The 65,100-nt window shown below is 39.1% G+C and overlaps 1 protein-coding gene across 1 annotated transcript; it reads right to left on the bottom strand.

The window, feature by feature from the left end:
* Positions 1 to 10,936: 10,936 nt before the first annotated feature.
* On the bottom strand, positions 10,937 to 52,814 carry LOC139728141 (uncharacterized). Its single transcript, XM_071639108.1, has 15 exons — positions 52,276 to 52,814; positions 36,287 to 36,469; positions 29,501 to 33,070; positions 25,731 to 25,901; positions 21,813 to 21,925; positions 21,517 to 21,524; positions 21,200 to 21,431; positions 21,053 to 21,145; positions 20,051 to 20,203; positions 16,072 to 16,284; positions 15,044 to 15,142; positions 14,392 to 14,493; positions 13,121 to 13,222; positions 12,600 to 12,625; positions 10,937 to 12,234 (listed from the first exon to the last, which is right to left on the bottom strand). Exons 2-15 carry the CDS (start codon positions 36,366 to 36,368, stop codon positions 11,574 to 11,576), a joined length of 5,625 nt encoding a protein of 1,874 aa, XP_071495209.1. The 5' UTR covers positions 36,369 to 36,469; positions 52,276 to 52,814; the 3' UTR covers positions 10,937 to 11,573.
* Positions 52,815 to 65,100: the final 12,286 nt, after the last annotated feature.

The raw sequence follows: 65,100 nt of genomic DNA, 5'->3' as shown, positions 1-65,100 counted from the left end.
TAAAAAGGATCATGCACAAAATGTTAGCTGTGTTACAATTTGAGCTGAAGCTGAGATAAAGGTAGTGGTAATTTCCAATTAAACACAACACAATTTGGCTTGATTTCACAAAGGGTAGTTTCATGGGCTATGCAAATCTGCAACTGCCTCAGTGCGTGTGCACCTGAACTTAGTTCATTGACTGTTGATCAGTGGGTTTGATTCACATTCCTTTTGTGGATGTAGGCCTTTGTGTTTTACGTACACTGTATGTAGGCCTTAAGATAACATTTCATACCAGTTGTCGTTACTCAGTCACTCCAAATCCAAACCCAAGTAATCAAATGTGATGCATCATCTCAAAAGCCATGTAATGTCGGAAAATAATTTTTTTTGGTGTTGACAGGTTTTGATTTTCCGGATGTTAAGCTTTAAATTCATATGTAATTTGTCCTGATTCATTACAAGGGAAATATTCATTTTTTAAAAGAATTCAAAATCGGAAAATTGTAAAGGTTATAATTGGCTTTACGCACAGTTTTCTTCCTTGAACAATCTTCAACTTTATACAGGTAACGTGATGATGCACCACAAATATGTGAATACCGCATTTGATGGATGAATCACAAGCTCACACGGTACACAAGTCCTTGTAGTTAGTAGCTTGTAAAGTGCTTGTTTCTAGATGGTGATGTGTAGATGTATGTGGGCATGGCTAACCTACCAAATACCATTCACATGCTTTGTGCCAAAGTAGATAGTGAAGTTGGGATTGGCATTTGCAATCATTTTTGAAGTAAGGACAGTGATATATTCTTCACTCTGCGATGCCATCATCTTGCATGTAGTTGTTAATGATCATTGTGCAGTCAATTAGACAGGGCAAAAGAAAAGGTGACAAACTATAAACTGTGCCAGTACATTTCTTTCGTGTTCAAACATAGATGTAATAATAAGCAGTAGAGTTTCATTGTAATAGGATAGAAAAAACCTTAGGCTCACAAGGGAAATCAGAGAATTGTGACAGATTTTTTTAATTTTAACCATCAGTTCAGGAGACTGTGGCATGGTGCTGTACCTCATGAGGTTTTAAAAGCTGTAGCCATCTGATGTGAAATGTGCAAATTGGACCATCTCCCCCAAGAGAGACTTCTACCTGCAGAGGTCATCTCAACTCTTGTAATTCTCTCTCTCGCTAGCCATGGTCACACAGCCAAAACTTTTTGAAGATTAAGTTCTGGAAGTTCTGCTAGCGTGACCACTAACTTCCCAAAAATATCTTGCGAAACTTCCCGCTAAAACTAGGGAAATTTCCTGTAGATTTTTTTTTAATAATGTTTAGTACATTTACAATTATGGTTTGTTGATGTTTAAAGAGCAAAAACATGTTTCTTTTGAAACTCTTGTTTAGATGTCTGTTTGGGCTAAAAATTGATCATGTTCATGACGTTTTGAATCATGTTCAAAGTACACGTATCTGTATTGAAAATGCAATGTCTTCATAATTGTCATCGCAGGTAGTATAGTATTTCAAGTATTTTCAGGGAAAGAAGAATTGCCAGTGCATGACTTTAAAAGAGGGAGAGAGAGAGAGGAGAAAACGAAGAGAAAAAAGTGTAATGACTGTTTGAACAGATGATTGTAGAATCTGTATTCACATGATGGTTTTTGAAGTTAAAAACTTTAAGCTGTATTTTTGTTGTCATTGTTGTCTTCAGTCTGTCTTTGTTGAACAAGGAATGCGTAGTTCATTTTGAAGTTGAGAGTGACATAAAAGCATCGTCTGTTTGCTAGAAACGTGTTTACACTGTGTTAAGATGGGGCAGCTCCTCTGTACGTTTGATGCTATAAGTGATGCCACTGTGTTGTGGCATGGGAGGGCATTAAGTGAGTTTATAACAGACTTGATTACTTGATATCAGGGTGGTGTACTACATGCTTGCCATGATCATATCATAACCTCTTCAATTTAAGTGTGCTACTCACAGCCATTGATGCCACAAGATGTCGATCAGTGATGAGAAGGAGCTATTTGCTTAGCGATACCAGTGCCATATATAAAGAGAGTCTGGCCAACTCATTTTTCGGCTTATGAGTTTTGAAGCCTGTGATTAGTCAAAAGTGATCCCGTGATCCTCATGGAGCCATGTTGATACCAAAGTGCGCTCATACGCAGTGCCCATTGTTCATTACCTCTTATTTGGTAGGTTTTCATATTACGTCTGAGTGTACACGCTATTTGAACCCTGTAACTTGTAATACGCTGGGCAGCAACATGGTATCCAATTTACGAGTTGGCCAGACTCACTTTATAAACGGCACTGGGCGATACTCCATAGAGTACTTGAGTAATGATGTCACAGCCTTTTGTTATAATGTCGTGCTGGTTCCACACAAAATATCCTTGCACAAGGCTTTGGGCATTGGGCTGGAATCGGGTATGAGCATTGGTTAGCAACCATTGTGTTCACAGATATTCAGGCTATGTGAGGTTGTATAGAACCAGTTTCCATGGCGATGACTTGCTGTGATGTCACACTATGGTACTGTAGAGTGGGTCTAGAGAGTTGGAAGGCTGAAGACTGATGTTAAGAAACACATCATACGATATTTAAAGGCTATCTCCAAATAAAAGGTGTGTGATATATTTATCAGCATTTTCTTTGAGCCCGAGTGAGAAGTAAGTGCATTGACTAAACAGTGTGCTTATCTCTATGTACACAGAGGTGCCACCCACACAGTTGAACAGTTGGATACGTGATTATTGAGGTGATTTATTCAATTGACCGTTTGGTGCTTGTGTATGCAAGCACATTTGTCATGGTGTAATGTATTGTGAAAGTGGATATTTTTGCCCATTTTGCTCAACCAGAAACTTAAACGAAAATAAAAGCGCATGAATGTTTTTACTTGTCATACATACATGAACCACTATGCAATGTCTTGATTCCGCAGAATTAAAAGCAGGCAAAATTCATCGTGCTCAGCAGAGCGTGATAAATTACTGGCACGAAAACATCCACTTTTACAGTGCTCCATTTCTTATGTGATGGCATGAACATGGAATCTTTTGATGCAAATAGAAAACCCATGAAATTTTTTTGGTTTTTTTTGTGGAAAAACCTTTAGAATGGCATTGAAGTAGTACCATTGCCCTCAGGTGGTTTGACAAAACTCTGGACAGATGGAATTCTAAACATATGTATTTTTAAACGAGAGAGCAAAATATCGCTTTATGTATGTGTGAAACGTAATTTTTATACCCCCGCCAAACGAAGTTTGAAGGGGGTATATAGGAATCAGCGGACGGTCGGGCGGTCGGGCGGTCGGGCGGTCGGTCGGGCGGTCGGGCGGTCGGTCCGTTGCAAGTCTTGCGTCGCGAACTACTTCCTCAGTTTTCAACCGATTCCCATAAAACTTGGCACAGATGTGTGCCTTGGGTTGTAGATGTGCAAGACGTATTTTTTGACAGTACCCAAAAGTACGTTGCCATGGTAACGGCATATTATGGGCAAAAATGGGTACAAATCTTGCGTCGCGAACTCCTCCCACAGTTTTTGATCAATTTTTATGAAATTAGGTACAGATGTTCGTCTGAATATGTTAATGTGCAAGACACATATTTCCGCAGTGGCAAAAAGTGCGTTGCCATGGTAACGGCATGTTATTGGTAAAATATAGGGCAAAATGCTTCATGGCAAAACTGCTTCATCAGTGTTCTTCCAATTCTCATGGAATTCATATTGAATGTTTGTCTTAGGATATAGGTCAGCATGACACATTTCTTGACAGTGACAAAAAGTATGTTGCCATGGTAACAGCTCACATATTATGAGCCAAAATGATGGAAAATTTTGTGTTGCAAACTACTTTCTCAGTTTTTGCCCAATTTCCATGAAACTTGGTACAGATGTGTGCCTTTGGTTGTAGATGTGCAAGACGCATTTTTTGACAGTACCCGAAAGTACGTTGCCATGGTAACGGCATATTAATGGCAGAAGATCAAGGAAAGATCTTGCGGATTTAACTACTTCCTCAGTTTTTTGACCAAAGCTTATGAAATGTGGCACACACCTTGATCTTGGTGGGAAGATGTGGAAGACATATTTTTCGGACGTGTCGGAAGCTGCGTTGCCATGGTAACGGCATATAAATGGCAGAAGATCAAGGAAAGATCTTGCGGATTGAACTACTTCCTCTGTATTCGACTGAAGCTCATGAAATGTGGCACACACATTGGTCTTGGTGGGAAGATGTGCAAGACATATTTTTTGGACGTGTCGGAAGCTGCGTTGCCATGGTAACGGCATATTAATGGTGGAAGATCAAGGAAAGATCTTGTGGATTGAACTACTTCCTCAGTTTTTGACAAAAGCTTATGAAATGTGGCACACACAATAGTCTTGGTGGGAAGATGTGGAAGACATATTTTTCGGACGTGTCGGAAGCTGCGTTGCCATGGTAATTGCATATAAATGGCAGAAGATCAAGGAAAGATCATTCCTTGGGTAAGACTGTCGTCACGGGGCGGGGGTATTAATCACCTTAAGTGATATTTCTAGTTGGTGAAGAAATCGTTTCTTTGATACTGATTACTTTTAAATCATTGCTGTGTGCATCTTGCTGGAGACTTCAGCATAAAGTACAGCTTGCTCAGATCCTCAAATCTGTTGTTGGCAGATACTGCTTCAAATATTTGCAGAACTGTTATGGTCACAAGGTCACTACAGTAAAAGTTTTCACAAAGTGAGATGAAATATGCGGAGTATTCGAAGCATTTCAGCACATGCAATGCACAAATACAGTCGCATTGTTTGTATCAACCCCTTGCCATTCAACCTGGGTGACATATAATAGTTGGCAAGTGGCATTGCCACATCTAAGCATACACTCAGGATCTAAGGTATGTTGCTATTAGAGTTGTCAGGTATGAAGTTGATGTTTCAAGTTACATTAATACTAAAGAGAGTTATTTTCATTCTGTGTGCAAAACTGCAAGAGATGAGAAAAAGCCAGTATCGTAATTTATATGTCTTGTTTACATGAAGTATGTCAAAGCTGTAAGTTGTATAGTTTGTAGATGTAGTTTTCTTGTTCTAAGGCATAGAGCAGGTAATGACTATTTGTTTTGGAAGGTGAAAATTTGTTGAAAGTAGTTGTGGGTCGTATTAAAGGGAAACTGCAGATAAAGTGTTCATATTCGCCAGAGATTGTTTATACAAAGACGATAATAAAACTGACTTGAATGAAGACATCTATGTGAGTTGCATCATTCATGTCCCTTTAAGTTTAACATGTAGCAATATGGGTGTATGTATGTGTGTGTGTGTGTGTGTGTGCGTGCATTTTAATGATTACATCCAGTGAGAGATTGAGCGATGCTTGTGTATTCTTGTTGTTTACGCTTATTCTGCTTCACAAATCAAACCAAACAGAATTAGAATAGGAGATGCCCTATAAAATGTACACATACAGCGTGTACGTACTGTAGGTACAAGTCCTTTCTTTGTACGTGGTCATAATTCATTGTCTAAAATAGTGGGATCTCTTTTTGTCACACACACACACACACACATTCTGTTTTTTGCCTCTTGGTTTCATCTCAATGTATACATTACATGTGTACAATGTAATAAAAGAAAAAAAATGAGAATGGAACATGTTCTGTCTATTCTCTCAGTCTATATTCGTATGCTCTTTCTTTATCTGTGTACTTTGTATTTATGTGTATGATTCCTCTACATGCACATAATTAGTCTAATAACATCTCATCTCTCTGTTTATATCAAAGTGTGCTGTTGTAAAAATGTTTTTGTCTGCTCTCCTTCATACAAGGTCTCACCCTATATCTCGCCTGAAAACCTCTTCCATCACGAGCGAAAACAGACTCATCACATTCAGTTACTGCAAAGACTTCATATACAAAAGGTGTCACTTTTATTCAAACATTCATAGAAGTATACATACATATACAAGGTTAAATACGACCACTCTGTAAGCCCCCCGTCAAGAAGGGTTCGCATCTTTCGAGGTTTGTTGTTTGATGGCACTTTGTGTTCTTGTCAAATTTGATCTTTTAGAATACAGTGTGCTTTGAGCTACAGGCCCCCCACCACTCCAATTTCCTGCATTAACAGATGATGACTGAATTTGCCTCGCCCTCAAAACATAATTACAGCAGTGTGATAAAATACAGCAACAAGTTTCTTTGATTCACTGGTGCTTCAGCAGATTTGTGCATTTGCAATCTGTAAAATCAGTTTTTATTCTATACCAATACCCTTTTTCAGCAAAAAAACAAAAAACCAAAACAAAACCAAACAAACAAAAAAAACCCCAACAATTGACATCCAGTTATTATTCTGTGAACTGATCACAGCCAGATTAAAAAAGAATGATTAAAACAAATTTCTTTCACATTTCAACAAATAAAAACACACAATATACCTACACAAAATGACATATATACTCTGAAATTCAGATACATACAACTTGTAACTCTAAAACACAAATATATTATCTTCTCAGTTACCCGTTAAATACTGCAGCACACTTAAAATAAATCTTAATCAAACCAAAAATCTGATCTAAATGATAAACAAAGTCTACCCAGCCTGGTATGTTATAACATAGAATATACTAAAAAGACAACATCAGGATAAAGAAATGTCGTGTGTTGGTTCCTCATACATATGCTGAAATTTTTACTAAATTGTTCATTTTTTTTTCTTCAAATTCTGATTTAAAGCAAATTCATAAGAAATATCCATATATGTGGCACCATTTCTTCCAGACAGCTACAAGCTTTGTAAACATCTCCATAAGTGTAGCAGTACCAGTTCTTGACCATTTCTGCTCTAAAGTTTCCTTTGTATTTCACTTTTGTAGACATTCTATCTTCTGCAAAATGCATGTACACTTCATCTCTCTCATCTGTGAAAACAACCTACTGTATATACAGCCACACTACACTGATATATGCCACTAAGATAAGCAATGGCCTTTTATATAAGCGAGATATTTTTCTTCACTTCGCATTGTGGAAAAAAAGGCAAAATGCCTTGATACTTAGACTATTTTCCTTAGTTTGGAGAATATTTGACCAAACTTTATTGTTTCACATGAAGGAAACATTCATGAAAACTTCCTTAATAAAAGGATCTCCATGAATAAAGCTAAATAAAATGATCATTAGCATCAACGAGTAAGGAACAAGCAAGTGACGTCCTTATCAAAATGACTTCTGTCGATGTCGTTTCATTTATTATCAAAATGTGGAAGATTGCATAATGGTAAGACTCCTTCATTCTAGAAAACAGAGAGTGGAAGATTTTTCATATGGCACTATGTATAGCATGGATTAATTTTCTGTGAGACAAGAATTTTGACAGTGACTGTCATTTCAGCTAACTGAAATTCAGCACAAGTTAACATTATTGAACCAAGAGCACAACATATTTGGACTTGATGGCATCTAGATGCTTAATTGAGTATTATGATATAATTACACTCGCACTCAAGTACAACGCTGACACACAAATATATATCACATCATAAATTAACAGAGAAAAGTCACATAAATCATAATGACACATCAAACTCTATGGTAACCAATGCAATGGCTAGGATATACTATTACCCTAATATCAGGCATATTATGGAAACATTTATTCGTGGTGGGGGATAAAGAGTTCAGTTAAGATGATTAATAGATATAGTTTATATTCTCAAACAAAGATCTGGCAGCAACCATCATAAAATATAATATTTTATAAGTATTATGTCCACTTTTCTATTGATCTTTAATGAGCAATGCAAATTGATCTGAAATCACTCTACTAACTTAATATGATAGAGTGTATGCTGTTGTATTACAGTAGCATTTTGACACATTGTTTGGAGTCCAATACTGGTAGTAAATAAAATCATTTCCCACAGCAACTTGAAAAGAATCACAACCTACAAAGATACTTTATGAGATTTTCACAAACTAATTTCCTACAGGCACCACACTAGGCTGCTATATGAATAGACAGTGAACTAGTAAAATCAACGTCACATTCACTTAATGGTTATATTGCACTATAATATGTACCACCTTTATATGCAAAATAAAAACACAAAATTACTTACTGATCAACAAGTATTGTTAAAAGTACATGAAAGAGCTATATACACACAACATCCCACTCACAATAAGATAAATTAATTTGCCATTCCAGATATGTTTTCACCACATATTAGGCATATCAACATTTGCCATACAAAGTCGACAAAGAATTTTGCATGCATGTTTGTATATGACCAGCAAATACTCCTTAAATACTATTTACATTTGGTATACAGTTGCTGCAAGATCTAAGACCCATGAACAAATTTGTCAAAGTCCTCCATAATATCAAACTCTAGAAAACTATATATTTCCATTTTATGTTTTATCCAAACATTTGTTAGTGCATACTCTCTTTAAAGTCACCTATGCATACAAAACATGAGTCCTCTATATTCAAACAGTTATACATCTTTGCCTAAGTATTTTTTCTCTACAACCTGCATGGGTTATTATTTTTTGGCAGTGATATATAAGTGGTAAAATACATTTGGTGTATACACAAGACAAGATGGGTAATTGGACTTCTACTAGAGAGACTTCCTCTCTGTGCCCTGTTAATAGTTGTCTGATTCCATGTCATATCATATGTCAGACTTGCTTTATCTTTATTCTACCTTGCATGGAATTATTCTCTCTTGTACAATGTCCTCTCCAGTCTCTTTTACAACATACCACTCTGTCTTTTCATGAAAGTAATAGCATGTCTTGATAAACTTTTGACTCACATCTTCACAGGTGATTTTTATCATATGTGTGAAATTCAGATGCCATGGCTTGATGCTAGACTGATATCACAATGAAATATTTTACCAGTCATTGAAGCATGGCCCCTATTTTTTGAATTCTCATTCTGAATCTTTTCCTAAGTTTACTTAGGGTTAAAATTACACTTTGAATCTTGATGTATTGTAATCAGTATCAGGTAACTAAGTCTGCTATACTTTAACTCCCTTCAATTCTCAAATCATGAATTTCTTTTGATGTCTTTAGTTTTCTCTCTTCTTCTCTTTCTTTTTACAAGATGGCATCCAATCTTTTCAAAAAGATTTGATTGATGCATTAAATCTTGTTCTAGTACTATTCTCAATTTCAATAGACCAAATTCTTCCTAAAACCAAAGGTTAAAACCAAATCTCATTCTATTTTTTTTTCGCATTTCACTCTCTATCAATCAATACTTCTTTCTTCAAGATAGTATCCAATAGGTTTCAAAACTAAGTGATAGTTTGAATCTTGAGACAAACTTATCTGAATAATTTCTCATCAATCATTGGTACTGTAAATGTGTCAAAATCTTCCATTCAATGTTAATAAATATATCACTTTCATCACTGATTGTTTTTTTGTGGCTTTATTAAATTTTTTGATCAAATACCGCATGGATTGATATTTTTAAATCTTGATTCCTACTCATTTCGATGAATTTCAGTGCCATCACTGTAACTGCCCCAATATCCACGAGTTTGTTTAATGCACGCCTTTTTTTTTCTCTCTCAAGATATTATCCAATCGGTTTTCACAGTGATTGATACTTTGAATTTTGACTCAAACTTACTTGATAAATTGTTTGAAATCTGTGGCACTCTTAAAAAGTTTTCAGTCGACACTTTCATTGGTTTAATTTTATCAATGCATGCTTTTTTTCTCAAGATAGTATCCAATCAGTTTCCTATTAATAGTGATTGATACTTTGAATTTTGACTCAAACTTATTTCATGAATTGTTTGAGATATATGACACTCTTTCTAAATTTTCAGTCGACACTTTCATTGGTTTAAATTTCATCAATGCATGCTTTCTTTTCAAGATAGTATCCAATCAGTTTCCATAGTGATTGATACTTTGAATCTTGCTCAATTTTAATTGATAAACTGTTTGAAATCTTCGGCACTCTCAAGATTTTTCATTCGACATTTTCATTGGCTTATTCTTCATCAATGCACGCTTTTTTTTTTCTCAAGATAGTATCCAATCGGTTTTCATAGTGATTGATACTTTGAATCTTGACTCAAACTTATTTGATAAATTGTTTGAAATCTGTGGCACTCTTAAAATTTTTCAGTCGACACTTTCATTGGTTTAATTTTTATGAATGCATGCTTTTTTTTTTTCAAGATAGTATCCAATCAGTTCTCATAGTGATTGATACTTTGAATCTTGACTCAAACTTATTTCATAAATTGTTTCAGATCTATGACACTCTTTCTAAATTTTCAGTCGATCATTTGTTTTAAATTTCATCAATGCATGCTTCTTCTTTTTTCCAAGATAGTATCCAATCAATTTCCATAGTGATTGATACTTTGAATCTTGACTCAAACTTATTTCATGAATTGCTTGAGATCTATGACACTCCTTCTAAATTTTCAGTCGATCATTTGTTTTAAATTTCATCAATGCATGCTTTTTTTTCCAAGATAGTATCCAATCAATTTCCATAGTGATTGATACTTTGAATCTTGACTCAAACTTATTTCATGAATTGTTTGAGATCTATGACACTCTTTCTAAATTTTCAGTCGACACTTTCATTGGTTTAATTTTTATGAATGCATGCTTTTTTTTTCTCAAGATAGTATCCAATCAGTTTCTATAGTGATTGATACTTTGAATCTTGACTCCAACTTAATTGATGAATTGATATTTGTGGCACTCTTTACAAAATATTTCAGTCGACAATTTCTTTGATTTTTTTTTTAAATGCGTGCTCCATTTTTTCTCAAGATAGTATCCAATCAGTTTCCATACTGATTGATACTTGAACTTATAAATTACGATACAATTTAGCAACAACTGATAATCGTGCCATAATTTTGTAGTCGACGTTATTTCTAGCTGCTTCTTTCCTCACAAATCTGATGTGCCACATGATTCAACTTTTGTCACGATATTATCCATTTAGTTGCCATAGTGATTGATACTTTGAATCTTGACCAAATATCTTCTTTTCAATTCCACATCCTTTACATTCTTACTTGATTAGTGCTTGAATTCTTAATCTGAGATCTAGCTCAAACTTTCTAAACCCTCTGTGCTTAATGTTTTTTAGTTCTTTGGTAAATTTTCTGATTCAAACTGTTTACCTCCATTTATCATTTAACTAGCTGATTATAACAAGTAATTTCCCCTCAAACTCACACCATTTGTTTTATCATCAAATTCCTAACTTTTATCAATCCATAACTGACCTGTCACTCATCGCTTACACTGCTTTCAATCAATGTGGGTCACTGCAATCAGTTTAAATGTTCATCAGCAAACATGTACATCTCGTGTAGAACATTGGTAAGTATTTGTTGTCACGACAACAGGTTCCTCCACCATGATTATAGAACATGGGCATGTGGAGAAAAAAAAAAAACACACAACAAAAATACCTGATTTGTCGTATGTGACATCACAATGCATAGCAAATCATCAGTCTTACATTGTAATTCAGTTCATATTTGTCTTTACTCAGTAAAGAGTAGACATCAAGGTCCTAGACAGTGGAATATTTGCTGGATGGTTTGATACCCTTCTTTTGAAGAGGTGTCTGCCTGGGGGAACTCTTGGCGCTACTTGACCCCGAGCTGCTGCTGGTCTTGGGTTGACCAGAGGGTGCTTTCTTGGTTGGTGAGCCTTTCCTTTGGACTGCCGGACTCTCGCTACCACTGCTCGATGACCGGCACATTCGATGACCGGAGTGTGAGGCTGCCAGCCGCTGAGCTGCAAGGATGGCTGCCGACCGCTTAGGGGAACCCCCGGAGGGCGTGGTGGTTGTCCGGCTACCACTGGGCTGTGACCCACGAGGGAGGGCCAGGGGGCGGAAGGACGGAATACGTGAGGATGGGCTCAGGGAGCGGCTCCGGACGAGCTGGGATGGGGGAAGGTCCTCGGAGGTCGGTGATGTCGACTGTGACCGACTGGTGGAGGAACCATCTCCAGACGTTGATGCTGCGTTGGCAACGGTGGAGAGGTTGAGCATTGAGCGGCCCCGGGCTCCAGACAGGGAGAATGAGTCAGGGCGGGGCAGTGATGACTGGGAGGTGGGAAGGCTGGAGACACTGGAGGTGGAGGTGCTTCGTGATGGACCCAGGGAGGGGGCCAGGGAGTGGCTCCGGGGTGAGTTAGTTGCACTGGCAGACATGTGTCTCTGGGGACTGGATGGAAAACAAACAAGTTTGGCGTTATAACCTCACCTCCATCACAAATTTAACTTCAGAATTCATCCCCTTTGTAATAGCTCTACACCCCTTGCTTCTTCTGCTTCTGAACACAAGCTTTTGGTAATGTCCTAACTGTTAATGAAATCTAAATAGACATGCATAAAACTTGCTGTTTGTGAATTCAGACAAATATTTTTTTTTTTTGTAGTCCACATTTCCACTCAGAGATAGATAAATAACATTTTCCAATATATCATGTTATATATGACATTTTAGAGATGTCATAGTGAAACAACGCTGAGTTACGCAATGGAGGCAAAACGTATTTATTCAAATTTGAGGAATGAGGTCAGACTTACCTTGATGGACCAGATGATTTCTTTTTCTGTAAGAAAATCAGACAAATGAAAGGAAAGGCTGTAAGTTTGTGTCATCTGACAATTAAGTTATCACAGGAGTTAATGATCAAGATTTAAACGGACAAAATTTGGGCATCAATGTTCCAGCAAACAGCATGCTACAGATGTGTGTGTATTGTCATAAGAATCTACATTTCCAAAAATGCTTGGAATAATCTATTTCAATCCCACTCTACAGCCCTTTCTCACAAAGTATTATTATCAGTATCAGGATTATTCTGAGTCTAGTGTGTCTTTTGATAACTACATAATCATTACATATGGCATTAAAATTGTAGGTACATTGTAGGTACAATATATTGAATGAGAAAGATTAAACTTGGATATCAAGAAATCTAATATGCTGACAACAATTTGTAAAATCAGCTTTGGCCTCTCCAATAGACATCTTATTACAGCGATGAGCTAGGAAGACTGAGGTCACAAACAGGTGGAAAGCTCCACTGGTTTCCCTTCCTTACCGATGAGCCGGCCTGTTTGCCAAAATTCATGTGAGCGTAGAGGAGCACACCGATGTCTTTGTGACCCGCGTCCATGGCGATGGAGAATGCTGTACTACCATCCTGAGGAGGGGAGGAAGAGGTAAGGGGAGAAATGGAGGTTATCAACTGGTCTGGTTTTTTTTTCCATCTCGTTAAAGTACTTTTGAAACACTGAAATATTAACATTAATGTTTAATCAATTAAATTAATTAACATTAAATTAATTAAATCTAACCATGCCAAAAGGATCAGTGTTAAAAACAACGACATAGCATCACTTTGAAGATGGTTCTGATTGTTGTTAACCTGTTGAGGATGGGCTGATTTTGCTACAACACACATTTCCCATTGACACTTGCCCGAGTATACTCGGGACTCGTCCTCACTGGTTACAGTTGAATCATAAGGCATTTAACTGACATAGGACAAACACAAGGAGGGTTTGATAGCCACACAGGCATGCAGGTAAAATAACACATGTATACACATGGATACTATACTGGATGACCTGAAGGGATGGGAGGTCTCACTTTACAAACTTAGCTGGATTACTATAGCAACGATTCAATGAAATTATCAAAACTGATTCCCTGTTGCAAAATTCTCAATTGGTTCACTTTGCTGTCTGTTGTTTTAATTTGTGAGTGTGTGTTTGTTTGTTTTTTTTTGAATGGAAATTGGCTGGGCAAGTTTAAAATATAATAATTAAAGAGAGCTATACTGATGAACTATGGAAAGAAGCACAGATGGATGATTGGTGAATGGAATGATTGAGTGATTGAATGGTGGCTGGATGAAGTGATGGATGAAAGAATGAATGCATGAATGAATGAATGAATGAATGGAGGGATAAATGGATGCATGCAAGGATGAATAGGATGCACATGAATGGTAGGATGGATGGATGGATGAATGAAGGAAAAAGAAGAGATATGGGAGGAAAGGAAGATGAATTGATTCATGGATGGCTGGATAGATATATGGATGGACAGATGGCTGGATTACTGGATGGATGAAAGGATAGATGGATAAATAGAGCACTGGATGAATCACAGAAAGATAGATGTATGGATGGGATGAAAAACAGTTTGGATAGGTACAGGCTTTCACTGAAAGTAGACATAGATAAGAACAGAACAAAAGTTAAGGAATATGTAGATGAACAGCAGGTATACTCGGAAGATGGAGGATGGTGGGGGGGGGGGGAAGATTGGGATGGGGGGAAGATGGGGGGGGGGGGGGGTACTCACATTGTCCTCAAGATGAGGGTCACACTGGGGGTGAGATAGGAGGACCTTGACGATATCCAGGTGACCATGCTCACTGGCACACATCAGTGCTGTGGAACCATCCTACCAGGGGGGAGGAAGACACACCACTTCACAATCAGACCATGCTTACAGGCAACAGGTGTTAAAGTAAACACTTCCAAACAACACGACACCATCAACATCTGAAGTCTTGGCATACAGTTAGCAGTGGTGACATGCCATTTGGTCTTATCTCACAATTTCTTGTGCTTTTACTGGTGAAGCCGAAAATTGAATTAGTATATCTATTTGAACACAATATCACAGCTGTATAATGAGCCATTGCGTTGAGTAATGTTGAATTGTTTCATGAGACAAATCCTGAAAGAAATACAGAATTATGCATCCATCACTCTGAAAACTGATGGCTGTATAACCTTATATTCACACTGGTTTCTTTTAAAGACATGAGTAAACTTTATAATCTGAGAAAATATATGAGACTACGTCCAACACATGAATGCATTCTTCTCAGGCAGAATATCACATCAAAACCATTCTTGAGTTAAAAGTTGTCAAGTTGTTTCACAATAAAGCATGCTTTTCTGAGCTGGACATTCAATACAGGGTGTTGAGGATGGTCTGGTCTTACCTCATCTTGTGTGTTGACATCACTGCCCTCTGTGAGAAGAAGCTTGACCATGTCCAGCCGTCCCTTGCTGACCGCCAACATCAGGGCAGTCTGACCAGCCTGAAATCAAGAGGGCATAAACCAAAGTTATCCTCAATGAAACATGATTTGAGGTGGGGCTACAAAAAAGAAAGGTAGATGTACGCTTACTCATGTGACTTGAAAGGAGAGAAAATGATTGAAAATTCTACAAATGATGGAAAATGACCTTTGTACTTCTTTGTGTACATGCATCCATAGAATCTCATTTACTGGCTGACATTTAATGTTTCATGGTAACTATGGAAATTGTACAGAATCATGTCTAGTCTTGAAAAGTTTTTCCCTCTACTGCTATGACTGGATCCCCTCTAACCCCCATGCCCTCGAGTTTTAATCCCATGGCAAAGACTTTATCCAGACATTGTTCTGACAAGTATAATCACAGAAGAAGGGTCACATGTAGCTGAGTCTGACCGACTTTGAAAACAAAGAAAATTGACATCAACAGCTGATGTGTCAGTGGTCGACATACACGGTCACATGACTTGTATTTTTTGTGAGACTTTTTTTTAAATAAATGTAAGGGATTCTACGAATCACTGTCAGACACAGAAGATGTCCTAGGTTTTTTTGCATTGTAATTGCATGACGGGGATTTACTGTCTGTGACTAGTGAATAAAAGTTTGCAGACAAGTTTCCTTGAATGTGTGAGGAGTTAGAGCAGGAGCTGTCAATCACCTAAATCCAGGCTCTTCAAACTTTTGAATCCTCTCTAAAAGACTACTCAACATTCACACAAAGACCACCTGCCTCAAAAAAACAAGTCTAGTCTCACAATAGAGAGGAAAATGGTCTGTTAGATGCCAAATAATGATGGACATAGACAAAAATTGTGTGTTTGATGGATAATCAGTCTTGATAGTCCAAACTCCCTACTCCTGGATTGGACCCCACCCTCGGGGATTGCACCCCTGGACACCGGTAGGCAAAAACCTCTGTGTCTTACCTGGCTTGCTCTGAGGTTGACATCTCCCTCCCTGAAGAGTCTGGTGACCACACCGGCGTGCTTCTCATTCTGGATGGGAACAAGGGAGGCCAGCATGATGGTGGTGTACCCCGCCCGGTTCGGCCGGTTTGCCTGGCAGACCCCAGTGTTCAGGAGCAGAAGGACGATGTCAAAGTTGCCATGGGATACGGAGTAGTGGAGAGCAGTGTTACCCTGGAAACACAAAAGGAAAAAAAATTACATGACATGATAATATGCAATTATGGCCACAATAGCACATATATTACAAAATCAAATTACAATCTTATGACAAAGTCATACTGACATCCAATATTTTTCAAGAAACACACACATGAAACAATTATGCTGAGTAAATGGGCATATCTCCAACTGTTACACTCCCTGCAAGAGAGATTCCTTTGATGTGCAACGTGTACATGTACGTGCCTTTAACCCCAACAAGAGCTATTGATTGCTGAAGGGGGTAAGAAAGCAGCACTCGATGAGGGGCTGTCAGACACGCCTGCTGTCTGTCAGGTGCTTGGATTACTCCCCGAGACAACCTCGCATTGTGTCAGCCCATGTGATACCATCGCATCACACACTGTCATGACACCAGGTGGCTATAGTTCCCCTTTACCAGCTAAAGAGTGCCTCAGCAAACAACCTCTCAGCCACAATGTAATTGCGGTCATGTGTTTTTCCATTCCCTGCTACAATCCCAACAACCATGACTCTGACTGACTCGTCTCTGCCACTTCTGTTAAACAGTCCTTTCAGAAGACAAAAAGATCTCTCTCGTAATCATCATTCTGAATCAAGATTGTAATCATGTTTTGAATTACAGACCTGTCAGATTCTTAAAAGGAAGAAATCAAACCTTTTCAGATGAAGCACAAATCTCTCTTGTAATCATTGCATGAAGTGTGATTGTAATCTTGATTTGAGTTTTGGAGGTACAAGCTTCCTGACCTGCCAATCAATCTTTTAAAGTTCACGCTAGCTAGTGTTTCAAAAGGAGATAGCATTACATTTCATGCGATCTGTGGGAACGACTAAATGTCGGGTGAGCTAAACTTTGCCTCCTCAGTCATGTTTTGGAGGTCAAGTCTTTCAGACGGGAAGTGCATACGACAAATCAAGTAAATCAAGATTTCAAACATCTATTGACCTCAATTTTTTAATCAAGATTCCACATTCATGACTGCAATATTATGCTTTCAGACACAGGAAATATCGCCACTAAAATTTCAATTCATCTAATCAAGAGTTTACCAATAATCATGATTAAAAGAGAGATTTGCTTCAGTCTGACAGGGGGAGAGTTTTGAAAATTGGTATTCATCTTCACGCAATTGCATAAAGAGAGAACTTTTTGTTTGAAGTTTTTCCAAAAACCAACCAAATGATCGTTGAAGCTGCACTGCAAATCAAAATCTACCCATGTCCATCCTCTCAAAGTGTCTCTAATCTAGATTACAGTTGCCATTAAAATGTGTTGCTTCTATTATACTAAACTGACCCAAAAAAACACTGCATATGTATGTACATCCAACCACACACACCATTTCCACTCTAGAAATGTTAATTCACAGAATAGTGTACATGATCCTACCACTCGACTACTACCAGTGTAATATGCCATGGGCTGGTGTTTAATATAGTCAAACCTGAAATCATAAGTATGCAAAAAAACAACATATGCCATCTTCAGAAAAATTCCTCTTAGAATTGTTTGATCTTGCTAAAAACATCTCACTATGAATTTACCAGACCTGGCTGGGTCAAGCAACTGACCTCACACAACACCTACAGTCACTTCCTATCAATTTGACCTCTTGACCTCTGCTGAAGGTGTAGGTTTCTATGCATCACTTGTTTTGTTTTGTTTACTGTTTTCCTGATGTTTGTTGGGTTGCCATCGTAGACTTAAACCTGTTCCATGACTCACATATCCTCCCTGCCTGAGTCAGGGTAGAAAGGCAAGCCATTGACGCACACAAAAACCTACAATTTCAAAGAAATAGTGGACATGGATTACCGGGTCTGCCCAGGGTAAAGGATTAAGTTTGCTCCTTGGTTTTTTTTTCTTTCTTTAGATCAAGAGAATAAAGTCTAGTCAAGGCCTTCAGTGTTAGGACACAGGGTCATATCATACCAGGAGTAAAATCTGAGCACTGTGCATGAGACCAGGACTGCGTAGAGTGTGGGCAATTTCTTCTCAGCACTGAATTCCTTAGTGTCGGATATGATCTTTGTTTTTTCTAAATTAAAAATGTCTTTTTTGTGTCTTATAAGTTCTCCTTGAAAAATTTTCCCTTCTTGCTACATCTAATCAACTGCATCTTTCATTCTGACAATTCCTTCATTAGCTTGCTGTTGATATCCTGGCTGTTGCATACTATAGGTAGTTAACCATCTATCCACCTATCTGCTTTGTATAGTTATCCCTATATCTACACTATCTAGTGTATCTATCTATGTACTTTTTGGCTAACACATATACATTGCATCAATTAACTTCATTTTCTCTTCAATCATTCTGGATGAATTTACACATGTGCACAAGTGAATCCAAATACACACACACACACACACACACACACACACACACACACACACACACACACACACACACACACAAAAGGCAGGCATACATAACTTGGAGTTCTCAAGATTTTGATAATTAATGTGACTGTCTCAACATTTCATCTAAGGAGCAATTTAAAAAAAGTGTAATACCCCATACACTGTACATATTGGTTAGCTCTTTTTTTCCCAAAAAAAACTTTAATCACCAAGCCTTTCTCTGGGCTGATTAGTGAAGTTGAATGCAATGACCGTATGAATAATAGCTTGCACTGTCACTTTGCTTTCCTATGACATTAGGACAATACAGCCAGTGCCTCTGTTCTAATATTCAGTATTGTGAATGACTCCATTTCCCCTTCATGGAGTCACTCACACAGCACAAAAAGTTTTCAGTGTGCATGACTCTATTTCCCCCTTCATGGAGTCAATCACACAGCACAAGAAGTTTTCAGTGTGAATGACTCCATTTCCCCTTCATGGAGTCATTCACACAGCACAAGAAGTTTTCAGTGTGAATGACTCCATTTCCCCTTCATGGAGTCAATCACACAGCACAAGGCTTCTGTGCACATGACTCTATTTCCCCTTCCCCTTGGAGAGCAAAAGACAAGACTTTAAAGCCCAGAGTCTTGTGTTCACACATCCCTGTGATGTGGGAACAATGAGTAAGAGGCCGGAGAGATTGAGTATAGACATCATGCGCTTCACAGACATGAGTTAAGTTTTTTTCTCATTTAATCCCACCGAAGGAGGCAACCTTGTATGGTATTATGATGCAGACGCCTGATACGACATCCATCTAGGTCACCTAAAGTCACTGAGTTCTTTACCGTCCCCCACCCCTAGAAAGTGCTGAAACATTTTTCAGCAAAGGAAAGACAGTGATTTAGGGGGAAATATGTTCATATTCTAATATGTCCAAAAGAACTATTATTTAAAGCTTGTAATCACGTTAAGTCCCATTGCCCTAACATTTTTTCAGATAAACAACTGTGGTACGTATAGGCCTATATCCAAATTATGTTTACTGAACAAGACATTGTTTGCATATACACCATACATACTAAATCTACCTGGTAGTTTGACCACCTACATGTATGAAGGAAAATTGCAATGACAGAAATTAGAAGAAAAGTATCAACAGCTTATATGAGAAAAAACATTTCAGCATTTCTTTGAAAACAACGATTGAATTCTACCGGTAATCCCCTCTAGTTATAGCCTGGCACATTATTGACACAAAGTTTATATCAACCCCTTGAGGACAAGTCCCGAGTATACTCGGGCAGGGGTTTATGGAAAATGTGTGTTCTAGCAAAATTAGCCTGTCCTCAATGTGTTAAGTTACTGATTTATGCAAACATCACACCATCGGTCCCAAACTCACACTGCTGTCTGCCAGGTTGACGATCCTGTCGAGGACGGCTTTGCCCAAATCCTGGGAGACGGCCTTCAGGAAGCCCCTGACCTGCCTGGGGTCTGATGCCTTCTGGCTGGTGATGCGGAACCAGTCCTTAGCAACCGTTGCCAAGCAGGATGCCTGCAGATGAGTAAGATGGAAGTTCACATCATCTGACTAGTGCCAGCCACTTGAGAGGAAAGGGTTCTACCTAATTGTTTCATCTTGAATTTATTCAGCAACTCTACAGTGATGGAATGTTTTTGTCTGTCAACTTTCATTCATTCACTTATTTTGGCAAAATATAAAACAATATACAACTTACAGGTCATTACAAAGAAACAAGTACATTCCAGGACTCCTAAGAAGCAATCATGTGCTTGTGGCTGGAGCCCTCAAACTTGAGTATGAAAATCAAACGAACTATCACAATACAGCTATATATCCTTGTAAACTTGGCTTTATGAAACTTCTCACATTACACAGCATATGATACAAGAATGTATGATACATCCTTAAAAGTGTTCATCTTATGGTATCACATCAGATTGATAAATAAGTCATCAAATGTATCCATTATTTCCACATACTTGTATGTTGAATTAGATACTGCAAACATGAAAAGATGTCAATGTGTATCCCAAATGTAGTAGTTTTCACTGCATGCTGTTCTGACAAATAGATGCCAGGGCCCTGTTGCATTAAAAGATGGAGTCAAACATAAGTAAAAAAAAAAATGAAATAAAACAAAACAAAACAAAAATCAAACTTTGTTGAAGGCAGGTATCAGCCAATAAGAAGTGAGTATTCAGAGACTTATGCTTGATTTTCTGACTTGAGTTTGATCTCAACTTTTATGTAATAGGGCCCAGAGTCAGCTCTCATGTCTTGTTGTAGGATAGATCATACAAAGGTAACGGACCAAGTAAACATATGCCTCATATGAGTACATGATGTCGATAGAAATAGAAGTTGGATGGTTTTTCTCACCAAGTCCTTAGTATTGCTGTCTCCTTGTTTCTCGATCAGTTTTCCAAGCATCAAGCACGCCTGCTCCAGCTCTTCACTCATCTGGTATGTCTCCTCCTCCTCCTCCTCCTCCTCTTCTTCTTCTTCCTCCTCCTCCTCCTTCTCAACAACCTCCTTGGCTTTCTCCACCGCATCCTCCTCCTCCTCACCAGGGGCCAGATTCTCGATGTGATTCTCCCCATCATCCGTCCGTCCCTGGTCTGTGCTCCTGTTGTCTGGAGCGGAGGAGAGGTGGAAGGATGGGAGGTCTTCGCTGGAGCTGGACGAGTTGGAAGAGTCGGAATCCGTCTCCGAGGAGTCGCTGCTGGAGCTACTAGAGCCCAATGCAGAGCTGGGTATCCTAGGATAAGGGCAATCAAGATGATACATTGTGAAGTTGTTTCTGAGCCTTGATGTGATATCCAAGAAGTATACAAAACTTTGACAAGCTTAACTTTAGTGGCAAGGTACTTTTGCAGCTAGTCTAATCTCAAGAATCATAATTTCTGCTGGAAGATGAAAGATAGTTTGCATGAAATATATCATAATTTCTCATAATTTTGCATCATGTGCTAATTTTTCCATGTTGCTACTCCATTCAAAAGTTAACAGTTTATGCATCTCTATTCTGCATCTACACCTACATCTACATCTACATGTAGGTCATCATATATTTCACAGAGTTTAAACTTCAAACTGTCAATATTCATCTCTCAGTTTCTTTGTACCTTTGGTCTAGTACATCTGCATCATTAGTCTCACTGAGATGTCCCTCAGTGCCCGAGTCCTGGCTCCCCCTCTTCATCATGGTAGCGGCCAGGGTGGTTCTGGGTCCCTCAGCTCCTGGACTCTCACCTGGAAGATACCAATTACAAGGAATAGATTAACCCATTGAGGACTGGCTGATTTTGCTACAACACACATTTCTCATAGACACCTGTCTGAGTATACTCGGGACTCGTCTTCAACGGCTTAAAACACTGTGTAGGCACATTGGTGATGATGAAACACACGGCATCACAGTCGAGTCCACAACTGCATATGTAATCTACAATATTTTCATTCAATGACTTAATTTCAGATACTTCTTGAAGATATAAAATAATTTTGTAACAAACTGAGATCTTTATATGAACGCCAGATGAAAGTTTTTTTTAGTTCCTTTGATGTAATCACAAAAATGCTTTCAAACAAACTTTGGAGGAGCAAATGGCATGGAAAGAAAGATATTGCTTGTACTTAGTGAGAAGCAGAACAGATAATAAAGGGACTGACTTCAGAAAATCATCCATTTGAAGATGCTTCTCATACCAGTGTGAAAGGACTTTCTGGTATCTAAGAGATACTTATAAATAATCATCGTTGGTGGGGTGACAAAACCTCGTATCTCAAAAATGTCAAATGTTCAGGAGAGCTAAAAAACATGGCTGCCACAACATGTAAGTCAATGGAAACAGCCAACTTTTATTTATCATTTGTGACCTTATTTTTGCAGATGGGCATATAAGGATTGGGAATTACATAGTAATGGTTCCTAGCTTCAATATAATGAAGAAAACTCATTTTCACCAAATATTGAGATACGAGGTTTTGTCACCCCACCAACGAATATACTCTCTGCACAAATATATTTCCAGACAGGACTCTAGATGGACAGAAAAGAAGGAAAAGAGCAAGAGAATGATTTTCTAAAGTGAAGCAGCATCACTTGAAAATGGATGACTGTTAGTGCAATGTGAAACCTACACACAACCACCTGGACAAACCAACCCTCACACCAGTTACCATGGAAACAATACTTTCAGAGTGCCCAGCATAGCAACAGGTGTTAAGGTTAAATTTTCTTCACAGATCTGCCGTCCCTGCAGATAGGAGGCAGGGGGAATATGATCGCTAACCTTTGAAGTATACCCTGGTAATGGGATCTCGTCAAGAACACATGGTATTGTTTTCATCACGGCGGATTAACTGCTCAGGTGCGTTAAATATATCACATGAGCTACGCTTCCCAAGCCGTCTGCTTTGACTCATAGTGCAGGAATAACACAGGGAGATGGGTAACCAAAGCGGGCTGTGCCTTGGGTAATCTCTCTTTAATCCATATCCAGGGTGTCATCTCTTATTTTGAGAAGTGAGGCTTAAGGACATGGATTAGGGGCAGGGATTAGCGAGAGAAAGAAAGCACATACAGGAGAAGAAAGAGTCAATGTCTTCTAGTCTGTTATCACCATCTTAATTAGAGACAGCTTGAGAGAGAGAGAGAAATAGAACATACTGTTGGGGCAAAAATGGTTTTTTACAGTTTAAATATCCAGAGCATGTGCATCATCGTGGACTTTTGTTGGAAAAAAAAAAGAGTTGCTTGCTACTATTTTGCATAGTAGCATGTTTGATATCTGACACATCGAAATGTGTACATACTACATTTTGAGTGCAACATAATTAAAAAAAATAAAGAAATTACATTCCTTTTTAGCAACGAATGGAAAGGAAGGAGAAAATATACGTTTCGATTAAAGGAGGTAAATAAGAGAGAAACAGGGGCTGACTTTAGAACATCATCCATTCAAAAATACTCCTGATATTGCAAAGAGGCTTACTGATGAGGTGGACTGATCAATTTGTGCAATTGTTTTCCAAACTGCAATATTTTTTCACAGGTCTTTTTTATGTTTTTCGATTTTCAGATGGAGCTTCTACTGTCCATCTTCTGAGATTACTAATGACAATTTCACGGTCACTGTGCACCACTTTAGGCCCAAAAATGGGTCAGAAAAAGAAAATCATGCTACATATAACATTGACAGTTTAATGAAATAATGTAGTATGAACACATGAGTACGGGTAAACTGAAACCACGAACAAGAAATGATTGTATTCTGAGCTTTAACACTTTTTGTGAATATATACACATATATCTGTCTCTTCAAAACACTATTGTTCTATAGGGTAGTACACATCACAGCATAATCATCTTTGGAGAAGTTGTGAAACGCAGAATGATACAAGACAAAATGTCTGTTTACATGCATGCTACAGAAAAAGGGGTTACAGATATCGCTAACTATCTACATCCTATAGGTGACCTGGATGAATCAGTGGAGAGCCTGAATAAATCCTGACTAAAGATTATTCCTCATGACTCCTTCATGTGAGGATCACCCTTTTTGGGCTAAAATTCACCAAATTTATCACCTTTTTCCCATCATGACACCCCAAAGCCCTTAAGCTTTCACGGAATCCCGCCTATCCACAAATCGGCAGATTGGCACCGTGTTTCCAAAAGCCAAGAAGAGTTTGGTCTAGACTTTGAACTCCCAGAGAACAGCAATCGATGACACACTATGAGTGTAGAATACACAGATCATGTTCCGTATTTTGTGTTAAACAGTTAACACACTGAGTTTTCAACAGTGTTCATGTTGAGGCAGAATATTTTTTTTTCTCTTCTCAAACTTACTGAGGATGCATGTATCATGTTTCCCTCACATAAATCAAAGCTGCGGGTCTTGAAACCGGACTACGCAGAGTAATGCTTCATCCATCTGTCCGTCAGTCCATCTGTCTGTCTGTCTGACCGTCTACCCTTTTTTACCTCTACTTCTTCACCTCTCGCTGACACTCCCAGGATTCAAGATGAGGCATTTTCTCTCACCCTTTCACCTACCATAATCCAACCACACAACCATAGAATGTATACCACACAGTCTCATCGATCACTTCAAATAGAATCCTAGGTAATAATCAGTTCTAATTTTGGAACTCAATACTAGCTAAGATTCACCATCAGTGCGGCTTGGGCTGGGTCACCTAAATTTGAGGTGGCAGATGAATTACGCAGATTGGCCTAAACCAAATTTACACCCCACCAAAACTTTCTCTGTAACTTGATGATTCACGGTGAAGTTTTCCACAAGGTGGAACAAGCCCTCCAAACACAGCTAGCACTGATACTAACAGACTCTGTAGGTGCGAAGTCACTTCTAAAGTAACTAATAGAGTCAATTATCAAGCCCCGGGGAATGTATATCAAGCTCGATCGATCTAAGAGTGTGCTAGAAGTGAGTTTACACAGCAATTTGTTTCACTGGTTCTTTCGAGCTGGAATTTGAGTTTGGTTCTGTGAGGCACTTGGGTGATAGATGGCTAAAAATATCACAAACATATTTCATTGATTAGTGCCATTCGGCACATCACATTGATGTAAAAAACATTTGAGGATCAAAGATAGAGTGAAGAGAGATGTAAAAATATGTATTGGTATGGACATAGGTATATTTATGTATGTAGATAGATAGATAGATAGATAGATAGATAGATAGATAGATAGATAGATAGATAGATAGATAGATAGATAGATAGATGCAATGTAGATATTCCCATAGTACCTGTTTCCTTGAGGTGTGTTTCATTCCAGCAAACTTTCTAAAACATATACTGACAAGTACTTCCCCATGTCATTTTTTTTTTTTTTTTTTTTTGGGGGGGGGGGGGGGGGGGCAGGGTGAAGCTGAAATGGTTTACAGACCTACAGGATGAACCTGGATAGCAAATACAACATAGTGCAGCACTGACCAAGCTATGACTCAGTTCTGCATACAGCATGTTGTTTTTTGTGTGTCACACATCCTGCATATGAAATGGGAAGAGATGGACTCACCTGCCAAGACAGCGTGAGGATTGCTGAAGCCGTTTCCCAGCAAACTCTTCTCCTCCATGGTGATGTGGATCTCATAGTCCAGGGAACCGGTGGAGACCGTCCTGGGGGACTGGGTGGTTCCGTTCTCTGCCTGACGCAGGGGTGCCATCTCAAAGGACTGGGAACCAGATCCTGTAGATTTGGAGAAATAAACTGGGGTATAAATAAAATTCTTTCTGTGAGTTTTACAAACCATGGCTAACTAAACATATTAGTATATTTACTGGTGCCTGCCTCCCTTCAGCATGCCCCCCCCTTTCCCTTCCCTCCACCATCTGTGCTATGCAAATAAGACCTACCTTGATTGGAAAAGACGCATTTCTACAGTATTTCACAGGGAACTTCAATAAAAACAGCAATATGAAATATAAAAGCCTTGTTCAACTTGATACATTTCTGCATTTCATTACTTCCTACTCCAGGGCATAGACCTGCATACACAACAACAACAACAATGTCATCTATATTTCAACTTTGCCAAATGACTAGTAATAACAAAGTAAATGCCACCTTAGATTTAAGATTATTTCTAGAAGTGAATCTTCATGAAAAATGACCTTGACTTCCATATATCGTTCAAAGTGGAGTATTTCAAGAACGATGACCTTCCACTCACCCCTCACCACAATCTAACTTCACCCCTACTACGGTTAACCAGACCACAGATTACACATATTACGTGAAAAAAAAAAAATGTGGTTGGCTGATGACACTCTTGTGTCATTGTACTCAATTTAGATCTCAGCTTTGGGCCTGATATGCTTCCTCTTCTGAGTTGAAAGTACAGACGAGCCAATGAAAATTGCTTATAAAATTTTATAATCAACATAATATACACATGTTGAGTTTCTGTCATTCAATTTTCATATTGATGTATGGACACCTATCAGACTGTAAAGAAAAGACTCATCGAACACGACATTCGAATGTAAAAATCTGCAGTTTTAGGCTACACTCTCATACAGTAGAAGTGTAAAAATGCCCTTTGCTACATAACATTTCTCTTGATTTTCTTTCAGGTGAAACTTGGTAATGCCAAACTATTTTCTCCAAAAAAAAAGTTGCTGCTTAACCCATTGAGGACGAGTCCCGAGAATACTCGGGCAGGTGTCTATGGGAAATGCATGTTGTAGCAAAATCAGTCCGTCCTCAACGGGTTAAAAACAGTGAGGTGCACATTTATACGTCAGTCTATCACTTGAGTAAATATGTGTTGAGATGAGGGACCAAAGTAATATCAACTCTACAGAGCATATGAAAAAATGATTGAAAACAATCTATATACATACTGATTGAAAAAAAGACATCACATGGATCAATAGCTATCAAATGTTCATACACTTGTAAATAATCTAAATACTGAATACCAAAGAAATATACCCATTGTTATCCCTCTACTGAAAACAATTCTAACGACAGAAGTTTACTGAGTGGTCACTGTGTGGACCTGATGACCCAAAGTGGACACAATGCCTTCACACTGTCCATCACCAATGATCCAGTTTACTGCAAACTCTAACTGACCTTTAAGATTAAGGAAAAAACACAAAAATCTTCCTGTTTGACCAGCAGATTGACAGACCACAAGGACAGCGAAAAAAAAAGTCAAGTATTTTTGTCAGCCATCGAGAGTTGGCAATCATCTGTGAAGTATTTCCTAAATGACAGGATTTACTGGACGCAATGCACTGCTATTAGGTGGCTAGCACAAAGTACAGGTAGTCCATTAACCTTTCCTGTGATATCAAAGACAATTCAAGGGGATGTGAAGTCGCTGAACACCTAAACAAGTTGTGACAAAGGGAGTTAATCTATGGCAAAAAACCTTTAGGGCCTCTCAAAACATCTCGTTCACACTATTGTCAATTAAGACCCATAAAATATTCAAAAAGCATGTTCAAACATTCCCACAACACAAAATAAGTGGATATACACACAAAAAACAACACCTCGGAGAAGAAAAAAACACCATCTCCAAGAAAAAAATAATCAGCACAGAAAAAAGCATAGTTATGCAAAACTTCACCAACACTCTTACCTAATAGATTGGTAGGCATTTTCAACAAGATGTGTAGCTTTTAATAGAAAGTCTCCTCCCGAGGTATAAGTTACGATGGTGCGTATTCAGGACACCGAGGACAAAAGCCAACTATCCACACTGACTGCTCACGCTAGAATCAACGGCAATGACTGTGAGCGCAGACAACTATAGTGGGGAAAGTTCTGTCGATCGTCAACCTTCCTCAAATCCCCAACCAAAATCCCCGTCTCGCGGCACATGACTGGCGTGACGAAGGATGCAGCCCCTTGTTATAATTAACACTCTAATGATTAATCCTCACAGGAACCCCCCTCCCCCTCCCCCTCTCCAAGCTACAACCTAACATTGCACTGCTATCCATATTTTTCACTTCCTCTCCACCCTCTAGGCCAACACGGATTTGATGACTACACAGAGACATAAAGAATTGGGTTGGGCTCCATTGGTTATGCATTGCTGCTAGATGTAATATCTGTAGCTGCCATTCCTATATCACCCTGTCTTGCTAAGAGATTTATTCTCATATGACCCACTTGTCTGTGATATGACCCATATTGTCATATTATGTTGGAATATCTTTGTCTGTTAATCGCAATTTGCCTATGATGTAAAATTGGAGTATTCTAAAAATAAAACCTGTCATTATTGGTAAGTTCCCTCTTCCTGTCTGCTCCTCTCCTTACATAACACACACCTTCACACACGTGGAAGAAACCACTCAGAATATCTATTGCTTTTTTAGGGCTTTACCTTACATCACTCTCATTTCTCTTAATGTTATCATCCTCTCTGAATCTAAAATGTACCACTCTTCTAGAGTTTTTCACAGGTTTGAAAAAAAAATCAATTTTACATCATCCCCCTAAAAAAAAAAAGAATAAAAATTCACTTACTTATTTTGTTTGTAAAAGGTGTACATTAGTCATAATTTTCTTGAAATTCATTTGCTCTCTTTATACAAAAAGGGTTTGACTAAAATTTTCAAGATATGGTCACTGGTACTGTTTGTTTACATTCTTCTTGTGTAAGTTCATAAAATTCATCTTTTTATGTTAAATGTGGTTTCTGTATTTCCTTCCCATTCAGCTTGCTTGTTGGCCTGCTTGAGTATCCACGAGCTGTTCATTCTTAAATAAATTCAACATCAGAGTAAACCACACATTTATCTAACGCTATTTTGCTCCACAGTGTCTAGTTTAAAAGAGGTAATGGACAGTTCATCTAAAAGTTTCAAGAATTCTACTTACACCAATGATTCAAACCTCTATATATTCTACTAAGTGCGAAAAAAAACCCCCAATTTGCTGTACTACTTTCCTTCTTCTGATCTCTTAAATGACTTCTGCTGCAGAAAGATTTCAGTTGGGCAAAAAAAAAAAGAATACATAATTTGACATTGCAACTGGACACATGCTTGAGGCAAAGGGGGAAGGGAAGGGGTGCATGTCCCTTTTGTCTACACTTTTTGCTACTTCATACTTCTTTCTTCACAGATGACACTGGTTTTTATATGATTAACTTCTTGTCACATTTCTACTTCATTTTCAAAGTGTTTAGTAGTTGCTCCACGAAAAGAAAAAAAAATTATACTTTGAAAACATTGTGACAGGCAACCTCCCCTGTCGCTTCCCCTCCTACACACATCCCTGACCTTAGAGTTAGAATGTCATGAGTGATAACATTTCCTTACCTTGTGGCATTGTCAGTCTGGTGCTGCCATCCACCTGTGAAGGCCTCTCACTGACGTCATGACTCTCCTCTGGTGTGACGTCCTCTGTGACTTCATCTACCAATGGATGTTCGGCAAACACCTGGGAGGCAAGGACGGGTGAGATGTTGAACAGTTCAGCCTCAGCTGAGATGATGCTGAAATCAGGCCCGATATCAGTTTCCACTCTAGCATCAACCTCTGTCAAGAACACAGAGTCGTTCTCTTCGCTCTCCTGTCTAGCTAGAGGGGGGAACCCAAGCCCAGTGGGGCTGGTGCACAGAGGTGAAAATAGAACCGAGTCTGCCCTACCCTCCTCAACTTGAACTGATCGCGAGTGTGTGTAGCGATTTACATCAGAGCTTCCTATTCCAACGGAGACAGTGGTGAGGTTGTCACACCGGTCACAGATTCTGTCCATGACAGTGCACTGGCCCACCCCCAGTGTGTTCTGAGATGCAATGGGTCCATCTCCAATGGAGACATCACGCATGGGCACCCGTATTCCTGTACCAATAGTCCTCTGGGGTTTCTTGTCACAAATATTACACATGATGTCATTCACGTCACGGTCACCAACAGCAACGGTTACCGACCCGAGCAGTGACTTTGGGTCGCACACCATGTCGGACCCAACCCCGATTGTCCGTGACACCACACTGCAGTTTGTGCCGATGGTCCTTGTCCAATTATTCCAATCTGAGAGCCTGTCACCTCCTGTGCCCACTGATTTCAACTGAATGTTGTCACATTTGTTGCAGTAGCTGTCCGTGATGGAGCATGACCCAACACCGATGGTTCTAGAATGAGATGTCGGGATCTGGCTTGTGTTAGTACCAATGGTGTGCATATCCACTTTCCTGCAGCAGATAATGTCATTAAAATCCACGTCGTCCCCAACACAACTATCCACGCACTCTACCAAGCGTTCCGTGTTGCATCCACTACTCACAAGTTTCACAGAGTCTGTGTTTGTGTTCTTCTCTTCTGCAACCACTGCCTCAGTACTGGTAGAAGAATCTTGACAAGAGACTGCCCTCTTGGCATCCTCCTCAAACTCACCCACAGTGATGCCAACCTCGGAAGTGCAGACCTTTGTGCCAACACTAGCATCGACTCCAGCACATCGCACATCCTCAAATGGAAGCCCAGCCTCTGTTCCTCTCTCTTCCTTGGAGATGGTGATGGTGTTCACACAGCTATCCTGACTCTGGATATCAGTACCAACCCCAAACTCAACCCTCTCAACAACTTCTGTTTCTGTGGACTGTGTGCTGGTTGGTTGTAATCTCACCATCACTGCTGTGTCACATGTGGCCGTCTTGAAGTCAGTACTGATACTTGCATCCACTCGTTTGGCCGGCACAGGGGGCTTGGTGTTTGTTCCCATGATCCTCGTCTGAACAATATCAGTGTTGATCCCACGCTCACAGAAACTCCTTGTCACCTGCTCAGTGTTTGAAGCCCGATTCTGTCCCAAATGGGGTCTCTCAGTCCCCCAGTCTCTCTTGGAGATGCTGTCTGTATTACATCCCAAAGATTGGAAGCCAAACCTTACTACTTTGATATCACCGGTGGGGCTGCTCTGAGGAGGCGATGCACTGCAGTCCTGCTGCGATGCATTAAAAGTGACGTGTGATTGAGGGACAGGAATTTTGCTTACTGTCACTGGGTGTGTGCGCGGTGAGTCAGCTGAAGACATAGGTGAGGAGGCAGTCTCATTAGACCTGATTGCAGTAATTGGACCCTCCCTGATTAACGCTTTCCCCTGGGACTCCCTGGCAGCTGACGAGCCACTTCCACCCTTCCCAATGTCACCTCCGTTCTCTTGGTTGCGTGAATTCTCCCATGATGCCATGCTGCGCACAGTACGCAGGTGCACGCTGGATACTTTCATGGGTTGGATCTTATTCTTCCATGCGATGACCTTTACAGTGCTCGGTTTCTCCTCCTCGGAAGCCATATCGACGTTAATCCCAATGGACTTCATCTCTGGAGATTTGACAGGTGCAATCATGTTTGCGTCCACACCCACTGACCTGGTCTCTGTGTTAGGTCTTGGCACAGGGGACACGTAGGCTTTCTTTGGAGAGAATGGGGTAGGGGCGGACTTGCTTGAGTAGGGTTTAGGGAATGTGGGTGGGCCAGGTGACTTCAGCTGAGGGGAAGAAGGTGAAAGTGGAGGGCTTGACAGCCTGTTTGATGGGGATGCAGTGGGTTTGTGAGTCGGAGACAAAAGAGTGGGACTGGTTGGTGCTGGACTGCTGGTGCTCCGTCGAACTGATGCTGGAGAGATTGGGCTGGGGATACCTGTCCTGTTCCCATGGAAACCAAACTTGGGAGATGGCATCCGCCCAGACCCGCCCGGACTGAATGGCCGAGTGGGCTTTGGGGACCTGACGCTGGTGGGAACCATTTCAGAAGGCTCATAATATGTTGATGGTGCATCTCCATTTATTGTTGTTGTGCCGTCAATTTCGACCACACCATCGCACACACCAACATGTCTCAAGAGCTTCTCCTTGGACTTGGTTTTAAGCTGCAGCATCAAGAGTCTCTTCTCCTCCTTCAGGACAGAGATTTTTACCTGGAGCACAGGGATGGCCTTCACCTGCTCCTCCAGCTGCTTCAGACGAAGCAAGGCTGCTGCCATCTGCTCCCGAACTGCAGACAGGGCATTGGTGCTGATCGACGAGGGAGTGGATCTCCCCGATGCTGTGGAGAGTTCGCCAAGACTCGAAGTACTACTCAGCGGTCTCTTCAGACCATCCATCTCACAAAACAAACTCCCATTGTGGGGTATCGGGGAGAAAGCACTGGAGCTACCGGTGGAGGATAGGGAACTGGTGGAGCCACTCTGACGGGAGAGGGTCACGAGGTTAGAGAGGGCCAAGGGGCCACTGTGGATGTTGCTATTGTAGATGTCCATCTTGGTATTGAGAGCTTGCTGAAGAACCTGGTAGCTGGGTAGACTGCTACGTCGCTCCATCTCCGCAGGGTAACCCTGAGGCAAGGAGACGATGCTATCTGTTTCACAGTCACTAAGGCTCACATCATGTGGCTCAGGTGGTAGGCTTTGCGTATCCAGGTTATCAAAACTTGCTTTCAGAGACGGCAAAGTCAGGTCCTCTGAGGTGTATTCCTTTCGGAGGAGTTTGGCAAATTGCTGGTAGATTTTCCAGAAGGCAGCGTTCTCCTTGGCGAGAATTTTCTCCGGCTCCAGCTTCTCTTTGGGTTTCCTGTTCCGCTTTGACGGAAGCGAGCTGCTTCTCGGTGGGATGATTGGAGGCGGTGGGCGAATCGACTTCACTGACGAGTGGCGAGGTCGTGACCGCTTGGACTTCTTGATCTTCTTCAGGTTAGCTCCCGATGCAATGTCATCACAGAAGTTGACAAAGTCCAAGTCAATGTGGTAACCATAGGGACAACACTCACAGCGCTGCACTCTGGAGAGATCAACATCCGCTGCCAGTGCATTGGTGTCTAGCCCATTGCTGTTACTGGAGTTAGTGTTGGCGCATCCATAATGGTACTGGACTGGGAGATGGTGGCCTGGAATAGAAAAAAGAGAATAAAAAACATTCAGAATAACTATTTAGATCTCTTACACATTCAATTGGTAGCAGATATGTTTGTAGGCGTATGAATTGAAACAAATGTTCCTATGCACATATAAAGGGAATGAATAAAAACTTTGGCAACAGACATTACATACTATGAAACAAAACAATATCATATCTATTACATAAAGAAGAAACAATTTTATGTGTATCATTGATATATACTTGCACAAAGAGTCCCATCAAAGACTGCTGCTGATTCTCTTTTTTTTCTTTTTTTTTTTGGGGGGGGGGGGGGGGTAAGGTGGGTTACTGGCTGGGCTGTGTTCTACCAAGTAATTTTGGAAAATTCCCATACATTCATAGTGATGTGAATGGCAAATGGAATCAAAATCACAAAGTCAATGCACATTATCAACTCCAAAAGTACATGCCCAATTCTACAAATGAATCAATTAAGATTTCCAAGTTGTGAAACATTTCATACTTTCTGTATTCATGAGGCTAAAATTCATATGAATGTATGGAAATGAAGTAACACAAGAACTATCAGAAGACAACAGTCAATCAAAATGTTCTGAAAGTACAGGGGAAAAAAATTACTCACATGCACAAAGACAATTACGCATTTTTTCCTTTTTTTTTTTGGGGGGGGGGATGGACCATATCAAGAAAAACAATCGCAACTTACCAACTTTGGTTTGTTACTTCTTTACTTCTTACGCAAATATCGTATCCTTTCACTATAAAACTGATGTACAAGCCATCAATTTTTCCTGTGGCAGCTAGACGTAAATGTGACAAGTTTCTCAAGTGGCGTAGCTCAGAGACAAGAGCTGATGGAGGATCTCTCTCTTCATTCCTCAAACTACAACTCAAAAATGTAACAGGTCAGTTACTCCCATCCAGTCAGCTATGAGAGGGTTGATAGCCAGCAAACCCATTTATATTAATCAAATACACCACTTCCTCGCTGCTAATTAAACCCTCGAGAATCACTGATCATACGTTAGTGTGTCCATTCCACCGCACGATGACTTTTCAGTTTTGATTTCTCACTAATGGTAAACAAAATGCGGCTAATCACACAGCCAGAAACACGCTTGCTCCCCTGGTTTTGAATTCTGAACACAATGGCACATGAATACGCTTCACTCATCGTACATGTACATTGGTCGAAACCTTAGCTGTGGGTGCACACGAACAGTAAAAGGATTATGCTGGCTACACATTGAAAAGTTTGTCTGCCGTACTGCGACTGATCTGGCTCAATTTAAGAAGATTCTTTTGGAGTCCCCAATAAGGCCATCGATGCACCATGAGTAATGGACCTAATCTCTATTTCCATTACCAAAGCTTTGATCAAGGATTCCACGGGAAGGACTGACCTTTTATTTTCCTCACCAAAGCTGATTTTCAACAATTACAAATATGGGTTGCATTACGGGGCTTAAAATTTAATTTCAGCTTGACCCATTATTTCCCCTCATCCTTTCCAGATTTACTAAACTAAGTTAGTCACCTACAATGTGCATAGTGCTATTGTGTTGTGTGTGTTTGTACATTGCTTGTTTTTTTTTAATGAACTTAATCCTTTTTATTTTTCATTTTTGCTATGAAATATATTTTTATCACTGACAGAAGCAAACTGGTATGAGAGCTTTAATACCACGGCTTGGTGACCTTGGGTATTAGATAATTCACTTTAGGTGGCCCAACCTGACATATGAATGGTCATGGTATAATCATGTACTCTTCATGCTATACTGACTATAGCTGCACAGGTAAAATGCAATTATGAATTATCATGAATGATGACAATGATTATTATCATACTAAAATTATATCAGAAAATATAGAATACCAATTTAAATAGTAATACCAACAATTGTATCATTCATTGTAGTATACTTTTGAGCAAATTGTAATAAGCTTCATTTTTCATCATTTTTAAGACTGAAAGTTCAGCGGAATCTTGAAGTGGGCATACCGTGCGATTTCAAGGATAATACACTGTCTGCCAGTTGAGATTGGTGTAACCTAGACTATCATTTACAGAACATCAGTCAAAAATAAGTTGCTGTCAGGTTAAAAAGTTAACAGGATGTGAATTGTTCCTGTCTAAGTTTTGGAGGTAACTGGACAGGAATCACTCCCAGGCTGAATCTGTTTGCCTAATCTTCTGTAGGTTCTACGACAGACCTTGTCAGGGATTCCATAAAGGCTGATTACCTTCAGCTTAAGCCATCTCTCTGCACATTATTTCTTCCATTAATAGATAAAGTTTACCCATAGAATCACTGTCCAGGCTCCACCCAACTCTGATTCTTTTTGAGCATGAGGGAAAGGGGGGGGGGATAAGGGATGGATGAATGATGTATAATCCCAACTGTAACTTTGGCCAGGGTCCAAATCAAATACTTCCCAACTGTTATTCATTGATCCTTCATCAGAGATTGGCATGTTTGTCGACCCACTTTCCTTTACTGGCAGGGGATTATGAAAGCAGCACATTAATTACGATAGTCTGCTTCTCATAATCCCCCATCATTTCTCAAATTGGCAACACTCCTCATCACGACAAATAGATTATCGTGAGGCACGAATCTTGTCGAATGTTTGCTTCTTTTCAACAGTGTTGGGATCATACAGCTAAGACTGTTTGAAAGTTGCAGCAATAAAAAAAGATAGTATGTGCCTTTGATAGATACTCTTACTGAGTAATACATTGTAGGCCTACCCCCCCCCCCCCATCCCAATCTCACCTTTTTTTTGTCCATTTTCCATCTGAGAATATGGCTGGTTTTCTCCTGAATGATTTTTATTTGATAAAAGATAATATAATTCAGGTTTATTTTGTGTATTCTTTGTTCATAAATATCAGATACTGAAAAAAAGGGTGTTGCACTGTTTTGACCATCAATTAATGCTATGCTATATTTGATTTTATTTTTCCTTCTTTGTGTTTGTTGGTGCATTTGTTCTAGCACATCCTCACATTGGTGGATGAGTTTTTGATGCTTACTAAGTTATATATCCAAAGTCACTGTCCTATGTATTTGAAATGCACAAACAAATCCAATCCAAACCCTTCAAGATAAATTAGAAACAATGAGTGAATGAAATGCCTGAAAGAATCCTTTCTGAAGGTGCACACTTTGAATATTTTCAGTCTTAAAGAGAATGCTAGAAACCAAGAAACTCTCACCTGTGCCTTGTGCATAGTAGTTCTCAAACGTGAGACCTGCCCTGGCTCCATCTCCTCCGCCCCGCATCACACCCTGCGCCATGGTAACAGAGCTCTTCTAGTGGACCAGTCTCGGATGAAATTTGCTCTCTGCTACTACTACCTGGAGACTGCCTGGCTGGTTGGTTCTGTCTGTTTGTTCATCTGTGAGGCATGAACAGGAGAACAAGAAACAAATGAGTTCATCTCCTCAACTAATGCTGACTGAGTTCCAGCAGAAAGAGAACAAATGTGCTATACACACTGATGGACAAACACAGAATGGCAACCAAGGGGAGAAGAACCATTTGGTGTGGTAAAAAAAAAAGCAATGAGTATTTGATGTGAAATTCTTTAAACAGATGGAATACTCTGAAGATGTGTTTGCCATCAAAGTTATTCAAACATTCCCCAAAGGTGACTTTGTGCTTTCTCCTTGATGAGTTCCGGGACCTTGGTTTCTACTGTCCTGAGAAGAGGGTTGATGATGAAAATTTAACCAGACAAATGTCACACATTTCCTCTGAAAACAGATGCACTTCTTGTCGGGCGGCGCGCTGCAGTAAGTCAGCTGCTAGTAATGATGAGCTGCTGTCATCCAAATGTTGCCGGGGAAACCTTCAGTCAGCAACCAAATGACATTCCAGGATGCCTTCCCCATCACCTCCACCACACCAACTCACCAATCAATCTCTTTCTAGCGGGGGCAGAATGATCTTTTCATCACACCCTCAAGACTACAAAGTCAAACTTTTCAATTCACTCGCAGTTCTTGCTAATTACAGTTGATACACACGTCTTCTTGTGCAGGCTTGTGAAAACAATCTCACATCAGTGCAACCTGATATTCCTCAAATTTATGAGATTTGTGCTTTCTAATTTATGAAGACTCCCAGTGGATTTTAACAGTACAAATTTGATCTGAAAAAAGAAGAAGAAATCAATATATATATCAAAATTGAGATGATAAGTAGGGCATAATCTTCCCGATCCATGACATAATTTGAGAAAAACTTAGTCAAAGGCGGCATGTTTCAGACCTGGCACACTAATATGAGACCTTACACCATCCAGGGTCCTACACGGCACAACATTGGTTTACAACAACCAATTCCAAGGGGAAATTGTTTTATTCAATACAGGAAATCCATATCTAAGAGGACAGATCAGTAAAAAATACATATATAAGTGAAGGAATGAGGGATGAATTTGATTGCAGCAGCTGACCAACTGTCTCACAGGGGATTACCTCAACATCTCACGTTGCAGGATGAATAAGTTTTTTAGCTTCATGAAATTCACGCTTCTCCAGAACCCTCTCTCATCAATTTAGATAGGATCTACATATTGTATCTTCCTATGAATATTGCAAGCTTATATTGCAGCCAAGAGGAATTGCAAGACTCTGCAACAACATACTGGATAATTTCTTCTATAATTCATTTCTTTTACACTGTAGAATTTTGATGGCAGTTTTTCTGAATTTGCAATTATCTGATTAAGCCAAGTCGTCATCTCCTTGTCCCAAAAGTTATAAGAGAAAATGAGAGTACATGAATCAACCATCCTAAGTAGACATCCACCAACGCTCTCATAATGTGTCTTATTTCATGTGGTGAGTATGCTCTTATGTGAAGATAATAATGGCTGGATGCAAGAACTTGCTCATCTTGTACCCTTCTAATTCCTGCCTGAAAGCATTTTCTTTCTTTTTTTACACAGTTCTTGATGGAGAAATAAGGCAGTCTGAAAAAAAAAATATTGCTGTGAAAAAGGCTAACATTCTTACAATATTTCACTATGAAATCCTGTAAAATGATTGATGTATGGGGCAGTACCTTAGTTCATCTGTATTAGCAATAAACTTACAAGACAAATTTCAACATCTAGACAGTGTATATTTCAACTCTAGTGGCAAAGAGCTATTGACTGCAGTTAAACGATATAAGCATCATCAACCACAGTATTGATGAATATTACAAAACCAGTACATCTGTTGTACTAGACATATCAAAGTCATACAGAATAAATGAAATATATGTAAATTAAATGTATTTGAAATGACAAACTATTTAGCCATGTCACAAGGAGAAACAGATGCATAAATGATCTCGTATTATCAGCCTTGCCTAATATAGCACCATGAGATTATGAAGGAAAGCATTTTGATATTTCCCTCATATAAAAGAAAAATCAAACAAGATTACCTGAGCAGTTTCAATAAACTCCCAGAATCGTAACCTGCCTAGCCAGTCTAGAGAATTTCCACAAGTTTCCTCATTTGCTCAAGCTGTATCAGCAGCAGCTGCTAAACTGATAGGTCTGTGATTTCAACATCCATCTTTAAAATGATGAGTGACGACTGCAATCCTTTCTTCATCTTTCCATAAAACAAAGACGACATGCCCTGACTGGTTCTGTGTCTGTCTCCATCTTGCTGGGGCATGTTTGGTAAAAAGTGAATCCTTTTTATTCCTACGAACTTACATAAAATTTGCAGAGGATGTCCTTGGAAAAAAATCAAAACAAACCACTTCCAAACTTCCTGGGTTAACGCCCAGTACCTGTGCACGTGACAAAAACAAATGAGCATTGTTTTCACTTTTATTTTTTGATAAAATAGACCTAAAATAGATATGACACATTGGGAAATAAGGTTTCAGAATTTCGACATAACTTGCTTGTGTGTTGAAAAGCATGTTTCATGCCATCAGAGTTATTCTTCTTCTTTTTTCTGAAAACAAATTTTAAAATGTTTCTCTTTAAAGCATGTTTCTCAAACCATGTTTGGCAAATATTGGTCTGAGTGTATTTTCCTATTGAGTGAATTTAAATCTTAGTTGTGTGCTCACAATCTAAACAGTTTGACCTACCTATCAGCTACACATGTATGGTGTGTGTGTGTGTCTATGTACATAATCTTGTAGACCTACATTGTACATGAGAATGTTTGCTGCTTGCTTTATGTAATATTGTTTGTTAGCTGGCAGAGAATAGATGCATTTCAGGAACATGATTACAAGCAAAAAATTTTGTCGTCTGAAAGCCTTCTTTGATCTTCATTTGTTCCTCTGAGGCTGTACAGGTTACCGGTACTATAAAAGTGGAAATTTTTTGCGGTGTTGAAATTTTCGCGCATTTCGTGCAACCAGAAACTAGCGCGAAAATAAAAGCACGCGAATATTTTTGCTTACCATATGTTCCTGTGCGTGATGTCTTGATTCAACGGGATTAAAAACAGGCGAAACTCTTCTTACCCGGCAAAGCACGAAAAATTAGTCATGCGAAAATATCCACTTTTACAGTATTACATACGAGTACTGAAATAAACAAGCACTTTCAAAACGAACCTTACACAGTTTCTCACAGCTGTCAAAATGGCACAAATGACATTAGCTTCATTCAGTACCTCAAAGATTACATTCACTATCACATCTATTACCTTCTATGTCCAAAATGCTATACATAGAGCAATTAAACAAAAATCATGAAAACATGAGATTTTGGAGAGTGTTGCCAGGTATAACACAAGATGTATGCTGGCACAGTTTTTCAAATCTATGCTGTGGCATTTTTGATGAAAATGCTTACCACACAAACATTGCAACATTTTCTCTCTTGACTAGTAGATCCTGGCTATTGTTCCATCACAGCCCTATTTACATACAGCTCAATGCAGAGCTAATCATGTGTGTGCATAACATTGGAAGAAACTTGAGATATTTCCCATGAACAATGAGTCTGAAGCTGTCACCACCATAACATAAACATTATCATTGCATCATCATAACAAACAGACAATTGCTAAGTCTTGTCCACATCACGTAGGATGAAACACACCCATAGACATGAAGGACAATAACACTCAAACTTTTGAATGAGACCAATGACATAAAAAGAACACAGTTTTTAGTAAAAACAAGAAGAAATTCCCAAAACTTTCCCAAACAATAGCAGGGAGGAAGTGGTGCCAGTCTAGTGGTGTTTGCTCAGCCTAGAGTCACTTTTACTGAAACCCTCAGACGGACATTGACATCCTTTTTATCTTTTGTGACCTTGTTGTGCTGAGCTGGGATATTTTATTGCAAACAAACAGGATTTCTACTAAGATTGCTGTAACCTTGGTCTTAAAAACAAATATATTGGAATCTAAAATTTGGCTTTGATATCGATTTTTTTTTTCAACACAACTGTGTGATATTGACACCATAACTGATGGTACTGCCACTCTATCTGTCACCATATGACTTATCAAAACTTGAAAACACACACTGCTATCCACTTTTGCTCCATCATATCCGAAGGGAAGCAAGCTATTTGTTACAAAATCCAGCATTTTTTTTTGTTCATTACATCATATCCTTGCAGAAGGCAGAGTTTGATTTTCATAGAACTTCATCATAGACAGTTCACATAAGATTAGTCATTGAAAACACCATTGTTCTTGTATGTTGATAAAGAAAGTTAGAACCTAATGGTTTCCACAAATTTTGCTTCTATCATGACCTTACAAGCGTATCACATTGCTTACAATATGAGAAGCCATTTATGGTTAAAAGATGCACTGTTTGACAATAAATATCAAGAACTGTCAATGAAGTATAGTAGGCATTGTGAAAGTTCACATTTAAGGAAGTGAACACAACTGTTTATTCATCTCTGGAACTGCAGTGACACATCAACATTAACACCGCAACTTGCACGTGATTAGCCGCGATGGCGCTCTCATAAGGCACCACTTATGCAAAGAATTTGTCGTGCCGCATATTTTCCATTCTGCGCTGTGTGAAGGGGCATTGACAAGCCATTTCAGAAATGATGAGCTAATTTCCTGCCGAAATGTGCAATTCTCATTTCACTTCCAGACGCTGGGAGGGAAAAGTGCAGCGGGGAGAGGACCGGCTGCACACCCTCCGGGGCGAGCGGACTGCCGACTCGCTTACGGAAGCTATTTATCCATCAGCGAAGGCTCTGCAAGAGTCATAATCTGCTTGCCACAAAGTTGCCGCCACCACAGACCGAAACAAGGTACTCGCATTATCACTCAAGAGTTGTGCTAATAAGCCGAGACTCTGGAGAGTTTTATCATCAAAGTCATCGAGTGTACATCAACTTGGTGTGAAAGTCACTTAAAGGAACAAGAAAGATGTATACCATCTCCGAATGCATGCTTTCCTAATACTGATATGATCTCTACAAGCAATACAAAATCATAAAGATTATGGCATGGAAATATATCATATGTTTGGTATGAATACAATCAGTCTGTAATACGATTTGTATAAAAACAAGAAGTGTGCAGTAATTATCCATTCAAAGAAAAAATGAAAAACACCAAGCCAAAAACTGCTTATAAAAGATTAGTTCTTAAATTGTACAGGCAATGACACAATGCTATTAAAAGAATCAAATTCTAAATTCATATGAATCCATAAAATTGTAAATTCCAAATAACTCTAAAAATAGTACACTTTTGTGTTTATGCATCTTGACAGATACCCCCTCCAAAGGATTAGATGACATAATAAATTGGTTTTATGAGTGATATCTAATCTTGTCATTGCTATTTGGGGATCAGAAGGTGTCATTTCCATATGATATAAATCTAAAAGACAGAGAGATATCACGGGATACCACTTTATTGAATTCAGTTAAGTAATCCTACTTATGTAACAGAATTCAACTAGAGATCAATTGATTAAAGGTAAGAGGAGTCTTGTGCACACCAGTATAAAGCTCGATTTTAATGCCCGTTGCTCTCAGGGACAGAGCATACATCTGGCTTCATCTGATCACAGAGTGTGAATAGGATTGTTGCTGATTAATGGAGGAGCAGCTCCATTGTCTGGGGGGACAATGAATGTTCCCCTGTGACAAAGGCGTGGCTGGTGGTAGGGTGTTTAAGCAGGGAGATGGGCTTCCCACCTCCCTGGTTTAAGGCTGCAAGGGGAGGGGACAGGTGCTTTGTTGGTGGAGTGATGCTACTGGTACCTCATCAATACCCCCTTGACGAGGGATCAGAGAATCCACAATGGCCATAACACCTCCTTTATGGTATGAAGAGGTACTTTCTTTCGAGTATTACTTTATATAGATACATCCAATGGTTTGAAAGACCAGTGGCCTACCCCTCTCTCCCATTCTCTACTTTATTCATGACAATTACTGGTAATTACCACCTGCCTCCACCAACACAAACTCTTTATTAGTCAAAAACATTGCAAGATCTTGGTGTCCACCAAGATTAAGGGGGAGGGGGTTCCTTTGAATGGAAAAGGATGAGTTAGCAGCAACAAGATATCATATGTGTACATCCTCAGATCTTTGTAGTATACTATAAACTGTTTGCTGCTGCTTATCAGAACATATACCCGTCACCTTTATCTGAAGTGACAGGTGTAGGGAATGTAAACCTCTATACAGCAAATCTGTGTTCATGGGAGCCATATTCATGTTACAGCTTGATATCTATCATTCCATGTATTCCATTTAGTCAGTAGTAACTCTTATGGCTGCCACTATGAGTAGAAATGTCTACACTTTGGCATGGCTGCCTCCAAGTTACCAATTACAGTGTTCTAAATTCAGTAAAATAGTGTTAACCTCATGTACTTTGGTAAGCCTTATCTGTCAACAGTTTTGAAAAGACTATTCACACACCTTTTCTCTCATTCTCACAACATTCTGACCACTCTGACACACATTTTCTCTCAGCCTCACTTTTTCTCACTTTTTGTGGTTCACTATCCTCTGAATGCATGTTAACTTTTATACTAGTATGCACTTTACAATCATTCTGCTGCAATTTTATTTGTTTACCTGTTTTTATGACGGAATGGTAATGGGCATGACCTCGAACTTGTATTGAGGGGCGTCCCACTTTTGACATAACAACTTTCTATTCTGTACTGGCCATCAATTTTACCACATACCTGATAAGTCTTGTTTGTTTGGAAAGTGAAAGGGCATCTAAAAGGCTTAATGAATCTGGTAAAATGTTTAGACTTTGATAATTTCAGCTCTCAATGAGGCACTTGATCACCCTACCAGTCCCGCTGGAAGTTTTCAGCTTCCTGCAGTGGACAATAGAATCTTCCCTAGTTGCCATGGTAACTAGATACCACAGGTGGCAATGTCAACTTGAAATATTTGCATTTTCAGAGAAGAAAAGAATCATAAAAGTTTTTATATCTAAGAGTTTGGATGATACCGACATTTAACAACCTTTCTTCATCAATCAAAATTTTGCATTGACACCACAAACAAACAAACAAACAAACAAACAAACAAACAAGAATAAGAATATTTTATGTCACAGCACACTCTGACTTGGAGATGGTTGTCAAATGGACCAAGTTCAGTAGAGGAGAGTTTTTGTATGTTCTTTAGACTGAAAGACTATCGGGTCTCCTCACGCCTTGTGTGTGTGTGTGTGTGTGTGTGTGTGTGTGTGTGTGTGTGTGTGTGATTGGACCCTAACCAAGATGTCACGGTACAGAAGTTATTGATCCTGCATATCCGTCTTTTCTGAAAACTGATCGCCACAGGCAAGATTCTTCCTCCACAAAGAAAGACGGAACAGGTGATTAGATGTCAACAACAGGATTTTCTTTCACAAGATGTGAAATTACAGCTGGCGATTCCATCAAAACACCTGACCTCAAAGGTTACAGAATACATTCAACCTTTCCTTCCTTAAACTATTCAGAATAATTTAAATCTTTAACGAAACTTGAGCATAGACGAAGGTGACCCATACTATGAACATTTCTTCTATTACCATTACCAAGGCAATGTGTTGTGATACGCGGGCAACTCCTTTTTTTTTTCATTCCAAATCTATGATGTCGTCATGCGTTACGAAATTGGACAATGTTGATTGAAACATAATCAAATGTCATATTCTTAATGAAGCTCATGTACAAAGTCCCATGTAAGGTATGTTCACACCCTTCCTTTCTTCCTTCAGTCTATCTTTCTCTCATTCTCTCTTGCCATCCCTTGTCAGCTAATCCTAATGCCATAATCTTATCATTAATCCCACTCAAAGATTAGAAGTTGTTCAACATTTGAGAAACGGTGTATCTCTGATTGAGCCAACTGATCCAGCTTTCTGGTATCATATAGTACATAAACCTCAAATGATGTGATGTAATATGGCTTTGCAAAAGACATTTGGAAACTTGGTCAACAAGCAGGGAGATGATAATGACAGGTAACATATGGAATCTCTCTGTAAATCCACATACTCCTGAATAATCAATCTCATCAGCTAACACTTAACAAAGTGACCTGAACTTTTCTTGTGGGTTATGACATTAGAAATGAGACAGAAAACAATAGTTTAAGAGGTAGGCCTATAGAATCAACAAGAATGAAATGTAAAATCATTTGTTTGACACTGTTAAATGTATAATGGCAGAAGTGGTAAATTTACTGTTGCTAGAAGGCCTATATCATCATATACAAGGTACGAATTAGGAAGAAGGTCAAAAGGTAGCTAAAGTATGCTATGGTGAACTTCAACGGCTGTTTGCTGACTCTGTAGAATAGGTTCCCCGGAATGATGACAGTCTTAAGCGTGTGTCATTGTTTGTACATTTAATGAATAACCCTGGAGATAAGACTAGATAAGACCGGTTGTTCATCTTGGTGACTTTGAGAATGGTTCACCTCTCGTACAGCGCACAGTCCAGCACTGATGGTAGGTGGGTACGTGATATTTAGAACGTATCGTCAGCGAACAAGAACTTTGGAGCTTTAACATACTGTGCGCTAATGCCCTTTTAGTTCTTATCCAAAGGTATAACATTGTCAGTAGCCATATTCACGATTCCCTGTGACTACATACAGCACCATGCATACATCAACCTGTTTCGAAAGGCTGTTGTCAAGCAGTGTTTCTGTACAATAAAACATACCCCCATTCCTAGTTACAGTTCCCTTTAGACATTCCTTCTTGCTATTTGCTACATCCAAAAAAGAAAAAAAAAAGATATTCATCACACCTTTACAGAAGTATTCAACTGCAGATAAAAGATTCCAATATCAATTGACTGAAAACTTTGTCAATTAAATATATCACTTTGTTGCAGACTTTACAAATTTCACATGAAAAACACCTACATGGTTATGATAAAAACACCAGTTGTTGTTACGAGGGATTATTGGACTAATGATCAAGCAAATGATTAACATGATTAGTATTCTCAGATAGAAGCTATTTTTTACTTTTTGAATGTCGCCAGTCTCAACCTCACTGCTGAATGGACATTTTCCATTATGATGCCACAATCTGCAATGAGCATGAATCCCTGCTATGATGTCTTGTGACATACATTGTGAGTGTTGAGCATACATCCAGAGGGTAATTGATGTCTCGTTTCACAAATTGGTGCAAAGCATTCCCTATAGAAATCACTGAGCAGGGGACAGGGAGAAAGAAACCCAGCCGTGACTCACCCGTGATTACAGGTGCTTACAAAACGTGAGATGATGGTGGTCCTATTCCTCAAGTCACAATGGACACACAGCAAACTTTGCCCTCTAAGGGTGGGATTTCACGGAGCACGCGAACGATTTGCGAAGGGCGCGAATGACAAAATCCAACATTCGGAAAAGTTTTTCTCCGAATGTGTTCCGACAATAACGCCGAAAACTATTCTTGCGCAGTTTGTGCGAAGTTTCCACGACGTATGTGCGATTGTCGTGTGCATCATTGCTAAAGTACAGCATGTTACGTACACAAAGAACACGCGACGGAAATGCGAACAACGAAAAATTTTCATTAATCATGGGAGAAAATGTACCCAAGGAGAGGTGGAAGCTGTCTTGAGTTGAATTTTTTTTCTTTCCTCTATTTCTCCTTTCTTTTCCTCTCATTTGTCTATGGTGTGCCTACATTTTTTCCCTAGGACCTATCTCCGCTAGTAAAGCATTTGATTTTTTTTTTCGCAGTTCCTCCAACACATAATCCTAGTTCAAACGAAATTTTACATACTTGAGATTGATTTTAAGTGTATTCTGCGATTTTTTTTTTGTATATTATATCAAACATTTCTTTCTCTTTGCTAGTTTTTAATTTCTTTTGTTACTATAGTTAACAATTGTTTGATGTTTAGATGTATGCTACGATTTTATAAGTAGAAAACGTATAGGTCATACATCCCCAAACGTGCGGTAAACGTTCGCGAGAATGTCTCAAAAGGTACGCGAACAGTTTGCGATTACGTCGTAAAATGATCGGAAAAACTTCGCAGATTTCGCGTAACTTACGCGAGACATTCTCCGAAGTTTCGGAGTCTGTTTGGGGTTTCACGAACATTTTGCGAACATCGCGCGTGTCTTGCGAAGGTCTTGCGCATATGACGAAGCTTTAAAGACACTTTCGAGAACAATTCACGAGCAAATCCCGACTAAGTGTGCGGAAAAGGTTCGCAAAAAATTTCAAACTTTTTTGAAATTCTCGCCGAAGTAAAAACGACATTCGCGAACAGTTGACGACGCTTCTGAATCCTCACGTCTGTTTGGCGATCTTTTGCAGACTAAAATGCGAATGCTGGATTTTGCCATTCGCGTCATTCGCAAATCGTTCGCGTGCTCCGTGAAATCCCACCCTAAGGAAGGAGTTTTGTCACAAGAGCTGGGAGAACCAGAGCATGCAGAAGACGTCAATGTCGACAAATTGCAAGCGGCGGTGTTTGCCTAAAACAGGCCATGAAGAAAGTGTGAACAGAACGACCACTTCTTGACAAACTCAAGTAGTCTGTAACAATTCTTTATCTATTTATTTCTCTCTCTTCTATCTTTATCATGTCTTCTATTGTAGGAACTGAAGTCATCCCAGTGCTGCAAGTAGGGAAACAAAATACTCCTACACATGACAGAATGCCACAAAAATCATCAACAAGAATGATGATTCCTGTAAAAGTGACTGCACCTTCAAGACCAAAACTTCCACGCAGGGACAGACTACCACCTTCACTCATTATACTGGTATACCCAGACACCTTACGATACCATGATGAAGATTACTCACCCAACAATTGCCTTGGGTAAACAGCCTTACAATGAATGGTGCATAAATATTTCCCCATATGTGGCTTTGTAGCGAGACAATGCAAAAACTGGTCTAGACACCCCCTCTATCCAAATACATATAATAGATAGACAGATTCTCAAGGTTATACACATATTTCTTTTGGTTGAATAAATCCTCTTCTCCATTCCTTGAGGGAAAATGTTTGCTGCTGCCTTTCACTGAAGACACAAAACAATTAACCTCCTCCCCACCCCCTCCAAAAAGTATTAAAAAGTAATGCTTATCTGATAGTGTCAGAATATTGCACATTTACAATGATCATTATCTAAACTCAGTCAAAATGAATTTGAAAAGCCAAAACTTGATGTCTACTTTCAATATGGAAATCTTGACAGTGTTGAAATGGTATTGAACCCACACAGCCTATTAGTATTGGAACAAGGGTTGCTATAAAATACCAGTATCAACTTTATAACTATAGAACCACAATATGTCAGAGAGAATGGGTTAATATGCAACACAGAACACACAGCATGAACAATCCTCCAAAGGCAAGTGATCAATTGTGTACTCAGGAACCACCTGCTATATGAATTAACCCATTCACTATAAGATTATGAAATCTTCATGTAGACTTTGTACAGCATTGACCATGTATCCACAGATAATGGGTTAAACCTACTTAGGACAACTGTCATATTTCTAGGGCGATGATTTAAAGGGATATTTCATATTCACTAGCTGATATTGGACAAAAGGCAACTCCACAAATATCTTTCTCATCTCGCAATCACATTTTGACACACTGTAGGCATTTTTTAAAGACAATTTCAATCTAGAAAGGGAAAAGTGTGTATGAGAATGGGGGAAAAACAATTAAAGGGACTGTACAGTACTGGTTGAGGTGAGGAGTCAGGTTTATAACATTCCTAAGTGAGATAATGAGAAACCTCTTATGAAATATGAAAGAGCATGTAATTTTAAGAAGGATTTAAACATTTATTTGATGAAAATTGGTTTTCAAATGGCTGAGATATCCCAAAAAGTGATAATAATAAAAGGCGACAGGCCACGTCTTTTATTAGGATCTCTTTGTTTCACTTTGTTTTTGGATATCTCAGCCATTTCAAAACCGATTTTCATCAAATCAACTTTTGATTCCCCTTAGAATTGCATGCTCTTTGACATCTCACAGAGTGGTTTCTGAACATCTCGCAAAACGTTAAAAAGCTAAATCCTCACTTCACCCAGAACTATACAGTCCCTTTAAGGGAGTTTGTGTTGAACCTGCCACTTGATTAAACTAAAAGACTAAGAGAAATGGATACATGCTCATCAGATTTGCACCAGAATGCAGCATGCCTGAAATGCTAGTGCTATTTTATATTTCTCTACCTGAAAAGGTAAAAAAAAACACAATTGGTCCTGTGACTGAACTTTTGAGTTTAGCACCCATTATACCACTCCTGTCAGTCTAGGCGGGGATGGGTTTCTTGTCAAAGACCCGCATTATCACCTTTGTACCACCGGAGCAATGTCCACGCACACAAAAGCAAACACACCATCAAAAAGGCGCAGGTTAGCTGTAATGTGCACACCATGTAAGTTTGTAAGGTGTTTCAGCTCTACAGGTTTGTCCCTAACCTCTGCCAAATCCGGCAGGTCAGTCAAGTGGGCATAAATTTGCCTAAATAAAGGTAACTGTGTATTTGCAGACAAGTTATGAATATGAGTTGTCAAACATGGAAACCAACCCCATGTTTACACTTACCCAGTTGTTGGAATTCCATCAATATCAGCATTTAAATACTTGAGAAATAATTTTCTATACAAAATACATAATCTTTAGCACAGAGGGAACTATAAAGATTACGTATGATAACCTCCCGTGACATTTCATATATACACGATGCCATATAAATCACACACAAATATGTCAAGGGGTGGGGCTAGGATCAAATCGTCATTCAATCTTGGTTGCCTGCTCAGGGTAATTGCACTGCTGCATTCAAGAAATGGGAAAATAAACTATACTGGATAACAGGAATTGATGCTTTTCCTGAGACCTTGTGGGAAAAGAAAGCACCCCTCTCCAGGAATCGCGCATTGTGGCCTTTTACAAAAGGTTTGCTGGTTAGGAAAAAAACAGTCATTCACTTTCCAATCATTGAGGATCACCTGATGTATGGCAGATATGGGTGGATTTCATTCTTCACCCACATTTCAGCAAGAAACGATGCCCTCCAATATATTCCCTTTATCATGATGATATATATCTAGAAATATATATTTCTAGAAGGCTTGTACAAACGGAAACGCAGGAACACATCATGTACCAAAGTACATCCACACAGAATTTGTTTTACTAGTAGCTACAATCAAATTCCAAATCTATTTGAAAGGCTACGGCATTGTGGAAACTATTATGCTATAAAACTTTGGTTTTTTTAGTCATATGAAAAGAAAAGAAAAAATCACGCTACAGCAATCACTTCAATATCAGAAGCCTGACAACCTGTGGATGGAATATAATCATATTTGCCAAAGTTACAAATATTTGATTCAACACCTGTAAACACATACACTCGCACACTTTATTTTTTTTATCACAATTTTTCCTTTCAAGAGTTAGAGCGTGTTTCTACTGAGAGTACCTCACATCCCTGGCATCGCCACGAATTTTGTCCAACGCAGCACCTCGTATTTTACAACCACTCGAGCTGTTTCTACTGAGTGATAAAATACGAGGTGATGCAAAGGTGACGTGCAAATGCGGCGATTCCGGAAGTCAGGTATTTTTAAGTCACAGATTTGGGTCACGCGCGCACTGCCTGTTAATACGATCCGAACCCTGCCTGCTTTGCTACAACTGCGTCGGCTATTTTTTGATTAGCCATTTCTCTTCGTCTTCCCATCCAATATACCCCGAACTAACATACTGGTATCCTGCCACTGACTGATGAGAAATCTTTGGAGATCGAGGGTCCAGTTGAGATTTTCTCAAGGCTGCGACACACTAATATGGTACTCTCGCGATTAGAGACAATATAAAATGAAATAACGCGGTGCAAAATCAAGTAAGTGATGAGGGCTTAGTAATGCAATAAGTTAGGCTGTTAATCACGCGAACAATAGGCGATGAATGCCACAATTCACATGTAACGTAACGTATAGGGCCTGTAACACATACACAAGCGAGTTGGTACCAACAAAGCATGATGCGAACACGGTCGCTGTGTGTACACACGTATTTTGTACACATGTGTGCGATGAACCGATTGAAAAGCGCGGGGAGAAATTCTAGACGTCCGATACACCTCGAATTTCGCTACCCGGTGTGTTTCTACTGAGAATTGTCCTTCGCGTCACCACGCATCGACCACCTCAATAGATGGACGACGGAGCACCTCGCATCAGCCGGCATCGGCCACTACCAGATCTGTTTCTACTGAGGAAAAATTCGAGGTGTCACCACGCATCGGCCGGTATCGGCCGGCATCGGCCGGTATCACCACACATCGGCTGGCATCACCTCGAATTTTCGTCGCTCAGTAGAAACACGCTCTTAAACTACTTGACATGATCAATGCCTGGTTCCCTTGGGACACTAAAAGGACACCTGTTCACTTGGATAAAATGATTTCCCCAATAGCAAATTCTGCAAGTCAGCTGCATGAAAAGTGGCTTCTGTAGGCTAGCAAATAAGGCTGAACAAAACATGACCACAACTTGATTGCCACATAAACACAACCTCCTTTACCCCCGTACCCCGTAATGCTCAGGGATCACAGGCGTCAAAAGATGGATGTGGTACCAGCATATTCAGGACAACGCTATCAATAGTCAGGAGGATCTGATAGGGGGCATGGTATGTTCCATACCAGTCTAAAACAGGTGCATTACTCACAAGCAGACAATCGAGGGTGGTGTAAGTGACGATCCCATACAGGCAGATAAAGATGCGCTGGTTGAATTTGGAATACTGCAACAAGTGCTTCAACAGACATAAAAACATTTCCATTGCAGAACCAACAAGGGAGCATCTGACATGAATACATTGAATCAATCACGCTATTGATATAGAATACAATAACGTGGGTTTGACAGATTCTAAAAGCTGATGGAATGCACTTCTTTGATATCCTTTGCTGCCGTGAACTATCATGCATGTTTCCCATATCAGCAGCGCACCTGTCTCTCCTACTGCAAAAGTGTAAACAGAATTGCTCTTTTTCCTTGTGAGGACAGTAAACTGCATGCAGTCAATCGAACACTGGTCAATATTTTAGTTTGTTTGCATGCCTGCCCCCGTCTTTGATTCTATATGATGCTCCCTTTTTGCCGACAGCTGAGTTTATGGATCAGGCTTTTCATTGACAAATATGATAAAACGTACATCTTCCGTCTTCTATAAGAATTTCCATTAAAAACAGACCAACATGTATTTCTTTGAAAATAGTGTTTCGTTGTACTACTAATATAACATTGATTCATCACTTTGAATGCTATTTTTCTGCTTTTCCTCTTTTGTTTTTCTTTGGATGTTTACTTCAATCATTTTCGGGTAATTATGGCACATTGTTGTATTTAATGACCGACTCGAAAGCTTCATATAATCTTGCATCACACAAAACACAAGCTCGATGTTGACATGGTTTTGCTAACCGTGTCACATGAATAAGTTGAGTCCCAAAGGACCATGACTTCCACATGCCGATTGAGTCATATCATGTACAACCAGTTTGCCACTGGTAATGATAGATTTAACCTTAATGCGTCTTTTACACATTTTGGCACATTCAGAGTTATCAGCTGTCCGTCAATGAAGAAACATTCAGCATTTAACACAACCAATCGAGCCAAATGGCATCATGAATCACGGCACTGGAGACCTGTTGGGATTAATCAATTTCAATTTAAGAAATATTACCTTGGGTTCCAAATTTCCAGCTGCATTCATGGGGGTGAGTCAGCAACATGGGGCATGGAGTGCTCCTAGAGGTGAAAGTGGAGTTAATTGATTGGGGCTAGTGTCTAGACAGCCTGGCCGTGATATTGATCATCCAACCAAAGTGACGAAGCAGAAAATATGACTTCCAAGCACCGCTTCGACGTCCGTATGAAAATATACCAGTATGAAAATAGCGTAATCTATCCAAGAGTTAGCATCCGATGAGTGATTCCATTATTAATAGTCACAGGTTCATCCAACAAGAAGTGATCTGTTAGGAACCCTGAACATCTCTCCCCCATCCATCAACAGTATGGAGATGTCAGGACCAAGCGCAGAGGGTAAAGCTGCTTGTAGTGCTACGCCTGAAGGGACGTCTCGGCCAAACTCCTGGCTACCCAAGAGCCCACAGCTCCACTGGATGTCGTCCAATAGCAAGGCTGTGCACTGGAAGAGGAGTGCGCTGCAATTGGGACCACCTCTGACAAAAGACGGAGTACAAAGTGGGACGAAGGGAAACAAAGCGGCACTCCACACTCGCCTTCAGAGTCAATTGAACACACAGCTAGAGGGGCAGTGGAGTGTGTGCACAGCTAGTCTTACAATCCAGACCCCTGTTTCTCATTATATTTCATCTCCTCTCCATTCTTTCATGTATCTTTTAGGACTTTGATATTTACCCATGCACTTACATGGCTTCAATGAGGTCACTTTGCTCTTCTACTCTAGGTAAATACATCCTTCAAAGTAGAAGTTTGTTCCATGTTCCTATGATCTAGCATTTTGCAGCTAGAGAAACACTAGCTGTGTACTTTACACATTATATTTGTGTTGGTTCGCTTCTTCACCTGGATTTCTATCTTGAATTTGCATTCATTATCTTACAACAGGCACTCACAAGTTTGCCTTGCCTCATTTTATATTACATCAGGGAGGTGCCCCTCCCTGATTACATCCCTCAAACAGAAGACAGGAGCTTTACTTTAAGTAAAGAAGTCTGAACAGAATGACTATAATCTGTGTCTACTTGTGTATAAACCCACCCTCCAATGGTTTCTCCCTTGTCAAAGAGGGATGGTAAATCCTCCTTAATTCACCACCCACACACCTCCCCCCCCCCCCATCCCTTTATATATTTCTTTTTTTGATCACAAAGTCCTGCTGACTAAAAACTGAGTTTCAAGCTTGGCTACGCTTGAGTGCCACCCTTAGGATTGTTTGGAGTTATGTACTTTGGCATCTTTTGCTTCTTTGGAATGGACTTTTTGTCTCTTTTCATCCACATTTTGCCTGGTAATGGTTGCACTAGAGCCATGCGTGGAATCGATGGATTGGATGGACATGATTTAGAGTCATAAAGTCTTAATTGCTGGAGATGGGAATCTCCTACATAGCACACTTACAGAAGATAAAGACTTTTTTGCTGTAGCACGTACTGCAAAAGGATGTATTCCCCATTACAATATGCTTTTCTATATAATTCATCATATGTTTCATATATTACACATATCCATTACATATCATATATGTTACACTTTAATTCTCTCAACAGAAAGTATTTTAGACGTGAAAGGCTAAATCTAATGCAGTTCTAGATATGATTCCCAATGGGTCTGCCTTCATCGGGGAGGGAGAGGATTAATCATCTCCTCTCCTTCCTTCCTCTCTCTCTCCCTCTCTCCCCCTCTATCTTTCTCTATCTCTCTCTTTTATCCTAGATTGTGAACATATGCTCCGCTATTGTCCTGCATGACACATACTGATAACCAAATTGTTAATTGGATTTGTCTCAGTGACTACACATTCAAATGATCCAATTAACCACAAACAATCTATCATGTAATTTGATGACTAATGTAAAGACTGGTGATAAAATATTCATTTTGACTCACTAGGTAGGCCACAAAAACATATGTGATGATTAGCATATTGCATTCATTACAACCTGAAACATTGTATGACTACACAATTTTATCAAAAAGAATGCTTACATGAGCCTGAAGACAAGCTATCTAAGGGTTGATGGCGGGCAACCATTGTTTGAAAGGAATCTTTCTACCTGGCTTGTTTGTGACGGTCATAACCATTTGGGCTGTCTCTACGGAAAAAAGCAGCATTTTCAATCCCTCAATGCGACGGATGAGCTATTCAGATCGGGATAAAAAACATCAGTGGCTAAATGGCTATGCATGGGGTATACCAGAAAGTCTGTTCAGTGAGTTATTGTATTCGTACAATCACTGCAGAAGAAGACGACTCTAAAAGGGAGAATGACAAAGAGAAAAAGAGAGAGGCAAGACGGAAGAGAGAGAGAGAGAGAGAAAACAACTGTTCCTTCAGTGTTCCGCTTTGCTTTTACACCATATGTCTTTCATCACAATGAATTGTGATAAATCACCCATCATTCATAATCACCCATCATTCATAATCCATATTTCACAATATTCTTGATCAAAATCCAATTTGACATTCCACCTATTTAGTCCATTTTAGATTTAAGAAGAATGGAAAAAAAAAAGTCTTTGAAAGCACAACTGGAGGAGTTCACATTCACACAATTTGTTTATCTTTTTTTTTCTTTGAGGGGGAGGGGCAAAGTAATCTGCAAATTCTTGCACTGACAGCATGACACGAAATATTTCCTTCCTGCAAGTAAAATACAGGGAAATTTAACACAGAAAAGTAATACTGAACATAATATACATGTCTTGTCACACAATTACAAGAACAATTTTTATTAATGACGAGATATACTTATATTTACATCTGGTTATGAGGCTCAAAAAATATAATCCTTCTAACAGAACTAAATGGTTATTGGTTGACATGGTTCCCTTTAATTTTGACCCTTGTAAAATACTAGGGAGCTTTGAAGAGAAGAGAAACTATATCAGAGCAGATATATGTACTCGGGGTGTTACAGGAAGAGAAGGTAGCACTGGTAGTCTGTGCTCAAATTGCCCTGGAACCAAATTCAGGTGCAAAAGCCATCAATCAAAGTAGGTTCCTACCCTAATCGCCCCACGGATGACAAGCCAAACGTGACACCGTGCTCATTCGGCCTATATCAAGGAGTGTTTATATTTTGATTCCAAAGTACAACATTGTCATGCAACGACATTCTTACCCCCCCCCCAATCCCATCTCACTGTCATCAGCCCAATAATCAGAAGAAAAAAAATCTTCCTTTGGGAAAGGAGGAAGTTGCACAAGTGTACAGCATAAATCAGTTACAATAGATAGGAGAGAACAATCGTTAATGGAATGAAATTGGAAAAATGACTGTAATTCGTTGTTAGAATGATTGGACCATGTACATGTTACCTTTGAAACCACAAGTTGAATGTGAATTTTTGAAAGCAGGCCTGACGTAATCCTTTGTGCCATGTAAATCAAACTTGCAAAAATCATGATTTGAGTGATTTTTTTTTCACCAGAATCATCATTCAAATTTCTCTCATGTGTAAAAAAGCGAGGATAGGGTTGATTTCAGGAACTAATTCAAACCTTGTTAAAAATCATTTATTCCATTCAGACATTAACAAAAAGTGATGTTTGAATCATGGCCACTACCAGTGCTACAGAAATCATGGTTAAAGGTCTTGTTTACCTTTGGGAACAGTGATTTAAAAATGATTCAAGATATGACATTTAATGCATATGTGTAGGTCTGTTGTACCACAAAACATCCTATCATATACAATTTTCGCAATAAAGCCTAAAACATAAGGAGATATGTTGTACCTGTATTTTTCTTGATAAACCGTAACTGTAGGCAGTTAAGTCTGGTAACATTTTTATTGTAACTATTGTTCACATTTTGTCTATTTAACAATACTTAACATTGATTTTACCAATTCAAATTATTACAGTGGTTGTTTCTATCCCTAACTCTTATTCTGGAACTATTTTTAAAGCACTAATGCTGGGTTTTTGTTTTATCTGCAAATAGTAAATTATGCCTTTAAAACCTAATTTTTTTCCCCTATGTCTGAATGCTCCCAGTGATATCTTTAGTAGAGGAAGCTCTTACAATTTAATTGTCTCCATGTAAGTCTGGGCCAATGGGTGTCACAAGCAGGCTAATTGTAACCACTTGAGGAATAGTACATTGACTGGGCCTGGAACAATGGTGGGACATATGAAAAAGGGCTTTGGACGAGACCAGGGTCATTAGCCACAAAATGGATCAATTATAGGACACGGTCAGGCTGGTTTGGAAAGAGGGCAAGTTGTGGATGGGACAGATTAACAAAATGTTCCCTTTTCAGGAACAAGAAAATTTTATTTTCCTAATTATGCAGGATGGGACATTTCTCCTGATTAATAATCGTAGGCAAACAGCTTTGTTCATAAAAAATCTTGCAGACAGGTCCTCCGCAGGAAAAGACTCCTCCCTGTAATTAACTCTTTGGCCCGAATTCACGAAGGTGGTGCAAATGTAACCATGGTTTAAACCATGGACAAAAACCATGGAGTGCAAAGTGTCGCATGGAATATTTCTTTACGAAATCAGTCATTTCGTCGATTAAATGATTATTTTGTAACAAAATGAAAACATTTTGCAACTAAATGAACATTTCAACCACGAAATGATAACGTCGTTAACAAAACGGTCATTTCATCCACGAAATGACCAATTTCCTAACGAAATATTCCGTGCGACACTTGGCGCTCCATGGTTTTTGTCAATGGTTTAAACCATGGTTTCATTTGTACCACCTTCGTGAATTCAGGCCTTTGTGTGCTCTGATTACTGATTGGCACAGAAAATTCTATAGTGTTGTATGTTCCTGGCACAGAAGGGGTTAAGAATGAAGTGGCATCACTTCAACTACAAAATGGAGACCACATGGCTTCATCAATTCAAGAAAACTCTCTTCGGTGTTAATTGTGTGTACATCATAGGGCACAACTTCCATCAATTTTAGAATGAACAAGACACTACCCCACTACACCCTGGGGTATTTGATGACATACTAATGCATTCTAAATCTAAACTTCATCTAAGATATGAAAAGTCTGTCATATTGAAATGCACCCCTTAAATGTCAAAGACACTGAAGAAAGGGATGACTGAATGAAATAGTAATGATGCATCAATCAAGATTATGCAATTTCAATATCCTGTGTAATAATGAAACACCTGCCAAGATTCGGCACTGGGCTGTACTGAGTTTAGCACGCTACAGGACTTTATTTGACTGTTGGCACATATAGAGGTATTATAAAAGTTCTCTAATTAGCTCACGTGTTGTGACGCTTACCGTAAATGGCCCTTTGAGCAGGGCAGCTTGTAATTATCACACCCGAGTTAGTAAGTCCAACCCTCTCACACTACAGGCTAACCTTCTGGGAATCCAATAAAATGCCCCCTCCCCCCCCCCCCAAAAAAAAAAAAAAACAGTTTGGCAAGTTAAAGCACAGTGAGTGGGGCACAATGGGTTAAACTGAAGGAAGAAATGTTTGAACAGCAGCAAGGGATAGATAAATGCCAAATAGAAATTAATTCTATTGTGTGTGTGTGTTTTTTTTTTTTTTTTTTTTTTTTTTTTTTTTAATCTGTCTTTGATATTCCACAACAGCTTGATGATTGATTGACAGGTATGCTTGAAAACACACTTGAATTTCCATCAGGCCACCATAATATAGGCAATAACAAATTTGGCAGAATTCATCTGGTTTACTTCAGAAAACTCTCTTCATTCTAGTATCTTCCACTGCTTAACCCTCTACAATATCATCAAATAATGATACCATACATTGTATATATTGAGAACATACAGGCTGGTAAGGAGAAGGTTAAAGGACTCAGTGACTGGAGGGAAGAGGGGGGCATGGTAGTTGAGATGGGTGGGGCAGGGATGGGATTAGTCCTCCCCTTTGAGACAGATCAAGAGGTCTCTAAGAGATAATCTCTCCCTCCTTTGATGAGACCAAGTACCCCCAGTCTGGGGCAGGCTAGACCCTATTCATTGGAGGTCTAGACAGAGGGCCTGTCTAATTACCACCTTCTCATTACAGAAGCTCTTATCTTGTCTTCTCAAAGAAGATGGATTGACTCAGATAAGCAGCTCTATGCTGGAGGTGCCATCCTTTTTTTTGACACCCACATTTTAATCATATGATTATACATTATGATAATTCTTTTTTCTGGTAGGGGGGGGGGGTGGAGGAATGTGTTGGTGTGTACATAAGAGAAATATCAACCCTTTGCCCATTGGCGATATATGGAATATGGTGAAACTATTATTTTTGTAATCTAATTACAAAGTCTGACTTGTTCCATTGATTATTCATTGATTCATCCCTGCACAGATTCTTGCAGGGAAAAAAAAAATCAAACATTTTCTTTACCAAAGTTTGCTTTTATGAGGTATATGAGAAGCAATGCAGTTCATTTTCTCATACAAAACAATCATAGGAACATAGGATTTGAAGAGAGTTGCAAATTCATAGAGCAAGATATATATTATTCATATTTTAGAAGAAAAAAAAACCCACCCAGGAACTCAATTCGAAAAAAAAGTGGTCATGATTAATGGCAGTACAGAAAAAAGTCACACAAAGCTAGAGCTAATGAGAAACATCAACATTGCCATGTCAATTTAAATGTAAGGAAGGCAATTTTCATTCAGTTGTAGTTCATTTTTTCACTGATCCGTTACTTTGCCAAGTAACCCTTCAAATACCATTCAGTCAAATTCTCCTTAGAATTAGGGAATATCTAGACACTTAGATATTACAATAGATGAAATACAATCTGTATCAGCATATTATACATGTAATGTAAGTCATAGCATCCTGCTTTAACACTTTGCATGCTTCAAATGCCAATTGGCACAGAAGACTCTCCATAGTGTTGCTCACACTTTCCGAAGCCCATGGCACAGCAAAGGTTAAGAAACTTCTGTTCTTTCATTGATATTATCAATACTGTGGTTTTCATCGTGTGCAACCTTCCTCTTCTGTCTTTACATATTTAAACTGTAGTTTGCATGATTTCTGATAGTAGTGCATATAATTCAATCCTTGTCCCGCATATCGAGCTATAAACTGATGAGTCGACTCAGTGAGTTCCTATGTCCAAGTACTAATCCTTCCTCTTTCCTAAGACCATTGACAGTTCTGTAAATCTGATGCCAGTTGTCAAACATAACTGACCCGCCCTAAATGGGTGCCTTTTGTTGACACACTTGACCAGTTAACAGCAATGAACACACTCTCCGCCAACAAAGGCACTGTCAATGGGGCAGTTTACACAGGAAATCAGACCAGTTCCCATGTACATGAAGACGCTCCACCCTTGTGTATTATGGTATAAGATTAGCTGTGGTTGTATGACAAAACCTAGGCTTCTATTTGTGGAGGGAAATACAATTCCAGCACTGACGGGAAAACTAAAATGACATGTTTCCCTGTTTACAGGAAAATGTTTGACTGCAAATGTGACTTTCAGGCATTGTAGAACAATTAGTTACATCCGTAATAACAGCATTTATCAGCTACATGAAAAAAAAAAGTTAGGAAAGTTTATTTTAGTCTGTTGATGCTGGCCTTCTTGAAGTGGGACACATTCATTGGCAGAATCACCAAGGTCTCATGCCCAAGATAACCATTTTCAATTATTACTCCATGTTTAATGACTTTGACAATGACATTGCGGGGTACAGAAAGTTTTTCTAATGTGTGTGTTTGGGGGGGGGGGGAAGCCTTATACTACTCCTGATGGGACCAGGGTTTTACCCCTTCACAAAGTTTTTGGTTATATGTTACTTTTAGTGATTTTTGTTTTGTTTCACAAGTGGAGAGGGAAAAGGGACTCTCTCTACCCCCCCTACCAATATTGCTACTAAAGACGATGGGAAGGAGGATAAATTAAATTTTGTCTCTCTGAATTTGACCAAATGATCCCTTTCTACCTTGAAGCACTCATGTAGTGAAAACAGGACCATCAGCCTTAGGTGGGGTTTTTTTTCTGAGGGTTTTTACCATGCATTTGAAAGAGGAAGGGATAGGAAACAATGATGAGAAGCGAGGTATGAAGGGGTTAGAGTACAGCTTTTCAAAACATACAGCCCCACCACATCCGGTGAAGGACTGGGGGACAACCATTATGCCCTTTTTGTACAGCCAGCATTGTTGTTGAACTTGAAGCAGCTTTAAACCTTTAAGGTCATTACCATGCTAGTCTAGAATTCAGACTGCCCAATCAGAGTGACATGTATCACCCATATGAACTTACTTTATTCTAGTGACATACTTGACTATGACCATACACATGAATGAACTCCAACAATTCTTTCTTCTATCCCCTCCCCTTACACTTGCAGAATTAGATATAATATACAATATAGTGTAATATCAAGATCCTTGCCTTGAGTTTCCTGATGTTTAAGCTAGCTGGCATCTCCAATATCAGAAAGTAGACTAGATGAAAAAAGGTTGCTGTTCCCTCTGTTGTGGTAATGTTCCCCGGCCAATTAAACCATTTTTGGCACAAGACAACGCTCTCCTAATTCAGGAAGTTGTCTTTTAAACAGTCCCCTTTCGCAATATAGTTGCCAATATCCTATCATGACACGTAGCACACTACTGTACGGAACCCACAGCCACTACACAGCTGGGTATAGTGGTCTCCATCCTTACAAACCATTTCTTTAATTCTGCTTTCAAATTTTTGCTCATTTAGGTGTCTTTTTTTCTTGTTTTACCTGTTGATGATCGTTAATCCCCCCCCCCCTAAAAAAACCCCTGCTTTTGTAAAATATAGAATTCATAATGTGCTGATATACATTATGTCCAGTTCTATCACATGTTATGTTGTGTTGTGTTGTGTTGTGTTGTGTTGTGTTGTGTTGTGTTGTGTTGTGTTGTGTTGTGTTGTGTTGTGTTGTGTTGTGTTGTGTTGTGTTGTGTTGTGTTGTGTTGTGTTGTGTTGTGTTGTGTTGTGTTATAACCACACTGTCTCACTCTACTAGAACCATTTGAATATTGCTGCTGCTGGTGCTAATCACCACCAGCGATCAAATGAACAGTACTAATTTATCAAAATGATAATTAGTACAGTGCTAATCAAATAAACAGTAAAGATAAACATATCTGCGAGATCAGCTGGGGAACACATAGGACCTTATTATGAATCAACAGCTGATGGCCTCATGAATGTATGATGATAAAAAAACCCCAATGTATTACTGGATTAATTATTCCAACCAAAGTAACTTTTTAAAAGAAAACACTGTTCCCTCCCACTGTCTCCTGATATTACCTGAATTGATTATTATCACAGGTATTCAGATTGTAATCAATGCTAATCAGTAGACGGTATTCCACTGATAAAATTACAGGACCAATATTTTTATTTTCATCATACACCTTGTACCTATTGGAGAGGTCATTCCAACCATTTTGGAAACTTGAGTGTATTAAGTAATATAGCAGAAAGCAGCATTTACATTTAAAGGGCATCTGAAGTAGATGAGAAACAATGGCTCCATCATAGCAAGAAGTATTCTCCATAGTAACAATACAGGCCCTATATGTTATATGACGTTGATAGAGATTTGTTATTCTTTTGCTAAACCTGCTTAATATGTGCAGTTTTAATCGGTCATTTCCTAGGTATGAGCAAACGCTTGTACCATCTGATAATTCTCATATCAGTATTGCCACACCAATTAGTCCATTTGTGTTTGCACACTTGGTTATTAGAACCACTGGCCGCTTGATAGCCAGATCATAATCAGTGGCAAGTACAAAATATAAATAAATACTTCAGTGCAGAGGTATCCTCTCTTATCCCAACAAGTTGTATACAATTTATACAAATTAACAAAATTCATCTTCCAATATTACTTGCTGTATTGTGAACAACATTTATAAAAAAAAAACTCACACACAAATAGAAACATACTGGTACATAATATGTATGTATCTATGCACACACAAATATATATGTGAGGCATACTTCACTGTGATATCAGCCATTAAATCATGTCTCTTCAAACTTTGGCACGATACTTTCTGAGCATGTTTTTCTTTTACGATGTTCGATTTGCTAACATCCTGTAAGAGCGCCAGGTGCTGAGGAGAAGGGGGAACAATTGCGGATTAATGAACTACAGCTTCCTGTGACGGATTTAGAATTCCTCTCTCCACCGGAAAACCGAGAGGCATTGAACAAGGGAGGAATGTGTTCTAAAAATAATCTTCCTCCACGATCTACTTTCTGTCTAAAGTTGAGCAAGCAGCATCGACTTGCCTTCCACATTACTCAATCAAAAATATCAAGTAAAACTAAAGTTAGGACAGCAAATCCTCATGGTTATTTTGGTCAAAATGTGCCCCTATTACATGTATACACGTCTTTTCCTTAATCCAAAGCTTATAATAGTTTCTTAAACTTTGATGTGCTTCTTCTGCATTCTCTTTAAGAATAGAACTTGACCAAGAAAATATTTGTGTTTTCTATGGAAATAATTTTTCTAACTTTGGTTATCACATCTTCCAGAAGGTATTTTAATATGTTTCTCGTATAACATCATGTGTTCAACTTGTTAACAACATTTTGATACCAGAAAGAGAATGTGTTTTTAAATAAGAATTTAATTTCTTTTTCAGTGCCATATTAAACTTGAATAAAATCTTATTTGTTTACAGTTTACAACTGTTTCAGAGATTATATTGATCAATGGTATGATTCCATGTAAAATCTTGTTGTGTGTGCATGTGTGTGAGTATTCTTCTTCTTTTTCTTCTACTTATTACTATTGATCTATTTATTAATTCATCAATTAATTAACTTATTCATTTGTTTATCTACTTATCTATTTATTCATATACTTACTTATTATCTATCTATTTCTTTATTTCTTTATTTATTTATTTATTTATTTATTTATTTATTTATTTATTTCCAGAGGACAATACAGAAGTCACAAAAATACAAGCATTGTACAATAATACAGGAAATCAGACTTCCCCTGATTTATGTGTAAGTTTGAAACAAAAAACAGTGTGTGTGTGTGTGTGTGCATGTGTGTGTGTGTGTGTGTGTGTGTGTGTGTGTGTGTGTTTGAGTGTGAGGGAGGGAGGGAGGGAGGAGAGGAGGGAGAAAGAAGTTTGGGTAGGGGTGGGGGAGGGAGCAGGTTGGCTTGGTACTTGATGAGGGGCTACACTCACACCCAGGTGTGTTTGGAATGTACAACCCTTTTGCCAAACTTGACATGTCAATGTTACAAGGCTTGCTTTGGCTGTAAGGACTTCATGTTTTAATTGCCAACGGAGCTCTGTGCCAAACCAGGGAACCTATTGTTCATGAGAGAGAACGCAAATGCTGGAATGATGACACACTAGTATCGCAGGCCATTGACCACATGCCAATAGGAGTGAGAAATTGCCAAGAATTACAGTAATTCAGTCTTTCAATAGCTGCCGACTGTACAAATGAGGATTGAAGTACTTTTTTCTAAAATTTGTCCACCAACAATTAAGTGATTTCTATTTAAATTATCTGTTAATTTTTGCACGTCATTAAAAACTGTAACGACTTAAATTATTAACGATGTTATCACTGTACAGTTGAACCTTGTTATAAAGAGGTAAGATGATACAACGGAATCCCCTTATAACAAAGTGATTTTACAGGCCCCAGCTCTTCATATTTCTTTGTTTTTTATACCTGATATAGTGAAAGCCTGATATAAAAAGGTAATTGTCATGGTTTATAGGAGCTAGTTATATCAATGTTCCCCTGGTCAAGTAATATAAATGTTGTCCTCAGTTTTGAAGTAACTGAATTTATTACCACAGTGGCTCTGAATATTTCATACACACAATTACACACAAACACACACACAAATACCGTACACAAAAGTAAATATAATTCTATGCATATACTGTATAAGCTGTTATTTTCGCAGGGGTTTAATTTAACAAATTTTGCGAATCACTATTGGACCACAAAATTAATAACAACCGAAAAATATCTCAAACTGACAGGCATTAGCACACTTATGATAGCCTTGGTATCAAAATGGCAAAAACAACATCTCGTGAAAATTTCTGTGACCTCCTCATTTGCACAAATATCTATATGCAAAAGTAACAGCTTATACAGTATATGGTATTGGTAACTTTTGTTTCTCAGTCACACCCCCCCCCCTTCTCTGCAAGTCCAATTTTCTGCATGACATGGATTTCTAATTCCCTAGGCATCACAACTGGTTCTGATTAAGAGTACAAATACAGAGGAAAAAGGACAAACTAGCACAGAATGGTCACCGGGTAATCTATCCAGTGTACACACTTTGTGTCAGGAACCTTTGGAGATGCATATCTCAAAAGTACACTTAGCACCTCACCCAAAGTACTTTTTTCACTTCCCTATCAGGGTAGATACTTGAAACATGGTATTGCTCTCTTAAAGGTGAATATGACAACTACAACAACAAAAAGGTGTCAGAACAGCCAAATCCAAACATCCGCAGAGGAATAATAATCTGACCGCTGAGTTAGTTTTCCTAGATTTTAGGCTAATAGTACAACTTCAAAGCTCTTTTGTGCTATTGGTTTTAAAGCTTATTACAGGAATTGAATAAATCTTGAGTTTCAGGTATTTACTGTATATTTTTATATTTAGGAAATGATAATGCAGAGGGCCGCCATTGTAAGCATTGCTTGAAAAGATGGCCGGCCCGAGGAAAAGGTAGGTATAGGTAAATTGGTAAACAATACAAATTCTGCTGCGAGGATAGCAGGGGAAAATAAACTCTGATGTGTGAAGGTGGTGAATGTGCGTGC

This window comes from Diadema antillarum, unplaced genomic scaffold, assembly GCF_040938485.1.
Source record: "Diadema antillarum isolate AM-2024a unplaced genomic scaffold, OU_Dant_1.0 seq00000166_RagTag, whole genome shotgun sequence".
Taxonomy (NCBI): Eukaryota; Metazoa; Echinodermata; class Echinoidea; order Diadematoida; family Diadematidae; genus Diadema; species Diadema antillarum.
This window is presented reverse-complemented; position numbering and strand designations above follow the sequence as displayed.

Bases quoted from the DNA above. Each gene is read 5' to 3' on its own strand.
- LOC139728141 (XM_071639108.1), bottom strand. From the start codon at position 36,368: ATGGCGCAGGGTGTGATGCGGGGCGGAGGAGATGGAGCCAGGGCAGGT. The intron at 21,146-21,199 runs GTTGAGAAGGAG...GAGGAGGAGGAG, and splicing joins TGGAGAAAGCCAAGGAGGTT to GAGACATACCAGATGAGTGA. The intron at 12,235-12,599 runs GTAAGTCTGACC...TTTTCCATCCAG, and splicing joins AAATCATCTGGTCCATCAAG to TCCCCAGAGACACATGTCTG.